Source organism: Siphateles boraxobius, unplaced genomic scaffold (genome assembly GCF_051911475.1).
Source record: "Siphateles boraxobius isolate OS27281-9 unplaced genomic scaffold, OSU_SipBor_1 183, whole genome shotgun sequence".
In the NCBI taxonomy this organism is placed as follows: Eukaryota; Metazoa; Chordata; class Actinopteri; order Cypriniformes; family Leuciscidae; genus Siphateles; species Siphateles boraxobius.
This window is the reverse complement of record NW_027508792.1, coordinates 621,937-694,025: the sequence shown is the minus strand read 5'-3', so window position 1 is coordinate 694,025 and position 72,089 is coordinate 621,937. Positions and strand designations below refer to the sequence as shown.

At 43.2% G+C, this 72,089-nt stretch overlaps 1 protein-coding gene and 2 long non-coding RNA genes across 4 annotated transcripts; all 3 read left to right on the top strand.

Annotated features, from left to right (window-relative positions):
* Nucleotides 1-9,706: 9,706 nt before the first annotated feature.
* On the top strand, nucleotides 9,707-10,798 carry LOC143741259 (uncharacterized). Its single transcript, XR_013204983.1, has 4 exons — nucleotides 9,707-9,991; nucleotides 10,075-10,177; nucleotides 10,308-10,501; nucleotides 10,619-10,798. It is a non-coding gene; the product is annotated as an uncharacterized LOC143741259 (long non-coding RNA).
* A 1,146-nt stretch (nucleotides 10,799-11,944) lies between these two features.
* Nucleotides 11,945-13,565, top strand: LOC143741258 (uncharacterized). The gene is made up of 3 exons (XR_013204982.1): nucleotides 11,945-12,138; nucleotides 12,443-12,602; nucleotides 13,071-13,565. It is a non-coding gene; the product is annotated as an uncharacterized LOC143741258 (long non-coding RNA).
* Nucleotides 13,566-15,153: 1,588 nt separating this feature from the next.
* Nucleotides 15,154-25,940, top strand: LOC143741257 (uncharacterized). Of its 2 annotated transcripts, none has more exons than XM_077233678.1 (4): nucleotides 15,154-15,366; nucleotides 22,723-22,879; nucleotides 22,976-23,095; nucleotides 25,829-25,940. In XM_077233678.1, the coding sequence occupies exons 2-4, from the start codon at nucleotides 22,729-22,731 to the stop codon at nucleotides 25,891-25,893; spliced, it is 336 nt and encodes a 111-aa protein (XP_077089793.1). In that variant the 5' UTR covers nucleotides 15,154-15,366; nucleotides 22,723-22,728; the 3' UTR covers nucleotides 25,894-25,940. The 2 variants fall into 2 exon arrangements, with proteins under 2 accessions (XP_077089793.1, XP_077089794.1); XM_077233679.1 differs by having other exon boundaries at nucleotides 15,154-15,477.
* The last annotated feature ends 46,149 nt before the right edge of the window (nucleotides 25,941-72,089 follow it).

Sequence of the window (72,089 nt, the reverse complement as noted above, 5' to 3'; positions counted from 1 at the left end):
TACGCTCTGCTTTTCTAGCTTAGATTTGAGTGTCTTTACGGTAGCTACTATGTTTAACACATTCACACATGCAGTATTAAACTCATACAAAAGCTCCTCTGCACTTAAATCATACTGGTTTGTATCCAAAATGTGCATAGTATCACAAAAAGCTGATGAAAAGAATTTTAATAATATCCGAATTAATTATTCGGGATATGTGGACTAGCCTTTTGGGTTGCAAAGAGTTTGATGGTGTAGGAATAGAAAATAATACACATTTATGATCAGAAAACCCATTGTCTACTATCGCCAGATCAAACAAAGAAATACCATATGATAACACAAGAGCAAGAGTATGTCCACCCTGATGGGTAGGGACATTTACATGCCGATCTAAATCAAAGGCATTTATCAAGGTAATGAACTCTTTGGCTAACGAGCCTGTTGTGCAACACACATGCACATTAAAATCTCCTAGAATTAACAATTTATCATACTTTGGTACAAATTGACCCAAAAAATCTGCCAGTTCATTAAAAAGTCAATGTTATGTTTAGGAGGACGATATATCAAGGCAATCAACAGTGGACTATTCAGTTCAAATACAAAGAGTTGCAGCTCAAAACTTTTATAGTCATCATGTACTATTTGTTGATATGAGAATATGTCTTTAAAAATAGAGAGTAAACCGCCACCTCTGCCAGTTAAGCGAGGCGAATTTAAAAACAAACAATTTGAAGGTAGAAGTTCCGACAGAGGGCTTGAATCACCAAAGGTAAGCCAGGTTTCCGTAATAAATAAGCAGTCCAATTCCCGCGAAGTAAAAAAAGTCATTTAAAATAAAAGTCTTATTTACCACCGATCTCGAATTTAGTAGACCCAGCCTAAACAGACGCAGACTGTCCATCTCCGTCACCTCCTCCGACTGCCGCCCCTGAGGGAGAGTGCGCAGATGTTTGAAGCAAACTCCTCGACGGTAGATACGGAAAGAGCCACACACACCTGAGGTAACCCGTGGCTGGGACCAGAGGAGCACTCCGCTCATACAACGGATCCAAGGAGCGCCAACGGACCAAATAGTCGCCGGCCAAACACCTCCCCCGACGTCCCAGAGACCGCACACCAGACTGCAGCGCCAGGCAGGACTTCAGCCTAACAGCATGGCCACCCCGTTTTCCACGTTTCTTCCTCTCTCTCTTCACTGGTATGGAGCATGGCCATCGCTGAAGATAAGCAGGTATCGACGATAAAAAAGGAGGTGGTGGATAATATGAACCATTTGAGGCATAGCCCAGCAAATTGTTTGGACGGGTCCAAAGACTTAAAATAGCTGACTTATGATAGACCAATCTTGCGCATTGCGTTACCTTTAAAATAAAACAAAATAAAACAAACAATACAAATACTAGCCTCTGAGACCGACGGCATGCCATGTACATCGGCGCCATCTTCCATGACTAACATATTACTGAAGCTATACATATAATAACCAGATATTATCTTTGAACATGAAGCACTTTTTGAAAAAAGTGATGTCCACATATGTTGACACTGGGTAAACAATCAATACACCATTGTGTGGCTCCAGGGGTTGGCGGGCCAATCTGACTCTGGCCCAGTACGGGCCACCCTCCCTGGCTGGCCAGGGGGGTCTGAGAGCATGGAGCTCTGAACCCACCGCAACTTTTTGGACTTTGTCATTATTAAGAGCTTGGCTCAGAGTCAACATCACCATGGGCTTTATTTGTAACCAGGAGAAGTGCGCCATGCCTAGGATGCACTTTTCAGAAAAATCTGCCCGTCTTTTCCTGGAGGTTTCATGTTTTTCAGAGCTCCACCATGGTGGAGATTGAACTCACTCCCCACCCAGAGTGCACTCTCTCAGGCTTGGGTCACTGCCTTGAAGGTCCTAGAGCTTTGAGACCACCGCATGTTTTTGGACTTTGTCATTTTTACGGACCTGCGGGCGACCTTTGCGCGAGTGAGTGAGCAAGTGTGTGTGTGTGTGCGATCGCGAGCGAGTGAGCAAGAGAGTGTGTGTGTGTGTGTGTGTGTGTGTGTATATGTGTGTGTGTGTGCATGTTTTTCAGAGATCCACCACGGTAGATTGAACTCACTCCCCAGCCAGAGTGCACTCTCTCCGGCCTGGGTCACAGCCATTGAGGCCCTGGAGGTTTGAACCTGTGTAACAGAGCGTGTGTGTGTGTGTGTGTGTGTGTGTGATCGCGAGCGAGCAACGAGCAAGAGAGAGAGTGATGTGTTGTTCATGAACGATTAGTTCATTTTGAACGAATCTTTAATATGACTCCGGACTACCGAGCTGTCTCAGAGAGTGATTCGTTCATTTTGTGTTGACCACGCATGCGCATTGCGCAACATATGGGTTCTGAATCTGTACTGGAAACAGAAATGATTAGTTCATCTCTCTCGAGTCTTCGGGTTCGGGACGGATCCGAGTCTTTCGTTCTTCCTGTCAGTCCCATTCAGACTATGCTGTCAGTACCGGAAAGAGAAATGATTAGTTCATCTTTCGAGTCTCGAGTTCGGGTTCTATGGAGCAAATTATGTGCCATAATTAAGCAAACAAACTCGATCTGCTTTGCAAAGGAAAACTCGACTCGCAAACAAACAGAAAGTAATGTGCAAATACAAAGGTCAATTTGAGCGAAAATGCAGAGGAGTAACAAATATGTATAGTTTTTTACAAATATAAATGAATGTGCCTAGATCATATTTCATAAATAAATACAAAGCATCCTACAAATTGCTTGTAACCTTTGAACAAATACCAAATAAATACAAATGCATACCTCCTGTCTGTTTTGATTGTGAGACACTTGGCTTTTTATGAGATCTCTTGGCTCGATTTTCTCACAAATGTGTCCAGGCAGATTTTCTCACAAATGCGTCCAGGCAGATTTTCTCACAAATGCAGTTGAGCAACTTCCTCTTCTAAAACAGTAGATGTTTTAAGATCTACAGATCCGCTAAGATAGGGGATTAATTTAGCGCTAGTCTCCCGGGAGAAGCAATGATTTGAAACGCGTGCTTGCCTTTGCATACAGCTGAGGAAAATGAGAGGTGAACAGGTGAGTTTCTAACTTACTGTATCTATAATTTACCTTTCTGAGGTTTTCTTTTGCAAAATGAATTTTACATATCTAGACAGAAATCCACATTAGCACTTAGTAGCACTTCACTCTCTCTAGAGGAATCTGTAAACTGAAAGCTATTTGTTACTCCTCTGCATTTTCGCTCAAATTGACCTTTGTATTTGCACATTGCTTTCTGTTTGTTTGCGAGTCGAGTTTTCCTTTGCAAAGCATATCGAGTTTGTTTGCGAAATGCAGTATTTGTTTGTTTAATTATGGCACATAATCGCTCCATAGGGTTCGGCCGGGTCCGACTCTTTCGTTCTTCCTGTCATTCTTATAGAGGCTATGCTGTCAGTACCGGAAAGAGAAATGATTAGTTCGTCTGGTTCGGGTTCGGCTGGGTCCGAGTCTTTTGTTCATCCTGTCAGTTCCATATAGGCTATGCTGTCAGTACCGGAAAGAGAAATGATTAGTTCATCTTTCGAGTCTCGAGTTCGGGTTTGGCCGGGTCCGAGTCTTTCGTTCTTCCTGTCAGTCCCATATAGGCTATGCTGTCAGTACCGGAAAGAGAAATGATTAGTTCATTTTCTTCGAGTCTTCGGGTTTGAGTCCTTCGTTCTTTTGTCCCATGACTTGTAAATTTATTGAATAGCCTACTAATTCACAACCTTTTTACAAACAAGCACGTAGTTAATGTATAATAGTAGTTAATTAATGTACGATATATATAAAAAACACACCACAGATGCACAAGAAACATTTAGAAAAGAGACGGACAGGGACAATAGGCTAATAAGATGGAACTTTTATTTTTCAGATAATGTTTATTGCACATATTTTGTATTTTAATTCCTAAATATAAAACAATATACATTCAGACGCAGTCAATAATACGAATCTAATGTTGTATTTGATGCGAGATACAAGCGGTCACGTGACAAAAGAAAGAAGGATTTAAAACCCGAACTCGAGACTCGAAGAAAATGAACTAATCATTTATCTTTCCGGTACTGACAGCATAGCCTCTATGTGACTGACATGAAGAACGAAAGACTCGGACCCAGCCGAACCCGAACCAGACGAACTAATCCCACATAGCAAGCACATTTGGGCCGATTCCGAATACGGCGTTTTATGAATGGGCCAGTGTCGGCTAAAAGCAGTTGTATTGGTGTCAGGTCCGTACTAGGTGTAACTGTGTGTATTCACCGTCGGCCCGAGTTCGTTTTGTCACAGTCGGGCCACAACAAGAATTATGGAACTCGGCCGCCTGAAAAAAAAAAAAGGGCGGTTAAATCCTAGGTCTCGGCCGGAGATCTTCAGAAGATTTCATTTTCGGGAGGAACATTTTCAGCTGCAAAAAAGGCAAGTAATTTAATTAATTTAATGTTCATTAATGTGTTGTATTATGTTTTAAATGTCAAGAAGAATTGTTTTTTAATATCTTTATAACAGTTAGATCGTTTAACATCATCAGAAAACCCGCTGTGATAGGCTAGATGAGCGCGATCTCATAGCCTATAACATTGTGTAAAATGTAATTAACATTATCTTGTTTTATTATTATAACTGCTGATCTGTATCCAGTGCACTAGCCTATAGCTAATCCAATGATCTGGAGTTATTGAGTGTTTGCTGATTCAGTGCCAGCGTCGATTCATATTTTGAATGAATGGGCTAGGCTACTGTCGGACTGCTATAACTTTAAGGCCTAACGTTAGGCTACGCGTAGCGCTGTCTGATTTGATTCACTTGAATAAACCATTCAAAGTATTTAAAAATAGGAATATGTGCTAAAATAAACATAATACAATTGATTTATTTTGTTGTCCGTGTGGAGCTCGATCCGAAACGGAAAAACGTTAGGCAAGCCGTACGTAGGCCGAAATTACAGCTTCTTGTGTTACTACGACTACGAATTATGTGACGGTATTTAACTTATTAGTAAAAAAATCATGTATTTTAAATTGACCTATGTGATAGCATTCTCTGACCCATTGAATTACATAGCCTATGTCGTCCACGAGACTAGTTGTCACGTGACTACCACGGAGTCCCAGAGGGCACATTACGGAACTGTCAATTTTCCATTTCAAAAGAAGAAACTCAAAAACATTTGAATAAAATTCAGTATAGGCTACATATCCAGCACCTATCTGCTGCAGTATTTCAACTAATAAAAACAGCATGAGGTTCTAAAACACCCAGTGTGAAACACTTGGTGTCTCAATGTAGTAGTGATTATAAAAGATCAAATTCAGTATACTTGATTGAAGATTTTTTTAAATTTATTTTTTATTTTTATTGAATTTTAATAATAACAAAACAGTTTACATACAAGAGTACATATAACCATACATGTCAGGGGTAGAGAAGAAATGAAAAGAAAAAAAATAATAAAAAAAATAAAGAAAAAATAATAATAAATAGGCTACTGAAAGACTTTTTACAAAAAAAGTTTGTACTTGTCAAACAGATGTTTAGTTTTCATAGCTTTCAGGTTTTTACTTTTGGAAATAGTTTCTAAATATATCTTAACATCAATTTTAAAATGTTCAAAATTTGGTATTTTTCCATTCCATTTGACCTTATGAATATAGTAACATGAAATTATAACAATTAAATCAAAAATAAACAAAATGTTTTTTTCACCCTCAAATGAGAAACATTTTAACATTACATCAATTTCTTCAAAGTTAACAGGAGTCATAACTTTACTTTGCAAGTAATTACTAAGTTCTTTCCAAAACATTTGGGTCTTGGGACATTCCCAAAATAAATGTTTAATAGTCTCAGGGGTGGTTTTACAAAAAGCACAAATATCTTCAATGTTCACTTTAAAACGTTGTACCACAAGTGATTTAACTGGGTAAATTCGATGGAAAATTTTATATGAAACCTCTTTTACTTTGTTTGTAATGCAATACTTGTGAGGTGTCATCCAAACTTTACTCCACTCAATATGTCTCTTAAATAAAGAATTCCAGTGAATAGTAACAGCAAATATACATTTAGATTGAAGAAGGGACCGCAAAAAAATATTATTACATCCAGAACTTGTGAAATCCTTACCCTGCAATTTAATACAAGAAGTAAATTCTTCTACTGTTGTTTGTAGAGAACAATTATTATGACCTTCCAATAATCTAAAAATTTCCTTGGGAATTGCATGTAAAACCAAAAAAATATTGGACAGGATCAACTGAAAAGTTATATATATGAACAAACTCATTATAATTGTATAAGACACCATCATTTTTTATCAACTGTTTAACCCAAATAATTCCCTTTACGAACCAATTTAAAAAAAAAATTGATTTGTTTCTAATCCTTATACATCTGTTGTTCCAAATGGTACATTTATGAGGGGAAAAATTATGACTATACATTAGAGTCCATGAAAGTAAAGCTTGTTTGTGGAAACTTGCAAGTTTAACGGGTATTTTGTTAATATCATAATCACATTTTAGTATAAATTCTATACCACCTACTTTTTTAAAGATATAATTAGGTACCGTATACCATATACTTTGTTTATTTTTTAAATAATTTTGAAGCCATTTTATTTTAAATATCATATTAGAGGTCTTAAAATCCAAAACAATCAATCCTCCATTAACTTTTGATCTACAAATATTTTCTTTTTTAATATAATGTGATTTGTTCTTCCAAATAAATTTAAAGAGTTTAGTGTCTATACTTTTAATTAGTGAGGGGGGTACCTCTAACACTTGAGCATTATAAACCAACCTGGATAAACCTTCAGCTTTAACCAATAACACTTGATTGAAGATGCATACTATATGCAGGCAAGCAGGTGAATATGAACGTAATGCAAAATAGTAGGCCTAATGGTTTTATGGAAAAAAACTTTGTGTTTATATTCGGGGTTTATGTGCTTTCCTGTACATATGTTTAATCAATGAGGTAGCCTATACTGAATTTGGAATTTTAATATCATTGTCCTACTAATTAGTACTTAGCACTAACCTGGTAAAAATGACTGGCGGGCAATCATGGAGGAAAGCCTTTTGCCCTCCAGTAGGGCATTTCTATATTGGTGTGACGTCACGTGAAAACTATGAATGGGGTGACGGTATGGTGGGTTATATCCTCTATGGTTATGTCACTAGCACCTACTATGGTCACATAATTCAATGGGTCGCAGAACGCTATCACGTAGTCTACATATGATAATGGGGCCAAAGGTCCTGTATGGACCTTACGTAGCCGACTTATGATAATGGGGCCAAAATCAGCTATGAGATTGATTAGATAGATAGATAGATAGATAGATATTAAAATAATATTAAGATAAAATAATATTAAGAAAAGTTTGCTTAGTCATAGTGTTTTGGTTTGGCATTAATGGGTGTTTCATTTCTTCCTCCAGAACGAGTCAACACTGGAACCAGCAACAAACAGGTCATTACAAAATCATGGATAGACGAAATGTTAGAAAAAGAGCAGTTAAGAAGGTCAATGTAATGCTCACTTTGTTTGGTAATGATTTAGGAGAAACCGATGGTCATGGTGCTGCAGTGCATGATGAGGAACCGAGCTGGTTTGATGCCAGTCAGGATGATGTATTTTTTGAGGCAGAGAGTGAAGGAGAGCACGAGGAGGATGTTGGCAGGGGATGTAGTCCTTCCCTTACTGAGTCTTTGTGTAACTGGGCTGTCAGTTATAGTGTGTCTTTAGTGGCTTTGACTGCCCTTTTAGGTATCCTGAAACTTCAGCATCCTTATCTACCAAAAGATGGCAGGACTCTCCTAAAAACAACAACTTCATATAGTATCCAAAATGTTGCTGGTGGTACATATCATTATTTTGGTATTGTTAAAGCTCTTTCCAAAACCTTGGAAAAAATCTGGTCTTCAGTTCCAGATAAGAATGAGTTCAAAATTCAGCTGAACATGGATGGCTTACCTCTGTTCAAAAGTTCGTCATTGCAGTTTTGGCCCATTCTAGGGTTACTGCAGGATTATACAAATAAACCAGTTGTTATTGCCCTGTTCTGTGGTAAATCAAAGCCAACATCACTAACCGACTATTTAAAAGATCTAGTCAGTGAATTGCAAGAGTTAAGCAATGGGTTTGTCATGAATGGAAAGCAATTTTTCATAAAAATAACATCTGTCATCTGTGATGCTCCAGCTAGAGCTTTCATAAAGGGAATTAAATCACATACTGGTTATTCAGGTTGTGATAAGTGCATCCAATCTGGCGTGTATATTAGCCACAGAATGACCTTTCCTGAGGTCAACAGCCCGCATAGGACTGATGAGTCTTTCCTCAACATGTTGGATGAAGAACATCATCTTGAAGCTTCACCTTTTAAAGATGCAGGAATTGGCATGGTATCATGCTTTCCACATGATTACATGCACCTTGTATGTCTTGGTGTCATGCGAAAACTGCTGGATTTATGGCTTGCTTCCGGGCCTTTATGCTGTCGTTTGTCTGGGCGCCAAAGTGTTTCAATCTCAGATGCTCTCATTAGCTTGAGACGTTATATTCCTGTGGACTTTGCCAGGAAACCTAGGCAAATCTCAGAGAGACTTAGGTGGAAAGCAACAGAATTGCGACAGTTTCTGTTATACACAGGTCCAGTGGTTCTTCACAAGGTGCTGTCAGAACCAGTGTACAACAATTTTATGTTGTTATCTGTGGCTATTTTCATTCTCTCCAGTCCAACTCTGTGTATAAGTCTTAATGACTTTGCTCACAGCTTGCTAGTGTCATTTGTAAAGCATTTTAGTGAGTTGTATGGTCCTGAATATGTTAGCTATAATGTACATGGGCTAACCCATCTTTCTGAGGATGTCAAAAAACATGGAAGACTAGACTTAATATCTGGGTTTTCATTCGAAAATTTCTTGGGACAAATAAAGAAAATGATAAGAACTCCTCACCATCCCCTATCACAGGTTATACGACGACTCTCAGAAATGGATAGTTCTGTGGTAAAGGCTAATACGAGAATGTTCTTGAAAAAACAACACGAAAATGGTCCAATCCCACCCGGTTTTAATAAAGTTTGGCAGTTTCAGGAGGTTGATATTGGTAGCACTCGAGTTAATCTGTCAAGTATTGGAGATAGCTGTGTTAAAATTGGAGGCTGCCTTGCATTAGTTATGAATATAATTCAGTGTCAGGAGAAAGTGTATTTGATCTATAGAAAATATGAAGACGTGGAACCTTTCTTTCACTATCCCATAAACTCTGTTCAGATCGGGGTCTATTTAGTAGATAACCTCTCACCTAGCCTGAACTACATTGAGCTGAATGGAAATGTTATAAAGTATGTGAGGTTACCATATCAAGGACAATTTGTTGCAGTGCCTTTACTGCACATGGAGTAATGGTGTAACTGAGATTTACCAGCCCGATCTCATGAAAGTGCTTATCTATAGCCAGAATTGTATTCATCATGCAATTTATATGCAGAAATTAGTTTTTACATGCATATCCTATGCAGTTTTCGCATGCATGATACACACGTTGTGGCGTGTAATATGCACATAACCCACACCAGTAATCTTATCCAAGAGGTTTACAATTTGTATCATATGCACGTAAAAACAAATTTCTGCGTATAAATTGCACAATAAATACAATTCGTGCTATAGATGCGCACTTTCATGAGATCGTGTTAGAATAACACAGCACTGCAGCATAAAGATCATTTGTTTCATTTATTTATTTAATTCATTATTAAAGTTTAGACATGTACAAAGTGGTGGAGTTCATAAAAACGAAAGAAGTGGAGCTGGTACCGAGTGTGTGGGTACAGAATGGAGTTTGCTTCTGGCCACATCTTAAGGGAATCTCCCTACACTCCGCAATAAAGCAGCAGGTGACGCCAAGTCAAGACTGGGTGTCCTGGGAGATTAGAGAGCTGTTCACTACTGGTATGTTGGATATCTCTAATTCATGTATTCTTAGGAATGATTATAGTGATTTAAGATTTAATTTATCTTTTCTATTTAAACAGATAACTATGAGGAAGGAAGGAGGAAGGTTTGAGAGGCTGAAGTTCAATCTGACCTTCAGTCAGAAGCAGAGGAGCCAGGCCGAAAAAAAGCAAGGCGTAAAATGTAGGTGTAATATTTTTTGTAATATTTGTTTTCTGTTGTCTCATAATAAAGTGTTTTTCACATTATATGATTTTCTCAGTACACTAAAGTGACACAAATTACTTTATTTAAAAATATATATATTTTAAAGGCCAAGCACTCGACTTTTGAGCTCTTTTGAGATGGACTCTGAAGAAGATGAATTACAGCAGGGTAGCACAGGCCTTCCTACTGCTCCACCAGTCCACCAGTTTGTCCGACCCACACAAACAAAAAGTATATCCTTTACGGATATGCTGACCAGTCACCATGCCATCTAGCCAACTGATGATTTCACATGTGAACGTGAGTATATACAGCACATGGTTCTATAGGAAATTATGGGTATATGTCAGACATATACTTTTTTTTTTTTATTAAAAAAATCTATTTGCATCTTTTTTTTATTAAAAACCTCTCCAGCTCCACAAGAGCCTACACGATCCTGGTTCCCAGAAACACCTCTCTGTGGAAACAGAGCACAGAAGTCAACTGAACTAATTACCAGTAAGTTTGTGTAGGCCAAAATTATGTCATACAAATTAATAAACGGTTTCCATTTAGCCCTTGCATTATTTTCCTTAAGGTCCAAAGAGCCCAATACAGCCTCCAGAAGGATGCCAAAGGAGTCCTCAGACTCCTACACCTGAAGTTATTGTCTGTAACTATGTTTTCTTTCATCAGCAGAATGTACTTAAGCATAAAAAAGGCAACTTCAGTATTAAAAGAAACATAACACAGAATTTAGTAAGACATAAACATGGTTTCTGGAATGTAACATTTATTGTACACTGATGAGCCAGAACATTATGAGCAGTCACAGGTGAAGTGAATATCGTTGATCATCTTCTAACAGGGCCATATATTTAGCTCTGGGTAGATTATATTGTAAGAAAACCTTAGTTCTTGTAGTCAAAATGTTAGATGCAGGAGAAATGGGAAGAAATAAAGTTCTGAGCGACTGGGAGTCATTTGTCATAGCACAGTGCATCGTACTCTTCTGCGTATGGGGCTGCATAACACAGACCAGTCAGAGTGCCTATGATGACCCCTGCCCTCTCCACCAACATTGGGCCTGTGAGCATCAGACCTTGGACCTTGGAGCAAGAGTTCAAGGTGTTGCTTTGGCCTCCAAATTCCCCAGATCTCAATCCAAATGAGCGTCTGTGGGATGTGTTGGACAAACAAGTTTAATCCACGGCAGCTCCACCTCACAATCTACAGGACTTGAAGGATGCTAACGCTTTCTTCGTAGAGTCCATGCCTCAGCGAAGATCCAAAAGCATATTAGGCAGATCGTCATAATGTTTTGGTTAATCTGTGTACATTATATTCATAATATATTATGAGATAGCAGGAACCTTTTACAAGCAAAATTATTTAAATTATCAGAATACAAAGTTCACACGTTTTAAAATTTAAAAACTTTATATACTAATTCTGTAAAAAAAAAATATATATATATATATTTAAGTGTAATAAACAGATTATTGTGCCAATACTAGTAAAATCTATACATTGTGCAAAAAAGTTATTAGTATTTCCTATGACACGGCCCAGAAAGACACTACAACAGTTTGCACATTGAATTAATTCCAGATCAGTTTATTTATTTTTGGTATTTTGGTTTCATAATAAACTTTATGCATAATCTCATTCACAGGGCTACAGGTTCACCCCATGATGTAGTCCTTTAAATTTTGTTTTTACCATTGTTCATGTTATATTTTTTAATCATTTCTGTTCTAGCACTAATCCGTGAGATGCTGACGAAACAAGAGATGATTCTTGACCAGCAACAGTCGATTCTGCGGATTCTTAATGCAAAACAACTCCAGGACACTAATTCTAAAATTGAAGATGGACTTTTGCCAGTAAAAGACTTCGAGAGCCTCAAGAGACTGGAGCAGAAATTGCTGTCACCTGATTTCAAAGAAAACCTGGTGAGTTAAGAAGTTTACTCACCAAAAAGGGAATAACTGTGTGAATAAAAAAAACAGTTGTCTTGTGAAAAATACAAAATTAGACTGTGTGTACATTTTCCAATGTGTACTTGCTGCAATAAGTACATTTGTTGGAAATTATGTCCACATATTCGAATTATGTCATCTTTTACTTGCCCTCATGTCACTAAATTTATGGGATGATAAATGATAACAGTATTTTAAATTTGGAACTCTTGTTATCAGTGTTAACAGTTCATATGTCACTTGAAGATAATTGATAAGAAGCATGTGTTTCCCTTAGATTAATAACCTAGGGCTGGTTGGAGGGTTCGACGTAAAGGACACTGTGTGGCGAATAATGCGGCGAACAATTTCCAATGAGTTAGCCAAAATCATAAACTGGAAAGGGGTAAATGGTAAAATATCCCTTGCGGCCCTGCATCTAAAGGATGTTGTTATTGGTAAGGACATCATACATTTACAAATGTCAGAAAATGTCTTAAAGGTGCAGTATGTAAATTGTAGAGGCAAAGATAAATATCAGAAAGCCTTAACTGGTTTCACTGTTTCCATCAAATTATTTTAAGCCTTAATTTTAACAGTGCTAACATAATGTTTGGTTACAGTAGGTTGTTGTTGTTATTGTTGTTGACAAGCCAATATCAAGAATATTTGCAATGTAAAACACATTTTCCTCAACTGGAACTTCTCTTAACTTGTTCAGTGGTGTGATGTCTAGACGTTAGAATTAAAAATGTTTTAGCCTGGTTTCATTCATCAAAACATGAATATATTTTCATGACTGTTGCCCTTTCAGTGTGAAGACAGCACAACAGTGTGAAGAGTAAACAAAAAAAAAAGAGAATAATTGGTCCTAGCAACTGTAAAAAACTGTAATGCTTAACAATATTTATTCCTTTATTTCAAAGCTGTAGTTCGGAAAAAAACCCTCACAGCCAGTGCTGCTGAAATGGAGGTCGAGGGGACCATGAAAAGGTGGCTCCAGCTGGCAGCAGATAGAGATGGTGGACGAAAGAGAAGGCTTCTGCAAAAAGAAGTTGTTCACAGAGAGTGTGTGTGAGTGAATGTGTGTGTGTGTGTGTGTGTGTGTGCGTATGTGACTGTGAGAATTATTTGTGTGTGTGCATGTGACTAAGAATTATTTGTGTGTGTGTGTGTGTGTGTGTGTGTGTGTGTGCATGTGACTGTGTGAATTATTTGTGTGTGTGTGTGTGTGTGTGTGTGTGTGTGTGTGTGTGTGTGTGTGTGTGTGCATGTGACTGTGTGAATTATTTGTGTGTGTGTGTGTGTGTGTGTGTGTGTGTGTGTGTGTGTGTGTGTGTGTGTGTGTGTGTGTGTATGTGACTGTGAATTATTTGTGTGTGTGTGTGTGTGTGCATGTGACTGTGGATTATTTGTGTGTGTGTGTGCGCTTCCTATATAAATATATTTTTATTATTATTTGTATTATTGTTTAAAATGGGTTGTTAATATTATTGTTTAAAATTAGTTTATTTTTTCTTCCTATTTTTTTCTATACATATATTTTATATATATATTTTACATATATTTTTATTATTTTCTATTGTTATTATTATTTGTATTGTTATTGTTTAAAATGGGTTGTTAATATTATTGTTTAAAATGAGTTGCTAATGTTATTGTTTAAAATGCGTCGTTAATGTTAATTTGAAAGTTTATTTGATCATTGTTAATACATGTTCATGTTATATTGTATTTGTTATTTTTTGAATAAAAGTCCTTAATCTTTTTTAAATGTTTGAATTTGTGTTTTCCTGCTAAAATGTATTGCATGTCCTAGTTTCTGGACCACATCTGGCCCGGGGACCAAGCCGAGTCTCAGCCAGATCTGTCTTACAGTGTCTGGGCCAGAACTGGGCCACATAAAACAATACAAGTCACTTTACAGAGTCTGGGCCAGTACTGGGCCACATAAACAAAACAAATCATTTTACAGGATGTGGGCCTCATCTGGGCCGGAGGAACTGTTTTTGTGTCCATTTTCCATGTGTGGACCAGTTTTGGGCCGGGGACCAAGCCAGAACTGGGCCAGAATTGAAGCAAGGATGTGGCCCTGTGGTGGGCCAGACAAATTTTGCTATCTGGGATCATTTCTCTTTCCGGTACAGACAGCATAGCCTCTATGGCAGATCCAGAAAGATCCAAACAACAATCATCAGTGTCAACTGGAGATTAACCAGTTATAAAACCCAAAAGACTTTGTACTTCGGATTTAAGGTGGAAAGAGAAAGAAACCGTCTCATGCGAACACAAGGATACACATCGGTGGGGCTTTTGAAAGGTGCGTCAACTCCCGAAGGGGTTCGAAACGGAAGAAGAGAGAGCTTTTTCTGCTGAACAAGACATTTCAATAGTTCAATCGTGTAACAGTACGTTTTCTTAATTCACACAGTTATGGAGTTTCCTTTGTCGTGCCTTTCTCGTTTAGCTATTATGGAGAATATGAATTCTGAACTACACAGGTAACTTAATCATAAAACACATTAAATAACGTTAGTCACGCAATGCTGATGTTGTTAACATGAACAATTTGAGAACAAAGTAGGCTATGATTTGCACGGTTGCTGTAAATCGCGCTGATTAAATCTAACGATCGCTTGTCATGTCTAATGCTTTCCCCCCCCTTAGTTGATCAGAACAAAAATGGATGTTACTTACTTGTTCAGAAGACATTTTCCGGTGAAAATTCTTATGTTGGTCAAACTTTCAAAAAGTGAATCTGTGATTCTGTATGACAGTATCCACACAGCGCGGTGATTGACAGCAGCACTCGCCTCAAAACACTGTGTTCATCCGCGCTGTTTCATGCCGATTTACAACCCACGTAAAGATGATAATTCCGCGAATCACTGCAGTTACAGATTTCGAACAGAGATGGCGACAAAAAGGGAAAAAGCTACGGACTGCAGCTTTAAAGATATTCAATTTAATTATAGATATCTCAGTCTGCTTTTTGACTAGGAGGATCTTTCTTTGGAGATATCTGCATTCAGCTTTGTGACTAGGAAGAATTTCAGTGTAGATATCTTGAATGAACATTCTGACTAGTCGAAATTATTTTATAGATATCTTAATTGTGTACTCAAACCACCCCTTTGCTAAGCCCCGCCTTTTCTAACCATTTAGTCTTCGAGGAGCGCGCCAAAAAATCTCAGAACGGCAACGGCCTGACCTGGTTTTCAGGTAATAAAATTACTGTAAAAGTAACTGTGTAAGTTATTAACACTGGAATAGTAACTGCTTTATTTGCAAATCACGGGATTGTTTTGCGTTGTCAATTAACCGTTTACTAAGGTAAGTTGTCAGAGATACCGTCGTATCATCTCATTAGCCCCATAATAAATACGTTTATGTTTTTCATTTTGTCGTAATGTTTGATAAATTGTAATATCAAAGTGATATATCAGACAGAAGTTATCTGGTGTAGGCTATTTTTTAGATTTTAAATGTTTATCCATGTTTACATATGGTCGGATTTGCTCCATTTAACGTTAGTCATTACATGTCAGTGGAAATGTCTTCGGATTTCGTGTAGGAACGTAAACGAGTAAGTTATTTATTGTAGCGTTTTGACCAATGTTAATAAAATGGCTATCTTATTTGGCTCCATGCGTCGTCATGTTCGATGCTGGTAATGTATAATTTTCTCTTATCTTTAAATATAAAAATGTGGCATATTGCTGCAAAGGTATGTGCTGGTGTAGGCAGTGAATAATTCCACTTTGCAATGTACGTTACAGTAGCAGCTATGCTATCTCTTCTGTAGAGTGACCATTACGGGCCATTTCTACGTCTAAAATATCCAGGTTTTGTTTTCCTGTTGCTTACTTTAATGTCATAAGCTGATCGGTCTGTGCAGACATGATTCAAGACACAACCAAGAATGAAAACAGAAAAACAAAATCTTGATATTTAAGGCAATATTGAATTCCTGGCTAAGATGCGTTTGAGAAAACGACTCGGTTACTAACGTAACCTCGGTTCCCTGAGAGGAGGGAACGAGTATTGCGTAAGTAGCTTACGCTATGGGAAAACTCCTTTTCTCGAGAATATTGAAGTCTTTATGTAAAACGCATTGCAGCTGCACAGCTGACAGCAATGAACGAAGGAAGCTCGGTCATTGGCTGTGCTGCGGCAACTTGCTCGAACCAATGACGGGGCGACTCTGAATGCGCGACCAATTAGCGCGCTTCGCGCCCGCACGCGTCAGAGCCCGCCAAGATGGGCGTGGCCAAGAGCTATTTATTGGGCGCCCCGTCATGAGAGTTCTTTAGGTTAAAACGACTGAAGCGAACTAACCAAGCACAAGCACGGCAGCTTACGCAATACTCGTTCCCTCCTCTCAGGGAACCGAGGTTACGTTAGTAACCGAGTCGTTCCCTTTCGAGAGGTCTCTCCTATTGCGTAAGTAGCTTACGCTATGGGAACACCATGCAAAACGCCGTGCGTGCTGAACTTCGCCTTATGATAGCCAGAGGCAGGTGCCTGAGCTGAAAAGCAAAATTATCATCCAACTAGCTGGCAGAGGCGAGCTTTATATGTGGGAAAAATACAGAGCGGCTAGAAGGCGCTCAGTGTGACACAAGCACATACATAATCTAGATACGAACTCGTAGTTCAACTAGTATCATGCTGATAGTACATTGGAATGCAATGTCGGGACCTGTAGGTTGTAGAACCTGATAAATGTGGACGGTGAGGCCCAGCCTGCCGCCGCACAAATACCCTCGATCGGTATCCCGCTTGACCATGCCCAGGAAGAAGCCACACTCCTGGTGGAGTGTGCTTTGACTCCCCAGGGGCATTGAAGTCCCTTAGCTTCATAAGCCAGCGCTATAGCCTCAACTATCCAGTGAGAGATTCTCTGCTTTGAAACGGCGGAACCTTTCGTACGGCCGCCAAAGCATACAAACAGTTGTTCTGTCTGTCTGAATAGGGCAGAACGCTCCAAATACACTCTGAGAGCCCTAACGGGGCAGAGTAGATTAGCGTCGAGTTGGTCTGCTGGAGACGATAGCGCAGTTAGGGAGATAACCTGTGCTCTGAAGGGAGTGGTGAGCACTTTAGGAATATACCCATGTTTCGGTCTAAGGACGACCCTGCAGTCGTTAGGTCCGAATTCTAGGCAGGCAGCGCTTGTTGACCGAGGCGAGTGCCAGCAAGAGCGCAGTCTTGAGCGAGAGCTGTTTAAGGTGCACGGTTCGGAGTGGTTCGAACGGGGGCCCTTTAAGAGCGTCTAGGACAGTAGCTAGGTCCCAGATCGGCACTGAGGGGGGGCGTGAAGGGTTCATCCTCCTAGCGCCCCTTAGGAAACGAATAATTAGGTCGTTTCTTCCCAATGGACGTTCCATTACAGGGTTGTGTGACGCTGTGATGGCCGCCACATATACTTTGAGCGTGGAGGGGGTGCGGCCCGCCTCCAGAAGCCCTTGTAGAAAAGCGAGTACGTTCGTAATCTCGCATGTCTCAGGGTTCAGGCCCTTGGCATTACACCAGTCACTGAACACATTCCATTTCTGGGCATATAAGCGTCTCGTGGAGGGCGCCCGCGCCTCAGCGATGGTTTTTAGCGCTCCGCTCGTGAGGTTCCTGGGAACCCGTTGAGGGGCCATGCATGAAGGGCCCACAGATCGGGGCGGGGATGAAATATCATCCCGCTGGCCTGACTGAGGAGGTCTGGCCTCAGTGGAATCGGCCGTGGTGCAGATTGCATTTGCATCAGATCTGGAAACCATGTTTGGTTCTTCCAGAGTGGGGCTGTCAGAAGCACTGCGTTTTTCTCCTCTCTGACCCGACTGATGACCTGTGGCAGCATCGCGATCGGGGGAAAGGCATATAAGGGGCGGCTCGGCCAGCTCTGGGCGAGCGCGTCCGTGCTCTTCGTGAAGAAAAGAGAGCAGTGTGCGTTCTCCTTGGGGGCGAAGAGGTCAATCTCCGCTTTGCCAAAGGTTTTCCATAACCATTGAATCATCAGCGGGTTGAGAGCCCATTCTCCTGGGAGAATCTTGTCTCTGGATAGCATGTCTGCCCCCTGGTTCAGGGCGCCTGGCACATGCGCTGCTCTCAGCGAGCGCAAGTTGTGCTGGGACCATAAAATGAGTCTCCTGGCCATTGAATGCATGGAGCTCGACCTGAGTCCACCCTGGCGATTTATGTACGACACTACCGTCATGTTGTCCGTTCGGACCAGGACGTGTTCGTTTTTTAGATGTGGAAGCAGGGCTCTGAGAGTCAAAGCGACCGCTTTCATCTCCAGACAGTTTATGTGTAGGCGCTTCTCCGGGTTTGACCAAAAGCCGGAGACAGGCCTGCCCTCGTAAAGGGCCCCCCAACATATTTTGGAGGCATCTGTCGTTATCATCTTTCTCCTTGTGTTCACACCCAGACTCACGCCTGACTGGTACCAGTCGGCGGCTTTCCAGTGCGTCAGGGTTTTTATACAGCTGTGGTTCGCTCTGATTAAAAAGTGGCCTGAACGCCACGCGTGAGTAGGGACGCGGCTCTTGAGCCAGCGTTGGAGAGGGCGCATATGCAACAATCCTAGCTGGAGTACGGCCGATGCTGAGGCCATGAGACCGAGCATCCTCTGAAACCGCTTGACGGGGGCGCGCGCGCCCGCCCTGAATGATGTTGCAAGGCGCCGGATGGTGAGCGCGCGCTCTGATGAGAGACGCGCTGTCATTTGCATCGAGTCTAGAACTATTCCCAGGAAAGAAATCCTCTGGCTGGGAGATAGTATGGTTTTTGCAAAATTGATTCTTAGACCCAGGCATTCTAAATGGCTGATAATCCAAGATCTGTGTGTTATTAACTGACTCTCTGATTGTGCTAGGACCAGCCAATCGTCGAGATAATTCAGTATTCGCACTCCCCTTCGTCTCAAGGGGGAAAGTGCTGCGTCCATACATTTCGTGAATGTACGGGGAGCCAGGGACAGGCCGAACGGAAGTACTGTGTACTGGTAAGACTGTCCCTCGAAAGCGAATCTCAGAAACAGCCTGTGATGAGGCGCTATTGGAATGTGAAAGTAAGCATCTTTCAGATCCACTGAGAGAAACCAATCTCCTGGGCGTACTTGCGCGAGGATATGCTTGGTTGTTAACATTCTGAACGAGCGAATCATTAGTGCTTTGTTCAGGTGTCTGAGATCTAGGATGGGGCGGAGACCACCATCCTTTTTCGGGACGAGAAAATAGCGGCTGTAAAAACCTGCCTCGCTCATAGAGGGGGGAACAGTTTCCACAGCGCCCTTTTTTATTAGTTTGCGCACCTCGGTGCGTAGAACCTGTGAACACTCCTTTCTCACTTTCGTCTCGACCACAGTCGTAAAACGTGGTGGTCTGCGAGCGAACTGGAGCGAGTATCCGTGCTTTACTATATTCAATACCCATTTCGGCATATCTGGAATGTTTTCCCATGCCGCTGCGTGTACAGATATGGGCTGAATACAGGCTAGGGGCGGGCCGCTGTGACGTAGGGACCCGGCCAGCGAATCGCCTGAGCTCGTAGCTCTCAGAGGCGCGGGCGCGCGCTGAGCAGCTGAGTGAATTGGCGCGTGTGTGCTTACAACAGCGCGCGCTATGTCTGTAAAACTCACAGCCTGAGCTGGGGTTGTGTTTGACACTGTAAGGACAGTGTTTATAAGTGGGGGTGCATAAACAGTGGTAGGCACACGCGTCACTTTTATAATGTTTCCCGCTTTTACTGGGGATGAATTCATAACTGTGTGAACAGTGCTTGTGTGTAGTGGTGCGTACATGACCGTAGGCACGTGATCTACATTCATGGGGCGCGCAGCCTGAGCTGGGAATGAATTTGGCACTGTTTTGACAGTATCTGGGAATGCACACTTTGTGAACATGTGAACCCTTAGTGACACAGGCAGAAAAAAAACTCTTTTTGTGTTTTCTGTGCGTCGCCGTAAAAACGGCATTTGTTTGCAGGTGAGCAAGCTCTGTGACTGGCCCATTGACTGCTGTATGGACATTTCCAGCCGCCTGTAAGGGGACTGGGTAATGTTTGAGCTTTTGCAGAGAGAGTGGTCCGGCTTTTGCGAAACACGCACTCTCTCTTCTCATTCCTGTGGCTAGGACGGCTTTCGAGGCTCAGGGTTCAGCACAATCTTGGGCCGAGGACCCCGTCGCTCAGGAGGCGGCTTGCGGTTGCTGGAGCGCGAGCGGCGTCGAGCGTCAGCATGAGGCGCGGGCTGAGAGGCGGTGGGAGCTGTTCTAGCCCGCTGCGGCTGTGGCGGTCTCTGTCTGCTCTGCGATGAGCTGGAGCGCTTGGGCAGGAAATGGCACATAGCTTGTGAAGCGTTCTGGGCCTCAGTGAAGCGTTCGGCGAAACCTTTAACCGCCGGTCGAAACAGCCCGCTGGTGGAGATAGGCGCGTCGAGAAACGGCGCCTTATCCGCGTCCTTCATCTCCGTCAGAGTCAGCCACAGATGGCGCTCGAGAACAGTCAAATTAGCCATGGCGCGGCCAATAGACTGGGCGGTGGCCTTCGTGGCTCGCAGAGGTATATCAGTTGCGCTGCGTAGCTCCTTAAAGGCTTCGGGTTCGGGGCCAGACTCGTCCATAGAGCGGAGAAGCTTAGCTTGGAACACTTGAAGTACCGCCATTGAGTGAAGCGCTGATGCAGCTTGGCCGGCGGCGGCGTAGGCGCGACCGGCGAGAGCAGAAGTAGTGCGGCAGGGCTTCGAGGGGTGGGAAGCTTTGGCTTTCCATCCGGTGGTGGAGGGCGGGCAGAGATGATTGGCCACGGCCTCCTCGAGGGGCGGCGTTCCCTCGTAGCCTCTTTCCTTCGCGCCGTCCACAGAGGAGAGCGACAAAGAAAAAGAAGGCTTCAGACGCGCAGAGTGGGGGGCTTTCCATGACTTGGTGAGTTCGTCATGAACCTCCGGGAAGAAGGGAGAAGGCCTTTGCCGAGGGGCCTGCTGGCGCCCCTGCAGAAACCACTCATCCAGTCGGCTTCGGGTTGGTTCTTCGGGAGAAGACCAATCGAGCCCGAGGTCCTCTACGGCCTTCGAGAGGACGCGGATAATCTCCGTATCCATGGTGGAGCCCCCGCTCGTGCTAGCTAGCGTCGACGGGGCGGGGTCGAGAGTGGAGCCCGGCCAGTCGTCCGATGCAGCATCGATGGACAAGCTGTCATCCATTCCCCCATCGTCCTCGGACGCGCCGAAAGTCACAAGGCCCACCGCTCTGCTAGAGGGGTGTGGGTCCGGCTGGGTGAACTGAACCGGCGGTGGGGAAGGTAAGAGCGGCGGTGAAGCACGCGGAGACTGGGTCGGCGTGACGTCACTGAGCTCCGGTTCAGGAAACCTCTGTGAGCGGCGCTTTTTCTTAGTGCGCGGCTCAAACAGAGGGGTGGGGGCGATTGGCTCGCTCACGGCGAAAACCGCGAGGCGAGCCCGCAGTACGGAGAGACCCAGGTCATCACATTCCGGGCATCCGCCCTTGGTCAAAGCAGCTTCTGCGTGGTCCCAGCCCAGGCAGCGAGCGCAGATGATGTGACGATCCCCGTCCGGGAGACGGTCTCTGCACGACGCGCAGGAAGGCATTTGAAACAACGCCTCAGAAAATTGCTCTTTTACAAGTGTCGCCGGGCGAACAGATGTAAAGATACTTGCGTGTGTGGCACGCCGGATGGCTCAGTAGGATGGCGTTCGAAGGTGGCTGAAGGTGCCGACGTCCTCGTATCAATCCCGCTGGTATGCTTTTCGACGGCGGCGAAGGCTTCAATAATCCGGAGGATCCAGCGAAGAAGGTGTTCGCTGAAGGAGATTAAATCTAAAGAACTCTCATGACGGGGCGCCCAATAAATAGCTCTTGGCCACGCCCATCTTGGCGGGCTCTGACGCGCGCGGGCGCGAAGCGCGCTCATTGGTCGCGCATTCAGAGTCGCCCCGTCATTTGTTCGAGCAAGTTGCCGCAGCACAGCCAATGACCGAGCTTCCTTCGTTCATTGCTGTCAGCTGTGCAGCTGCAATGCGTTTTACATAAAGACTTCAATATTCTCGAGAAAAGGAGTTTTCCCATAGCGTAAGCTACTTACGCAATAGGAGAGACCTCTCGAAAGGGAACGTATGTTTACCGTATGTTCTTTTTTTTTCTAAAAGTTTTAAGCCAGTTACAAATTCTAATAGTTCTTGATTTGAATTAAAAATATTTTTTTAGAACAATGTGTATAAAGGACAAGATCCTTTTAACCAAACAGGAGTAATACAATTACTGAAAGGCCCGAGTTCATGTCATTTGTATGTTAATAATATAATATGATTTAGGAACAAGAGGAATCAGTGATTGTTTAATCTGTATTTATGACATCTCCCTCCAAGGAGACAAACCTGCAGTCATTTAATCCACTTTAAACCAGTATATATTTAGTAAAACAATTATTTGAATAATTTTAACACGGCTTTTGACAATTCTGTACATGCTCATCCACACAAATCCATGTAATATGTACGTTTAATTTTAATTTGGTTCATTATCACATTTTTTAAACTTTTTCTACCAAATGCAATGTTTCTCTCAGCCTACCATGTCATCAGATCAAGAGATGCCGCCAGCGATCTTTGACAGAATTTTTAACAGCATCTCAAGAGCCAGACAGCAGCTCTCAGCTAGCACTAATAACAACCTCCTTACTTCAACTAGACGCCTTTTCCGGCGTCAGGTCCAAGGACTTCACAGTAAGTCGGGCTTTGCTATGGTAGCCATTTGCATAATTAACAGTGATTTACCAATGTTTAAGATATTATTTAACTGTGTATTTTTGTGTATGCCAGGACCACCGGGAAGGCAAGAAAATTCTGTCTGGCAAATACACCTTGTCCTCCTCTCTGGCCCAGATATTGAGATTTTACCATCTACAACAGAGCTTGAACGGGTTGCGAACATGGGATTGGGTAAATAAATACTTGATACATAAGGATTTCAGATGTAACACAGTGTTATTTGAATTGTAATTCCAAAATAAATTTCAAAACCATTTTGTAACGGAGGTTGCTCAAAACATTAGCTTATCCTGTTTATTCATAAAAAGAAATTACTGTCATGACAGATCATAAAAACAAGTATTTAGAACTCTTGTTTTTTTATTTTTTTTCTATAATTTAGCTTTTACACTCTAAGACTCCAGTAGGTAGCTTTTGTAAACAAATATTTGTTAAAACTGTCATTATGTCCTGAAAGTAGAATATCAGACAGATAATCTCTGAAAAAAATCAAGCTGGGGTGGTGTGAGAGACCCGGGTTCGAATCCACTGTGAGACACCAATGTGTCCCTGAGTAAGACACTTAACCCCTAGTCGCTCCAGAGGCGTGCGACCTCTGACATATATAGCAATTGTAAGTCGCTTTGGATAAAAGCGTCAGATAAATGTAAATGAAATGAAAAAGCTCCTCTGGCTCCTCCCTGTGGTCCTACTGCCATTTGCAGAAATACATCGCTCCCGGTCAGATACAACCAATCAGAGCCAGGAGGAATGTCTTAGCAGTGTCAATCACGCCTGTGTACGCGCTGATCACCCCTCTCTTTTGCTCAGCGCGAGCGCCGAGCGCGTACCATCGTTCGTGACTCTCCTGTTCGAACTCGTTCATCCAAATGAATGAATCTTTTTTCGAGTCATTTCGTTCATTCAACGAACGAAATGACTCGAAAAAAGATTCGTTCATTTGGATGAACGAGTTCGAACAGGATCACGAACGTGCATCACAGAACAGAGCAAGGCGAGCATTTGTGCTTATAAAACTTAAAGTTTTTTATTTATTTATGAAATGACCGATCGTTTCGCTAGATGGGCCCTTATTCATCGTCTGGTATTGTTTAAAGCCATTTAAAAGCTGCACTGAAACTGTCATTTGGTCCTTGAAACGTTTGTGTCCTATTGAAGTCCATTATATGGAGAAAAAGCCTGGAATGTTTTCATCAAAAACCTTAATTTCTTTTCGACTGAAGAAAGAAAGACATGGACATCTTGGATGACATGGGGGTGAGTAAATTATCAGCAAAAGTTTTTTTTAAAAGTGAACTAATCCTTTAACATTATGTTAGTAGCTATTTATAACTTATAGAAAGAGTGCAACCTTATAAAGTTACATGTATTGCAAAATACATAATGATTTGAGGACCAAGTTTGTAGTCAAAGTATGGGCAGACCATAGTCAATGTAAAGCATATTGTTGATGTTTCGTCCATATAAGTGAATGTTCCATAACTGTTTATAATCCGCCGGCATCGGTGGTCCTGCTTACTTGCCTGCGCGTTCACGGCAGGCTCCGCTGTGGGGGAGGAGCTGTAGAGGGAGGGCTGTAGCACAGCAGAGAGCAAGGGGGTTGGACCCGTAAGTTGTGCTTGTTCAAATTTTCAGGCTAAGTCAACATTTTCTCAAAACTCCCTACTGCAGCTTTAATGCACAGATAATTTGATTTGATACACAGTATCAGATTGTTTTGTTTCATCCATTGCTATGGTCATCATAGTCCCTTGGATTTAGCTGCACATTTCAATGAGTTTATTAAAGCAAAAACTTTTTATTTTGTAGTTAGTAGCATGAAAACCTTAATACAACCTTAAAAAAGTGAGCAAAGATTGCTAGTATTATAATCATTGAAGCTGTTTATTACTTTAGGTCAATTTGAGGTATGCAAAGTAATACACTTTCAAAATCTCATAATCAATGGAGCTCTCTACACTGCAATGATTTTCTTATTATACTTTCTTATTGTATTTTCTTGGTGGGCATAAGCTGTTTTTTATTTTATGTTGCTTATGTGTATTTTCAATTTTGTAGGTAGACCCCTGCATGAAACAACAGGGAGAGGAATCCAACGATCAAAAATTCAATTAAATTGGACTCTGTCTGAATTAAACAATTTTGTCTGCCAATGCTACCCAACTGTGAATTTAAACTTAATAGGTTTTTATTTGGCAAGAGCAGGAAAAGGACGGAAGATAGAAAAAGTGCATGCAAATAGTGTGAAAGACCTAAAAAAAGCAATTGTAAAGAGCAGGCTCTATATAGTCCCAAGAGCTGAAGTTTCACAGGTATGACTTCACTACATTTAAACAAAGTCCAAGGGCCAGATTTACTTTTGCTCCAGCACAACCCTCCTTTGTCATAACCAAACTTTATGATGTGATGTTCGTCAATGTACTAGTATTTCTCAGAACTTTACACTTCCATCAGTGCATTGTGTTCTCATGCTAATTTTTCCTGCTTAGTAAATCTGGCCCTAAATGTTTAAATGAACGAGACATTTCTTTAAGACATCTTCAGTTGAATTGGCTTTTAATTTAACTTAAATACAAATGATATGTTTCTGCACAGTGCACATTAAGGCCCGGTTTCACAGACAGGCCTTAGCTTAAGCTAATAGGCCTTAGTTAAAATGATGTGCAAGAAAATGTTACATGTGTGCATATTGTGAAAGAACAATGGAGCTGACATATTTTAACATCTGTCAGAGCAAGATATTTTCAGTTGAGACAGTTCAAACATGCATTTTAGTCTTGGACTAGCCTTAAGCCTTTTCTCTGAAACCAGGGGTTAATGTTAGGTGACAGTTCAAGTAACTTCTTTACTGTGCAGTAACTCTTAAAAAATTCTTTGTCATTGTATTTTTTTGTCTTCTCTTAGGTAATGACACCATCCGCAGCCATTCCCCAGAACTCACAACAATCATCCAGCACTACAGCACTTGATGAAACCTCCTTCAGTGCTGAGACTACAGAATCTGTAAATGTCTGTGTGAGTGAAGTTATTTAATGTAATTTTATGTAAATCACCCACAGAACTGTATAATCCATCAGTGCATTTATGGGATTGTGTTTTTATGCTAACGAGAATACTTTTTGTTTGTTTGTTTTGTTTTTGTTTTTTGCACACAAAAAGTATTCTCGTTGCTTGATAAACTTAAGATTGAGCCACTGTAGTCACTTGGACTATTTGAACGATTTCTTTAACAACTTTTCAGGGCCGGCAAGTTTCAATCCCTTTGAAGCCTATGCAGGAGTGATCCAGCTCAGATTAAATCACAAATATCTTAATTCATGTTCCAAAGATGAATGAAGGTCTTACGGGGTTGAACAACATGAGGGAGAGTAATTACTGACAGAATTTTCATTTTGGGGTGAACTATCCCTTTAAAATTTAATATTAGCCTACCTTTTTACACAAAGTAATTTTAGGTAGTTACAACTGAGTACAGCTTTTATAAATTTAAAGTTTCATTTAAGAAGCACCTTGAAGTCAAATATGTTTGAGATGTGCATCCATTGCAAAATAAAATGCATTGTTCTGCATTATGCACGTTCGTGTTTATTGTAGAAAAACAGTGTTACATTGCTAATTTTTAACTGTTTGTTCAGGTTCTCTCACTTGTACACCAGCTTTTCATAGAAAATCATTTTTTCAATGTCAGCATCTAAGCATCTATTAATTCTTCAACAGAGCATTCTTGTAGTTAAACCTTTTACATATTAAAATATTACAAAAGAATGACATTCTTTATAACACTCTAATCTGCAACACTAGTTTGCCAAAACATTAGCAATTTCTGCACAACATACCTGAAACTTAAGCTTCAAATCTGCAATATGGTCAATAGCATGGGAAACCGTTTCCATTTGCTGAGGAGTAAGGTTAATTTGAGGCTGTTCAACAGTTATAGCTGGGATTTCTTCATTTTCAGCTGTGGGCAAAGACTCAATGCCATGTTGAACCAGGAGTTCATTAAAATGTTCTGGCCTGTAAAGATCGTCTCCAAACACATTGTTGATGGCTGTGCTGTCAGTTCCTATCAATGACAGCATTCCTTCTGTCCATATCTGTGTTGGTGTTTTATTGTTTTCTGTCCGCAAAGCATGGTGATCCCATGCCTCTTTGAAGTGCTGTAGTCTAGCTTGGATCTGTGGAAGAAAAACTATGCTGTGCGAAACTTTGTGAAGGTCATTGCTGGGATCAAGCAGTTCAGAATCTTCAAGACTGTAGAACATGCTGTAGAATGATTGTAGCACATGATGTAAAAATACATCCCTCCACAAACGTTCTATCCTTTGGTTGTGAACAGATTCCCCAGTAATGTGACTCCGGCGCTGAAGTCCTTGTACAAGGTTCATAAACAAGGCCACTTGTAAGTTCTCACCACCGTGATCTGACCTTACCCTAGAGGGCAGACCGTAAAGGCATGTTGCTTGAATAAACTGAGACAGCACAGTTGTTGGTGTTGCAATTTAGGTATGTGTTAGTCGGGAATGTCCATCGATTGCACCATGAATCACAAAGCCCCATCTAAAAGTAAAAATAAAAATACAAAATGTAAGTTAAATATTATAGGTAGTAAAGTGTGAAGAACAAAGAGGTCCTACAGGTCCCACTTTTTTACAGTTCCCAGGTTTCTGTTATGCTGGACGTCACAAAAAGCACTTTAAATGTAATTGTGAACAAATCTTTTTCTTTTTTTTTACATGAATAAATGATGAAAAAAGCAGGGTCTAATAATCAAGAAATGGGGAAGTGTAGGGCAACATAATAGGGATTATAGGAGTAAAATACAAATATCACTAACTTTACAGAATAGACTGAGCTGATGTGTAAAACTATACTCAGGCTCGGCACATGATACTATATAAAATATAATTCAGGGCTCAACATTAAGGCTTTTCATGTGCTTGTCATTCGAACAAGTAAATCGGTCATTCACTTGTTGATTTTTTGTGTGTGTGTGTGTTGTAAATACAGTTTATTCTGAAGCAATATTCTCATCAGTGTTCGGTCATCTTTTACATATTTAAATCTGCATATTTATGATATTTTAACCTTTATAAAGAGCATTTTCCCCTAATCGGTTTAAAAATACTTCATCTTTCATTTTAAATTCTTAAATTTGATCAATAAATTAAATTGAAATAATACGAAACTATATGGCTGTTACCAATCAAATTAATTAATTTACACTGAAATATTACAACTGCATTAAATAATGTTAAGAGATTATTTTAAATATTTTTTTTACAAATAGAATGATAGCCTACTTTTAGCCACGAAACTAAACCACCAGTAGGGGGCGGCAGGTGACCCTCATAATGAGTGAGTTAATGAGTCATTTATTCAAATGATTCGTTCAAACGGCTGAATCGTTCAGGAATGAAGCAGTTGTTTAATCGGTCATTGAATCTTTGACTCAACCGATTCATTCAAAGCGCTGAATCATTCAGTAATGCGGTTATGTTTTCCAGTGAGATGCGCTGTGGTTCTGCTGTGATCTTTGTTTGCAACTATTTTCGCTGCTCAAATAGAACAAAAACAGTCAATATTGTGTCGAAAATGTAAGTGACTTGATATGCTTAAGTGTATCATAGAAATTTGCCTCCAGAAATTTTTCATAGGGGTGGCCAGATGGGGCCACTTAAAATCTTGGGGTGGCACACCAAAACTATAAACCATAATTTCAGAATTTTATTCTACTGTTGTAGTACACCGGCCTGTAGAAAACTATCAGAAAGACTTAAGGAGACTCCTACTGATATACTTTGGTTTATTGTGTTATATTTAATGTTACTAATGATATTAGTAGGGCCCTATAATATATATTATATATAATGATATATATTATATAGATATGATCAAGGGCCCTCGCCCCGCGGCAAATTTCCAGATACTTACATAATTGTGATGAATTTAATCCTTTTTAAGTTATTATTTTGCAGTGTAAGATTACAGTTAACACCTTTAAATATTACATAAATGTATTAGGCTATTAATTTTTAATAAACTTAATGAGTGTATAAATCAGCGGCAAAAAGTAATTCTTGAAAAAATCTGCACAGTAATTTTATAAAATCTAAATATGTTTATAAAAACAAATTACTATTAGTTCTCTTATAAAATTCAATCAGGCAATCATACATTTCACAATTTTATATTTAGGCTATATATTAATGTCAAGAATTCAGAAGTGCATATCCTACACTACAAAGAAATAATATACAATTAAATTATGCTTATTTTAAATGTATTGAGCAAGCTAGGTATAACAAAATATATTGGCTTTTAATAATATTTCAGTGCGCAAACCCATGATAACATGAAAAACAGAGCGCACACAGCGTGTATGCGCATCGCGGGATTCGCGGGTGCAGAATGATGTGCTCAAAGCAACATGGAGTCACAGTGTGCAGCGCTGCGCTGCTTATGCGCATTTAAAAGTTTACGTCACAAAGCGAAGAAATGTCGAGCGCACAAATCCTAGTGCGATTTGTTCCTTTGTTTCACAGTTTTAAATCCCAGTTATTGTGCGTTTGATGCCGATTCATAGTCCTTGTGATGTGTGTGATCTAGCAAGCACACGGTAGTGAGTCGTTTAAAAACAGCAACAAACTCCAACAAAATAAAGTAATTGTATGCAAATCTACAGCCTTTTATCTACAGATCATGCATTATAATGTGAATATATCATATTGGAGAGAGTTTTACCGTGCATCCAAGAGGCGTGCGCGCTGTTTGAATATGAATGGAGAATGATTGACAGCCGCAGAGGAGGGAAAACGACTTTCCGTATAGCCTACTTTAATGATGTAAATAGACTTCTGTCCCTCACATTAAGCTGTGGAATGACTTCAGATGACTTTATCAGGGTCACCCAAACTGACGTGAAAAAAGCGGGAGGCGCCGAAAAGCGCGCTGTTTGCATCCCTGCTTGTCAAAACGTGGCAAAGACACATCAAAAAGCTGCTGTAACAGTATACTGTAACCAAGGGAGGGGGGGGGGGGGGGGAAATATTTTCGATTTGAATCCCATTTCCTGCATTTACAGATATTTGGGGACAATGGTGATACAAAATCCAGGAAATCATTTGATTATAATGGTAAATTCTGCCAAAAATAATAGTAGGCTATGTATAAGAAAAAGGTGTTTTACTTTCTTTATTGTTTAATAGGGGCCGATCGCCAAGACTTAAGAGAATAATTTTATAAAGTAAAAAATGTTAGCTATTAATTTGTTGTGTGTAAATAAAATTTAAATAATGTGAGACTCAATTTCCACTGTAATGTAGAAACAACATAAAGACAGAATATTTTAAATAATTGTTTAATGGCATATTTTTATGAATGCTGGTAACACCTCCCCCCATTTTAAACATTTATTAGGCTTCAAAAAATAGTGAAGAAAGTGACCTTAAAACAAACCTCACATGAACCCATAATAGATGTCATATTATGTTGACTTTCTGTCTAACAGCTGTGCCAGTTTCCTGTCTAACATGTATGAAATATACTGTACAGACATTTCAGAGCTTATAAAACTGCATAAATTATAAATTAAATATTAATTTAAATAAATTAATTTAAAATATATTTTACTTGATTAATCAGTTCTTTAGTCAAGAGCAGTGAGTAATTTTCTATTTTCCCTTTGTTCTTTGGTTAACTTTACTGACAGAGAGAATGGGTGGCTGCTGTCACTTTAAGATCTGCCGCTGCTGACAGGATCTCACGCGTCTCATTCTCGCACTACTCTTTACTTCCATTTAAGATTCTATTGAACCGAGCCTACATAGGCCTACCGTGCACCCCCCCCCCCCCACCCCACCTCCCAACAAAACCATACTTTTTTGAAAGGTCTGGATGTGTAGAATATGAAACTGAATGTTAACATTGAAAATTTTGGGTTGCACTACCTGTTTTAGGCCTGTGAATAGGGAAACCCTAAAAAACGATTGTAAGCGATTTTAACACGTCGAGATTGTCCTAGTCAATCAGAACAGCTTTTAGGGGACCCAATACACACTCACACTTAACATATGATGACTTAGGTCAAATATCTACCATGCTGCTTATTGGTAGGTGTCTAAAATTAACATAGTTAAGGCTTTATGTTGATATAATGAGCCCATTTCATGCATAGGCCACGACCTAGATTCGCCTATAATACACCCCAACCCCCTCCCCTGACAAAATCATGCTTTTCTGAAAGGTCTGGATGTGTAGAATATGAATCTGAATGTTAACATTGACATTTTTGGGATACACTACATGTTTTAGCCCTGAATAGGGAAACCCTAAAAAACGATTTTAAGCTATTTTAACACGTCGAGATTGGCCTAGTCAATCAGAACAGCTTTTAGGTTACCCAATACTCTTACTACACTACATTGATAGTTACTTTAAATAGTTGTTTTTAATTATTTTTTATTTAATATAGTTAAGGCCTTGTATGGATATAATCGATCAAGGTCAATTTCCACAGTATCAGTTAATATGCTAACGTGCTAACATTCCAACCCTCATTACCCTTTCCATCAAAGGTGTGTGGCTCACAAGTCATTTCATTGACAAATCAGAAACCTGTCTGGGTTGTTCATCCAATGACAAAATAAGATATTTGTTGAATTTTCATTAATAGTTTCCTCTGTGTCAGACAGGTATATAAAGACTGTCCTGAAAGACTGTTCTTACTCACACAGACATATCCTCCAAGTCTGTATCCTCTGCCTATACAGCAAGAAATTTGTTTCACTGAATTGCTCGATGTTTGATATTTTAGTTTACAATTTAATATAATTGACCCGTCTTACTACACTACATTGATGCTTACTTTAAATATTTTTTTATTATTATTTAAAATGACATTTCATAGATTAATAGATATATACTTTATTCATCCCAAAGGGAAATTTTAGACGTCCAGTAGCTTATACATACACACACACACACACACACACACACACACACACACACACACACACACACACACACACACACACACACACACACACACACACACACACACACACACACACACACACACACACACACACACACACATATCTCATACACATAGATAATCTAGTCGGTTATGTAGTTGGTTTTTCAACATAGCTGAACTGCTCAGTTATGTCTGAGTCAAGACATGAGTCAGTGGGCCAAGTGACTGCAGGTCCTTCAAAGCATAGGGGATGTCATGGGACAAAACCAAAGTCCAGAAGCATTGTGCATGTCCCTGGTCTTGTATATGGACCACTCGTGCAATTATGGGCAAACGCAGATTCTGATGCAAGATTAGCCAGAATGAAAGAAATACGTTACAAGAGATTAGCTGAACCACTGGAATCTGCTCACAGAATGACTGTAACCTGTGAACTTATACCAGACACCATTACAGAAGGTGATGGATATCACAGAGAATGCTACCAAAGATTCACCATGAATCTCAAAAGACTCAACCAGAAGCCTGAACTATTAGCAGCAAGTTCAAGGCAAAGTCAGAGGGCCTCAACTGGTGACAAGGTGCTCTTCACACCTGACTGTATATTCTGCAACTCAATTACACGGAAGAAGGTAAAAAATAAAGGGATATGGACGACTGAGGGGTTAAGAGAGTTTGAGTGTGATGGGTGGAGAACAGTCCTCAAAGTTGCAGAACAAAAATTTGATGAAAATTTGCTTCACAGAATTAGAGGAAAGGATCTATTTGCAAGCACAGAAAACAAGGCCAAACAAATCCAACTAGTAGAAGCTCACGGTGAGGCATTTGGTGCTGTATCTCGAGTAATTGACAAGGAAATCATCGGCAGCAACAAAATGATGAAATTGACTGATCTGACCAAAATCTACATAGCTCATCTGGAATGCACAAACTTCCCCAATCCCAAATTTCGTGGGGAAAAGCTCAAAGCTAAGCTAGAAACACATGGACAATACAAGGAAAAGGTGGCATTCTGCAAGCTAAACAAAAAAGGCCGTTTCTCGACATACATTGTGTACAACTCACAAAGTGACATTACAAACCTAGTGCAGTGTGCATATGAACTTGGTTCCAAAGACATGATCCAGGAGACTGGCCATTATCTACATGAGGAGATTCTGGAAAGCTTTGCAAAAGCTGATGAGTTGAGATGGCCACCCTCTGCCCAGGATCTTGTAAGCATGAACATTGTAATTCCATCTAATTTGGAGACATTTCTGTGTCATGTGATATGTGGCAAACCAAAATCACAAAGCTCCAAAATGAACAGGCTTTTAAATTCAATAGGGCAAGACATATGTCACGCCACAACAAATGGAGAATGGAAACTTCCAAAGCATATGCTTATATGCATGACACTTAGACACCTTTTCAGGAGTGAAAAATTAATTACCCTATTTAATCGATTGGGCCATTCAGAGAATTATACGTTCTCCCTTGAACTGGAAACTGCACTTGCTTTTGTCTACACAAATCATTAGATCACCAGGAGCCCCTTCCATTTTCCACTTAGAATTTTATCATTTTGATCAGTTGCTCAACAACTTAACTGGAATGGATTCAATTCACACTGCACATGGCATTATGTTACAAGGACATAGAAGGCAAGCCGGAGGATCATGGCGGAGTCCGTATCGATATTCCATCCACTTCATCACTTCCATTCCAGGAAAACAAAACGACGTTCTTTTGAGCAGGAGTCAGCTGAAGCTCTTCCTGACTGCTATATTACACAACGGAAAAGTCCTCAAATAACCATACACCAAAGAGTAATTCCTGATGGTGAGAGGGCTCTTCAAGATGCTACCATGAAGCACTTTCTGTGGGTCTTGATCCGTACAGCATGCAGCAAATCAGATCAACAATTTCCAGGATGGACAGGTTTCATCACAATGTCAGGACGAACCCCTGAAAGTCTGACAACTATTGATTATTACCCTGTTATTCCAAGCCCAATTACAGACTACAAGACAGTAAAAGAATGCCTTCGATATGCTGAGGAGGCCCCACAGCAGAAATCCAACAACAGTATGTTGTTACAACATTCGACTTGGGGGTATGCATGAAAGCATATCCCCTGATTTGGAATGATCAATCTAGGTATGACAAACACATAATATTGATTGGTACATTTCATCTGGCTTGCGCATATCTGAAGATGGTGGGCAAGAAAATGGATGGATCGGGTCTCTCTGATATCTTGTTGGAAGCTGGGCTGATTGCATCAGGTTCTCTTCAAGGTGTCCTTACTGGTAAACATTATGACAGATCACTACACTGTCATAACACAGTATTGGAATGTCTTGAAAGACTTCTCCTATCACAATACCTCACAAGTATTGGAGAGAAAGAAGTATTCTCTCAATTACCAGAGGGATCAAAGGGGATACTAGATGAACTGCTGAAAGCTCCTTCTAAAGAAGCCTTAGATGCAACAAGGAATGATGTTCCACTGCAGAAGTACATCGAAGGATATCAACAGTTTCGAGAGAGTGTAAAAGCTGGACATCTAGGGAAGACAGCACAGCTATGGACATCTTACATGGACCACATCTGGTTGGTACTGTCTCTCATCCATGCAGTGAAACATAATGATTTTCTCCTTTATGCTCAGTGTTTGCACCTTATGGCAGACCTGTTTTTCAGCTTTGGAGGCCAGAATTATGCCAGATATCTCTCTTACTTCTCCATATTCATTGCGAACATTGAAGTTTCACATCCTGGAGCCACAGAGTTGTTGAAAAGAGGGGCTATTAGCGTTGCACATTCCTTCATTCCAGGTAACCGTTGCGCCGTAGATAAAACTATGGAGGAGACCTTCATGCGACATGCTAAATCTCATGGGGGTGCTGGTGGAAATTTTGGTGTGTCAGGAATTCTGACAAATTATGATGCCTACCAACGTTGGGTACGAACAACCCATGCTAGATCTCAGTATGTTAACGCAACCCTCAGTATGGCTGACATGCTGTCTGGAACAGCTGCAGAAACCAAGCATCATGAGCTTCGTCCAGCTGAGATGTTGAAGAGTGAAAAGTTGGTGAGAAAAACAATTGAGGCAGTGGAGAGCTTCCTTAACCCTTTTGAGTTGGGAAGCACTGACAACTTGTTTATTCTTTCTTCTGGTGCTGCAGTATCTGCTGAGGTCCAAAGAGATGTTTTGAGAGCTGAACAAGCAGGCAAGGTTGCCAAGGATGTTTTTATTGCGACACGCCTGGAAAAAGGTTGTGACTTCTTTGAGCCTATCAAGCGCCTTGGCCTCAAAACCTTCACGGACATGAACAAAAAGAGCAAAGTTACAACAACAACACACAAAGTAATACAGTATCAGCAGCAAGGGAACATTACTTTCCAGTTGTTCATGAAGTCCCAACAGCAAGGTCTACAATTGGACATGAGGGAACTACTCACGTACCCCTTGACTCCTGTGCCGTACAGTATAGGCACTGCTGATGGTTTCTTGTCCAAAACAGATAAGTCAAAGTCATTTGCTTACCTGGTAAAAGACATTAATGATGCTGCCCTACCATCCACAGATGAAACTCTTGTAATTATTGATGGAAATGCCTACTTTTACTTCTTGAAGGAGGTACCAGGCAGCTTCAATCAGATATGCAGTAAGGTGTTTGACATGATGCCAAAGACAGGCAATGTTGTGTTCAGCACAGATAGTTACTTCCCCAATTCTGTGAAAACAATGGAAAGACAGAGGAGGGGTTGTGGTCAAAAGCTTATCATAAAAGGTGAAAATACCAAAAGGCCAGCAGATTGGAAACAGTTCCTCGCCAATGATGAAAACAAGCAACAATTTATTGCACTACTCACCCGCCTTTGGAGTGAAGACTCATATGCCAGGAAGCTACATGGGAGACAAGTGATCATAACCTGTGAAGGAACAGCATATCTGCTAACGTCTGAAGATGGCAGCTCAACATGCAGAACAGAAGTCCTGAGCCTTAAGTCTACCCAAGAAGAGACAGATTCTAGAGTCATTCTCTACTGTGACTTTGCCAGAGACAACAACTACAGCAATGTTGTCGTTAAGAGTCCTGATACTGACATATTTTTCATCTTGTTACACTATGCTCTGGCAATGTCAGACTTAAATATTATGTTTCACACTGGCACAGGAAACAAGAAAAGGCTCATTGATGTGAGTGAAATGTCTCGTAGTTACTCTCAGCAGCATTTGACAGCACTAATGGCACTTCACGCCTTCAGTGGTTGTGATACCACTAGTGCATTCAAGGGGTTAGGCAAAGTCAGGCCATTGAAAACCCTCTCTAGGATGCCAAAGTTTGGAGAAACTCTTGCCAGGCTGGGAGACACATGGGATGTACCGAGGGATCTCTTTGATCTCCTCAATGAGTTCACCTGTGCTCTGTTTAGTAGACCACGAGTACGAAGTGTTGATGAGTTGCATTTCTTGCGAATGAGTGAGCTGTGCTCCAAAGATGACAAGCATCTAGCCCACTCAAGAAATGTGGACCTGGCTACACTCCCCCCATGTGGGAGGAGTTTAGAGCAACACATCAGGAGGGTTAACTACCAGGTTGGAATATGGAAGGTGGCCCATATTGCCAACCCTGACATCCCTGATGCTTGCAATGGACACGGTTGGACACTGGTTGACCAAAAGATTGAGCCTCTGTGGTATGAGGGATGTGTTCTCCCACAGCAATTGGCAGATATCATTGAATCTGTGAATGGCAGGGATGAGGAAGATGAATCAGATGATGATAGCGTAACAGATGAACAGTACTTATCTGATGATGACAACTCTGAGTCAGACCAGGATTGAAAAACAGTTTGAGTGTCATGTTGCATGAAAGATACATGTATTTTATTGATTGGTAAAACATATTACCCTAATAGTAGGTCATTATACCTACTATTTGTTCAGTGTTTCTTTGGGAAAGGGAAGCTATGTATGCTGTAGTTCTCTTACAGCATGTGTTTGTGTGTGTGTGTGTGTGTGTGTGTGTGTGTGTGTGTGTGTGTGTGTGTGTGTGTGTGTGTGTGTGTGTGCATGATGTATATAGTTCTTGTGTGTTAATGTGTGTTCTTGTGCATTTGTGTGTGTGTGCGCATGCAGTATATAGTTATTTTCAATGCTGTATGTAGTTCTTGTATATAGTTATTGTGCGTTTGTGTGTCTGTGTGCATGCTTGCATGCTGTATATAGTTCTTTTCCATGCTGATTTTAGCTTTTGTATATAGGCCTAGTTATTTTGTGTGTCTGTGTGCATGCTGTATATAGTTATTTTCCATGCTGATTGTAGTTTTTGTATATAGCTATTTTGTGTGTCTGTGTGCATGCTGTATATAGTTATTTTGAATTTGTGTGTGTGTGCATGCTGTATATAGTTCTTTTCAATGCTGTATGTAGTTCTTGTATATAGTTATTGTGCGTTTGTGTGTCTGTGTGCATGCTGTATTTAGTTTTTTTCCATGCTGTATGTAGTTATTGTATATAGTTATTGTGTGTGTCTGTGTGCATGCTGTATATAGTTCTTGTGAATTTGTGTGTGTGTGTGCATGCTGTATATAGTTATTTTCCATGCTGTATGTAGTTCTAGTATATAGTTATTGTGCGTTTGTGTGTCTGGGTGCATGCTTGCATGCTGTATATAGTTCTTTTCCATGCTGTTTGTAGTTTTTGTATATAGTTATTGTGTGTCTGTGTGCATGGGAAATCCGGAAATTACAAAGGTAAACAACAGCACGACACACGTAGATGGTGCACGTGTCAGCAACGTCTTTGTTATTAAACATTGTGAAGTGCTGTTCCAATCCCATCTATACCTATCTGAGCCCATGTGGTCTCACACACTCACTCACTTAGCACCTGAGATCAATTAAGTCTGTGAGTCTTTAGTCCTTAGTCCTCAGGGCTCACTTTGGGATTGGCCCTTCGTGTGTGTGTGTGCATGCTGTATATAGGAAATGGGCTCATTAAATCAACATAAGGCCTTAACTATATTAATTTTAGTCACTTACCAGGAAGCAGTATAGGGTGCCCTTTGACCTAAATCATCATATGTTAAGTTTGAGTGTGTAATGGGTCACCTAAAAGCAGTTCTGATTGACTAGGCCAATTTCGACGTGTTAAAATCGCTTAAAATTTTATAAGCGTTAAAATAAGTTCCCTTTCGTTGTCACTCCGAGTTACGTCGGATGACGACGAATGGGGTTTCGCTTAGAACACCTATCGACTTCGAGTATTACAAAACGAGCCAATGGCAAAGAAATGCCATGGGTCTGCGGAATTTGCATGGCGTAACTCCGCCCCACCTCGTGGGTATAAAAGGAGGAAGCCGGCAACAAGCAGATATGTTTTCGCTTCGGAGCCAAGAGTATTTCTTCACTCCACAGTCATCTCTGACTTCGCTCTACGAGACGAGCTTCTCTCTCCGGTGTTGGTGTGACGGCGATCTGCAGCGAGCTCACAGTGCCTGCTGATCTGTGCAGTAATCTGCCAGTGTGTGTGTGTCTCCCTGTGCGCTTCAACATCGCAGAGTTTTTTCTCTCCTCTCATAAAAGAGCTCGCACGCGGCACGTCTTTTTAAAGACGGCTCGCCCTTGCATTTCTGGTTGCAGCGGACTGGTATCGGACTCTGATGGGCACGAGCGCTGTCTAGTGTGTTTGATCATGCTTGAACAGCGCTCGTGGGTGACTCATGTTCTCGCAAGGGAACGTGATCATCGCGTCATATATAGGTCGAGACTCGGTGAACTCGCAAGAGTGAGAGTCCCCTCATCCACCCCCCGATCTTCGGCTGGTGGCCAGGGTGACCTGAGGGTTACGGTCTGGAACAAGGCGCCGACTATGTGTCCGTGACCCCAGCCCCCCTCTTCAATGACGGTGCCCGCTAGTGAACTGCTGATTCCCGCGAGTCTACCCTCTGGTGGCCCGCGTGTTTCAGTTGAAGCTACAGAGGAAGATGCCATGTCTATTGCAGCATCACTAGGTGGGCTTGAGTCTTCTGGAAGTGAGGGCTCGTCACAGCTGCCACCTTCCGGTGTGCATACGGCTGTGCCTGAGTCTGATCAGGAGATGACGGCCATGCTTTCCTGGGACGATTGGTTTTGGGTAAGGCCGCCGACCCTCGTCCGCGGCAAACCCCAATACCTCTCTTCCCGGACGTGCATGATGAGATCTCGAAGTCCTAGAAGACCCCCTTGTCTTCTCAGGACCGCTCGCTGATCTCATCCGCCTTTCCTCCCCTCGATGGGGCCGCTGCCCTTGGGTACACTGGGGTTCCCCCGGCTGAACGCTCTGTTGCGATGCTATGTGTCCTCAGAGTGCTTCTTCTCGGCGCAATCCTAAGCACCCGCCCGTGGCCTGTAGTTTTTCGTCTACGCTTGTGGCGAGATCCTATAGTGCCACGGGACTGGCAGCCGCCTCACTGCATGCCATGGTCATTCTGCTGGTCCACCTGACCCAGATGCTCATGGACCTGCACGAGGGCGGGACTGACCCAGGGCTCTTCACTGAGCTGCGCGCCGTCACTGACCTTGCTCTCCGAGCGACGAAAGTGGCCGTACGCTCCCTGGGTCAGGTGATGCTCACCATTCTGTGGCTGAACCTGTCTGATGTGCTGGATGTCGCGCGGACCCGTCTGTCCGACATTCCCATATCCCAGGTCAGCCTCTCCGGCGGTGCGGTTGAGGGCTTGACCAACAGCTCTCAGCCGCTCATGAGCAGACTGACGTTGATTCTGTCCCGACGGCCCCGCCGTCCGCCCAGATCCCTCGGTCTGCCCACAGCCGAAGGCGTCCTTCCACAGCTCCCACCCCGCCCGTTCACCCGGGCCGGCTCTGGGGGCCACGGGCGGACGCCACAGCCCCTCTCCAGCCCCGCCCCCCCGCTACACGCCGGGTTAAGCGGCGCTCCTGAGACGGGCTCCTCGGGGGTGGAGCAGACTGAGGTTGACTCTGTCCCGACGGCCCCGCCGTCCGCTCAGATCCCTCGGTCTGCCCACCGCCGAGGGCGCCCCCCCGCGGCTCCCACCCCGCCCGCTCAGCCGGGCTGGCTCTGGAGGCCGCGGTCGGACGCCAAAACAGTCCTCTCCAGCCCCGCCCCCCGCTACACGCTGGGTTAAGCGGCGCTCTTGGGATGGGCTCCTCAGAGATGGGACTCAGTTCTTCTCAGGAGCTGGTAGCAGGACCACTCCTTTCCCCGGGTGAGGGCCGGGGAAGAATCCTTATTCTCCAAAGAACTGACTCTCCCGTCTCTGAGCACAGAGAGTTCGGACGTCACAGAGCGCCGCCCACATGCCGTGCTCTCCTCGTCCCCCTCTGTCCCGGAGGTGGTTGACACGGCGTGCCGTCCACGACCGCTCCGCCCCTGTCCCCCTCTGTCGCCAGACCCTTGACAGAGCAGGCCCCCGTGGAACGCTGGTCCTTCCCTGGCCTCCTCTGTCAGGGTGCGGTTTGACCTTGCCCCCACACCGGGCCGCTATGCCGTCCAAGTCTGGGCCGGTCATTCCGCTTCGCTGCACCACCGGGGGGACGTCTGTGGTTCTCGACGCCGCTGGCACAGTTGGGAGCCTGCCTAGAGCTTCCCTATCTGTTCCGCTGGGTCGCGCGAACCATCGGCTCGGCTATGCGATTCAGTTCGCACGGTCTCCTCCCCACTTCAGGGGAGTCCGCTCCACTTTGGTCGATGGCTATGCCCTATCATGAGAGCGGAGGTTGCTACCCTACTGGCGAAGGGTGCGATTGAGACTGTCCCTCCAGCCGAAAGGAGGTCCGGGTGTACAGCCCCTACCTCATTGTCCCGGAGAAGTCTGGTGGGTTACGGCCAATCCTGGTCCGAACCGCTCCCTTCACAGGCTGCCGTTCAAGATGCTCCTGGCCAAACGCATTTCTGGATGTGTGCGGCCACAGGATTGGTTTGCAGCGATCGACCTGAAGGACGCCTACTTTTATGTCTCCGTTCTCCTTCGACTCAGAACATACCTACGGTTTGCTGTCAGGGCACGCGCATATCAGTACGCTGTTTTCCCATTTGGGCTAGCCCTGTCTCTTCGCGCCTTCACAAGGTTGTTGAGGCTGCCTTTGTTCCTCCATGGGCCAATGGGGTTCGCATCCTGAACTATCTCGGTGACTGGCTGTCTTAAGCTCACTCCTGAGACCAGGTTTGCGAATACAGGGACCCAGTGCTCCGGCACCTAGCTCGTCTGGGCCTTCGGGTCAACCGGGGAAGGAGTAAACTTTGCCCCGTGCAGAGGAGCTCTTTTCTCGGATTGGACTTGGTCGCCTTCTCCACTCAGCCATTGCTGACTTGCCTGAGACTATCAAGCGCAAGAGTGCGGTTCCACTGAAGTTTCTTCAGAGGCTCCTGGGGCATATGGCATCTGCAGCCGCGGTTCGCCGCTCAGATTGCTTCATATGAGACCGCTTCAGCTTTGGCTCCGCGACCGAGTCCCGAGGTGGGCATGGCAACACGGCACCCTCCGAGTACCAGTTACTCCGACCTGCCGTCAGACCTTCACCCCGTGGTCAAACCTCAGTTTTCTTCGGGCCGGAGTGCCCCTGGAACAAGCTTTGCAGCATGTTGTTGTAACGACAGATGCCTCCTCCACGGGCTGGGGTGCCATGTGCAATGGACGTGCTGCCGCGGGCTCCTGGACAGGACCCCGACGCCACTGGCACGTCAATTGCCTCGAGTTGCTGGCCGTACGTCTTGCTTTGCGCCGCTTCCGGGCCGTGCTCAAGAACCAACACTTACTAGTCCGTTCAGACAATACCGCCACTGCGTACATCAACCATCAAGGTGGTCTACGCTCCCGCCGTATGTCGCAACTCGCCCGCCACCTCCTCATATGGAGTCAGAAGCATCTGAGGTCGCTTCATGCCATTTATATCCCCGGAGCCCTGAACTGTGCAGCCTACGAGCTCTCACGGCTTCAGCCCCTCCCGGGAGATTGGCGACTCCATCCCCAGTCGGTTCAGCTGATTTGGGACCAGTTCGGGGACGCACAGTTAGATCTGTTTGCCTCTCACGACTCGACCCATTGCGATATGTATTATTCCCTGACCGAGGGCACGCTCGGCACGGATGCACTGGCGCACAGCTGGCCGCGGGGCCGCAAATATGCGTTTCCCCCAGTGAGCCTTCTTGCGCAGACCCTGCGCAAGGTCAGGGAGGACGAGGAGCAGGTCATTCTGGTCGTGCCATACTGGCCCGCCCGGACCTGGTTCTCCGAACTAGTACTCCTCGCGACAGCACCTCCTTGGCCGATTCCCCTGAGGAAGGACCTCCTTTCTCAGGGACGGGGCACCCTATGGCACCCTCGTCCCGATCTCTGGAACCTCCACGTGTGGCTCCTGGACGGGACGAGGCAGGTTTGAGTACCCTACCACCAGCGGTGGCGGCTACCATCACTTCCGCTAGAGCGTCGTCCACGAGACACGTCTATGCGTTGAAGTGGAACCTCTTCGTCAACTGGTGCTCTTCTCACCGAGAAGACCCCCGGAGATGTTCGATTAGTGTCGCGCTTTCCTTCCTTCAAGATAGGCTGGAGCGAAGGCTGTCTCCCTCCACCCTGAAAGTGTATGTTGCCGCTATTGCCGCACACCATAACCTGATCGAAGGTAAGTCTGTTGGAAGGCACGACCTGATCATCAGGTTCCTGAGAGGAGCGAGGAGACTGAATCCTCCTCGCCCTCCTCTCGTTCCCTCTTGGGACCTCTCAGTGGTTCTAACTGCCCTGCGGAGTGCTCCCTTTGAGCCGTTGCAATCAGTGGAGCTTAAGTTCCTGTCTATGAAGACAGCGCTCCTGGTTGCATTGGCCTCCATCAAGAGGGTGGGGGACCTGCACGCATTCTCCGTTGACGAAGCGTGCCTGGAATTTGGGCCGGCTTACTCTCACGTGATCCTGAGACCCCGGCCTGGATATGTGCCCAAGGTTCCTACCACTCCCTTCCGGGACCAGGTGGTGAACCTGCAAGCGCTGCCCCCGGAGGAGGCAGACCCAGCCTTGGCACTGCTCTGTCCAGTACGCGCCCTCCGCGCCTATGTAGACAGGACGCAGTGTTTCAGGACCTCAGACCAGCTCTTTGTCTATTATGGTGGGAAGCTGAAGGGAAAGGCTCTCTCCAAGCAAAGGTTGTCTCACTGGATAGTGGACGCCACTGCTTTGGCATACCAGCAGCAAGGTCGACCGTGCCCCCTTGGTGTGACTACCCACTCCACCCGGAGTGTGGCATCCTCTTGGGCTCTAGTGCATGGCGCCTCGCTAACAGACATCTGCAGAGCTGCAGGCTGGGCGACACCTAACACATTCGCCAGATTCTACAATCTCCGAGTGGAGCCAGTGTCCTCTCATGTACTCGCTTCAACCGGCTAGTACTGGTCCCGCTCAGGTGTCTTCGCTTACTCGCCATTCCACTCCACGGACTGGATATGTACGATATTCTCCTCAGGTGAGCTTCCCCGAAAGCCCTGAGTTCCTCCAGCACTCCTGACGTTGGCGCCAGTGTCTATTGCCTGTGCGTCGGCTAGGTGCCTCCCGTGTGCATGGCCCCTCCCCTGAGCGACCCCCACATGTGTATTTCCACTGTAAGCCTCTTGAGCATGTGTCTTTCCCTTGGCAAGCCACCTTGCCACCCCTGGGGTTGAAATATTCCACCTGCGGCTGGACACCCCAGTGTTCTCCATGTCTCCTTCGGGTCACATGTGTATTATCTAAGTCCCCCCCTCTGGGTTGGCAATAATTGCATATTTCCTCTAAGCTATGGGATATGCTCCCCAGTGTACCTTGGTATTCCTGTGCTAAATAGGAGTCCTTCATCCGTGCCAGTCTCACGACAAGGATCTCAGATTTACGTAGGGCACTGGAAGAAAGCAGAGAAGGTGGCGTGATTAGACTGGTAACCCCATTCGTCGTCATCCGACGTAACTCGGAGTGACAACGAAAGGGAACGTCTCGGTTACGTATGTAACCCTCGTTCCCTGAGTAGGGAACGGAGACGTTACGTCTGCCTGCCACTTTCCGCTGTACCGCGGGGATCGACTGAGCTCAGTCTTGGCTCCTCAGCGAAGAAACATATCTGCTTGTTGCCGGCTTCCTCCTTTTATACCCACGAGGTGGGGCGGAGTTACGCCATGCAAATTCCGCAGACCCATGGCATTTCTTTGCCATTGGCTCGTTTTGTAATACTCGAAGTCGATAGGTGTTCTAAGCGAAACCCCATTCGTCGTCATCCGACGTAACGTCTCCGTTCCTTACTCAGGGAACGAGGGTTACATACGTAACCGAGACGTTTTCCCTATTCACAGGCCTAAAACAGGTAGTGCAACCCAAAATTTTCAATGTTAATATTCAGATTCATATTCTACACATCCAGACCTTTCAGAAAAGTATGGTTTTGTTGGGAGGTGGGGGGGGGGGGGGGGGGGGGGGGTGCACGGTAGGCCTATGTAGCTCGCCGCCTATTTAAGACTGTTCTTGTGGGATACTCGACAAAACGGACATTTTGGCATAAATGTGTGTGTGTTATTGTTAAGTCAAGCACGAAAGAGAACTCGATACTGACGCGCGTCTCTCTGTGCGTCGTGTGTGTGTGTCAGGAGGATATTCACTGAGCGCGTTCTCTTTTGTCGCGCATGAATGGTTTAAAAGCATTTGCATTAATAAGAGCATGATCATATAACGATAGCCAAAGGATGACAGAAAGAACGAATGCTACGTTAATAATTGCTTTAAATATTTGAACACATTAAAGCTGGACACAAACGGGATTTTGAAAAGTGTGGGGGACATGTCCCCCCGTCCCCATAGGAAATTACGCCCATGACTGTAACGATTTGGCACTTAAAAAGCACGTCACGACACATAATTCCTCGTCTTCTTTTAGCCTAGGCTACTAAAGAATAATTTTGACTTATTTATGAAATGCATAACTGATGCTACTAAAATTTATACTGGCCATTGGGGTGACCAGCGGTCGGCCAGGGCCACGGCCACCCCTGGCACCCCCTGGTGGCGCCATTGTCTACTGCATCTGTGTTTAGATTTTTCGCTTTTTGCTCAGAATGTTGCTATTTTTATGAAACTTACCCACATTCAAGCGTTGAAAAAAAAAGAATGCATGAAGCTGGAATAAAACTGATTTTCTTCTTCTTTTAAAGCAGAGGATCTGTTCTTTCTTTTTAAATGTTGCATGTTCAGATATTCATAAAAATAAGATTGGGAATGTTTCCTGATAACATGAAAAAGTTACACTTTAGGATTTAATATTAATATCAATTAAGAAATGACAGAACAATCACTGCAGTGTGTATTTATCCCCATATTAATAATAATAATCCTCCTCATACTTTTGCCAATTATGACCTCCATATACACATTTGTACATAAAACCTCCATGAGTAACTTTTAGCTTTGTTGTTGATCATTTTGACCACTTGTAATTCAATTTTAAAAGGGGTCATTTTATGCTTTTTCACTTTTTCAACTTTAGTTAGTGTGTAATGTTTCTGTTTGAGCATAAAAAAGATCTGCAAGTTTACAAAACTCAAAGTCCACTCCAAAGAGAGCTATTTTATTTAACAGAATCCACTTTCCAAGAACTACAACGGTTGGCTTGTTCGGACAACAAAGCATTTTTTCCAGGCTTCATGAAGTCATAATGTTACTCATTTAAATAATCTCCGCCCACAGAATACGCAAAAAAGGCATGAGGCCTGGATGAGCTGCATTAGAGAAGACAGTGTTTGTATAAAAGGCTCCCGGCGAAAGAAGACTTGTAATGCGGGACTTTTATTTTGATGGTTATTTTAGTGTGCGATACCCGTTGCTTCCAGTAGGAGGCATTATTATCATTGTTTGCTGTAGACTACTGAGAAAACGGCAGCTGCGCACCTAGAAGTTTCTTCCTGCCTGTTATTTGGATGTTCGTTTGGCGTTTGGTGTTAAAAGTATTAGTACATGAGCATAAAGTAAGTTTGCAAACACAATTAGTCCTTTGAATCCAACGATGAAATCAACGTAGGTGAAAGTCTCTTGGTATGGTGTAACGTTAGTGAAAAATGTATGTAGTGCAACAATCAGTTCTGTACGATAGGCCTACTCAGTGTTGAGGCAATTGCTGAGAAATATCACTAAGGATGAATTTATCAACAACAATATTATTTATTAACAATAATTTATCACACTTTTGACGGTGGCAGAGCCAGGGGTGGCCATGGCCACCCTTGGCTTAAGCTTGGCCACCCCTCTCACAACTTCTGTTTTTGTCTCTCTCTTTTTTTTCTTTTTTTTTTTTTTTACAAGAATTGCGTTTGTAAAACACAGAAACGTCTCTTTAAGACCACAAAAAACGTGAGACTTTTCAGACGCGCACTCTAAATTCACCTCAGCGCCAGGCGCAAGTCAAATGAGTCCAGAAATGTACAGGTGCCGGTGTTGTGCCGAATTTTGACCCCCGCCAAATTATTACCCCACCTAGCATTGGTAGGTTTAAGCCTGTTTTATGCTTCTGCGTCGAATCGACGGCGTACCCCTGAAGACCCCTCTGCGTCGCCGCGAAGCCCTCCAGCGTAGCTCGACGTGCACCTCCAAAAAATTGTAACTACGGGTCGAGGCGACGCAGACCACAACGGCTGTGATCGGTCAGATGCACCGCGATGCAACTCAACCTGACGCAGAACCATAAAATGGCCACGACGCCGAAGGAATGACGGCGTAGCTACGCCGTGGAGTTGACGAAGAAGCATAATGAGGCCTTTAAGGCCATTATGCTTCTGCGTCAAGAAACCTAGAAACAAAATCAAGACTTCATAAAAGGGGATAATAGGACCCCTTTAACATTTTAATTGTTGTGGTAAGCTTGTAGAATTGAACAGACCTTGGTGAAATTAGCAACCCTGCAGCACTTTCACATCTCACTATGTTTTTAATCATAGAGCATTGTGTGTTTTGAGGAAAAAGATAAGAATGTTCAAACATTTCTCTTGTGTTTTAATAATATGTCTGGTTGAAGTTGCAGGCTATCAACTGAGAAAGCAATAAAGAATGACAAAATAATCACAACTGGAGCCCTGGTTTTACAGACAGCGCTTAGATTAATCCAGGATTAGACTTTACTTCAATTAGGACAAAAGTAGCTTTTATAAATGTGTTTTAGAAAAAAAACAATGACATATTTTAAGATATGCTTTCAGTTCATGTTGTTTTCAGTTAAAACAGCTCAAACATGCATTTGAGTCCGGGACTAGTTTAAGCCTCATCTGTGAAACCAAGGCTGAAACTTTATTATGCCACCACAGATACATTTATACAAGTTATCAAACAAAACTATTTTAAAAGACCATCAAAGCAAAAGAAAAGTAGCTTATATAATTCAAACAAACAAACTCAATGGATGTTGGCTAATTTACTCTGAGCCTATCCTGAGGATAGGCCACTGGTAAATCATTGGCTGCAATCATTAAATTATATCGCATGACACAATGTACAAACTATTGAGCATACATAAACAGTTATTTAAAAAAAGAAGCTTAACTTAATTCGACGCTGAAATGCAATTACATTACCGAAAACTATGGAAGTAAAATAATGCCAAATGTTTTTGAAACAAAAAAAACCTGTTGAATTGCACTACTTAGGCATTAAAATAGGCATTGCAATAACCATGCTTGCATTTTAATGCATTGTATTTTTAGGGCTTGCATTTTTATAGGCTGAAATTCAACATTGTTGAATATTTAAGCTGTGAATATTTCAATTCAAAACATTTAAAGCACATTTTCATTATTAAAAATTCAATAATCCATATTCACCTTTCATGTTTCACTTCCAAAATATTCAAACTATTTAAAAATACAACCTATAATACAGTGTTGTGTACTCTAGACTCGGTCTCGGACTCGGTCTCGAGTCCATATTTTAATGGTCATGGAATCATGTGCATTTTGACTCGGAATTGACTCGTACTCGAACATATTAGGACTCGGACTTATTCCCGAGTCCACTCGAGACCCATTCAAAATATGTCATGATTATTACTGTATGTTAATATTTCTTTAAATTGTTGTTTGATCGAAACGTCTTGCTGACTTTCTTGTGCGCAACTGCGCATGACTTGAGACTAATGGTGTGTTCACACCGAACGCGAATTTAATTATTTGCGCGAGTAGATTACATACAAAGTCAATGCAAAGACGCAAATAGGCGCGTCATTCGCGCCGGGCGACGGGTTTGCCGCGAATGTCTTCCGCTCAAGTTGAAAAATTTGAACTCGACCGAATGTTCAAGCGTCTAAATAGACGCGTATTTGACGCTCTATTCGCGTTCGGTGTGAACACACCGTAACGTTCGCGGCGCGCAAATGCAGCAGGACCCAGGTCAGATATGATGTGACCTCTAGCTCAAGTCAAGTCAAGTCAAGTCATCCTCATTTATATAGCGCTTTTAACAATGTAGATTGTTTCAAAGCAGCTTTACAGAGATAAACATATAATTTAAGGTAACAGAGATTGGTTTGGTTTTATAGTGGCTCTTGAAAAATGTTTTTTCCAGCTAAAGTTAGTTTTGATTGATTCACTTCCGTCTAAATGATCATTTGTTATTAAATTAGGGGCCGCTAAGACGACACCGTTCTCTCTAAACAGACTTTAAACGTGAACCTGTGATAGACGCTGATGGCGTTCACATGCGCATTAAGAATTGATTCTATAGTTATGTGCGTTTGAATATATGTGCGCAGGTTTGTAATTCCTTACAAACCATGCCTAAACAAACTACTTGTCTATAAATTTTGATGCAGAATTTTTTTTTATCTTATCACTTTGGGTAGGTACGCGAACCAAAAAAATATTCCACAACGCTTTATCTGTAGAGTGGTATAGGGATCCTCCATAGGGAGAGGCTAGTTGGCACTTCAGCACCGCATTGTCATCGGGTCCAGGCGAAAGTCCTTCGTCAGATCTGGAAACGGCCTGGATCCGGCAGGCTGCGGGAAAACATCGGGATAAACAAAGACACTAAAATTAGCGTAGATGCCATTCTTCTTATGATGTAACGAGTACATAAGGATTTAAGGGCAGTGTTCCCGGTTCCGGCTGACCTAATCTAAGCAGCCTAATATTGAATTATAGAAGTCTATAAAGTGTTATGTGAATGCTAGGTCAAAGAGATGTGTTTTTAGTCTAGCTTTGAACTGACAGACTGTGTCTGCTTCCCGGACAATGTTAGGAAGATTGTTCGAAAGTTTTGGTGAACCATTTAGTGTTTTGTAAGTAATCAGCAATATTTTAAAATTTATACGATGTTTAATAGGGAGCCAATGCAGTGTTGACAGAACCGGGCTAATATGGTCGTACTTCCTGGTTCTGGTAAGAACTCTAGCGGCTGCGTTTTGAACTAGCTGTAGTTTGTTTATTAAGCGTGCAGGGCAACCACCCAGTAGAGCATTACAATAATCTAGCCTTGATGTCATGAACGCATGAACTAGTTGTTCCGCATTTGTCAATGAGAGCATATGACGTAATTTGGATATATTTTTAAGATGGAAAAATGCGGTTTTACAGACACTAGACACGTGACTTTCAAATGAAAGATTGGTATCAAAGAGCACACCCAGGTTCCTAACTGACGACGAAGACTTAACAGAGCAGCCATCAAGTGTTAGACGGTATTCTAGATTATTACGTGTGGAAGTTTTTTGTCCAATAATTAGAATCTCTGTTTTTTCAGAATTTAGTAGTAGGAAATTACTAGTCATCCAATTTTTGATATCAACTATGCATTCCGATAATTTTGTGAATTGGTGAGTTTCGCTAGGTTTGGAAGAAATATAGAGCTGAGTATCATCAGCATAACAGTGAAAGCTAATTCCATGTTTCCTAATGATATCTCCTAAAGGTAGCATGTACAGAGTGAACAGCAGCGGTCCTAATACTGAGCCTTGTGGTACGCCATACTGAACTTTTGACCGATAAGACATCTCTTCATTTACTGCTACAAACTGATAGCGGTCAGATAAATATAATTTAAACCATGCTAATGCAATTCCACTAATGCCAACATAGTTTTCTAGTCTATTTAAGAGAATGTTGTGGTCAATGGTGTCAAATGCAGCACTAAGATCAAGTAACACTAATAGAGAGATACAACCACGATCGGATGATAAGAGCAAATCATTTGTGACTCTAATGAGAGCTGTCTCAGTGCTATGCTGCGGTCTAAATCCTGACTGGAAATCCTCGCAGATACCATTTCTTTCAAGAAAGGAACACAGTTGTGAGGATACTGCCTTTTCTAGTATCTTTGACAGAAAAGGTAGATTTGAGATCGGCCTGTAATTGACTAATTCTGTAGGATCAAGTTGCGTTTTTTTAACAAGCGGTTTAATCATAGCCAGCTTAATTTTTTTTGGTACGTATCCTAGAGACAAAGACAAATTAATGATGTTTAGAAGAGGATCTATGACTTCTGGAAGCATCTCGTTCAGTAGTTTAGTCGGTATAGGGTCTAACATACATGTTGTCGATTTAGATGAATTAACGAGTTTGCAAAATTCTTCCTCTCCTATGGCAACAAATGAATCAAATTTTACCTCAGGGAGACTATAATGCACTCCCTGATGTGATGCTGTAGTAGACGGTTGCATAGTTATAATTTTGTCCCTAATATTATCAATCTTATAAGTGAAGAAGTTCATAAAGTTATTACTGCTGTGTTTCTTGGAAACTTCTGTGCTTGAAGCTTTCTTTTTCGTTAGTGTAGCCACTTTTTCAAATAAATACCTTGGATTATGTTATTTTCTTTTAATAGGGTTGAAAAATAAGCAGATCTTGCAGCTTTTAAAGCCTCTCTGTTACCCCTTTTCGACCAAAAAAGAACGGGTTCGGAACTGGTGCTGGTTCAAAGTTGGTTCGGAGTTGGTTCAACTTGCGAACCTCCTCAGAACCTGTTTGTTTTTCCACTTCTAGAGCGCCCAGCGAACGACGTCGTTACGTCACTGTGTACGTCGCTTTACGTCTCAGCTAGAAACGCTTGCAAGTACAACATTACTTTGGGATTATCTCTAACTCGTGAACCAAGAAGGCTTTAAAAACAATTGAAATATGTAAGTCTTTTAATCTTTTCCTTTGATATGTAATCTTTTCTGATTAGTTATGTACATCTGTCTTGTCTTTTTTTTTCTCTCCGTTTATTTGTTCTATTTTGTGACTGTTTTCTTCTTTGCTTACATAATGTTTTCAATAAATTTTTTTTAAAAAAAGCTAGAAACGCTTGCGCCAACTTCAAGCATAACAATTACAATGGCGGACTACATCGTGTTTCTGCAAATGTTTCTCCTGGCTTTGCGGTCAGAAAAGATGTTTAGGACACATCTAAACCCGCCCCCAGCCCCCGACGTAAGCATGACGTGGTAAAAGAACGGTTCTCTGGTTCTAGTCCAGCAAAGAGTTGGTGCCGCTTTGGAACCAGTTTTCCTGGCCGAGAACCGGTTCTTTGGCTGTCGAAACACAAAGAACTGGTTCGCGCGCAGGCACCGGCTCCGAACCGGCTCTCAAAACGCTTTGGTGGAAAAGGGGTATGTAAGCAATCGAGCTCTCCTTCCATGAAATCCGAAATACCTCTAGTTTTGTTTTCTTCCAGTTGCGCTCCATTTTTCTGGCTGCTCTCTTAAGGGCCCGGGTGTGCTCGTTGTACCACAGCGTTGGACTATTTTCTTTAATCTTCTTTTTGATTCCATGTGATAATATTAGATCTAGATAATGATTACGACAATGAGTAGGTCCTGACACGTTTTGTCTAACTCCAATAGAGTTAAGAATGTCTTTAAATGCCAATCCCATTGCATCTTTTCCATTATCTACATGTATATTAAAATCACCAACAATTAGGACTTTATCTGCAGTCAATACTAATTCTGATAGAAAGTCTGCAAATTCTTTGATAAAATCTGTATGGTGCCCTGGTGGCCTGTATACAGTTGCCAGCAGAATTCTCAAACTTGATTTATCGTTTACATTATATATTTTTACATTAAGCACCAACACTTCAAAAGAAGTATATTTAAAACTAGATTTTTTAGTGGTTTTGAAAATATTACTATAAATTACAGCAACACCTCCCCCTTTGCCTTTCAGGCGAGGTTCATGTTTATAACAGTAATCATGGGGGGTGGACTCATTTAAAGTAATGTAATCGTCTGGTTTTAGCCAGGTTTCTGTCATACACAGCACATCTAGGTTATAATCTGAAATCATATCATTAACTATGAGTGCTTTTGAAGTAAGGGATCGAATATTCAGCAACCCAAGCTTTATCGTTTGCTCATCTGTATTATATCTATTTTTTATTTGTTGAATATCAATTATATTTTTAACCTTAGATCGGTTTGGACGTTTTTTGGATTTCCAAATTCGGGGAACAGACACAGTCTCTATATGATGATATCTAGGTGAAAGAGGCTCTATGTGATGGGATTTATCTGACCTTGGTGACGCGAGGCAGCTAGCAGACGGTCGGTTTAGCCAGTTTGTCTGCTTCCTGACCTGAGCCCCAGATTGTCATGTTTTGTCTCTAAGACTATGAGCCAAATTACTAGAGAGAAGAGCAGCACCATCCCAGGAGGGATGAATACCATCTCTTTTCAACAGGTCAGGTTTGCCCCAAAAACTTTTCCAATTGTCTACGAATTCTATATTATTTTGCGGACACCACTTAGACAGCCAGCCATTGAGTGATGACAATCTGCTAACTATCTCATCACTCCTTCGAACAGGAAGGGGGCCAGAGCAAATTACAGTGCCTGACATCGTACTTGCGAGTTCAAACACCTCTTTAATATTAATTTTGGTGATCTCCGACTGGCGGAGTCGAACATTATTAGTGCCGACGTGAATAACAATCTTAGAGAATTTACGATTAGCATTAGCCAGCACTTTTAAATTTGCTTTGATGTCAGGCGCTCTGGCTCCCGGCAAACATGTGACTATGTTGGCTGGTGTCCCTATTTTCACGTTCCGTGTAATAGAATCGCCAATTACCTGGGCACAATCAACAGTATTCTCAGTGGGTTTTTCACTGAGTGGGGCAAATCGATTTGTTGTGGTAATCGGAACGGAAGAGTGGTTTTTTGATCCGCGACTAGAGCGATCCCTCACTGTACTCATCCCTCACGATACCCATCTGCCTGGCTGCACAGGCAATAATTCAGCCGGAACCAAATCATGTAAAGAGTTCACTGTGCTAGGCGCATCCAAAATAGAATCTAAAGCTCTAGCACACATACTATCCTCAATTAAAGTTTGGATGCGTGTTTCTAATTCTGAAATCTTCTCCGTCAGCCTGACTGTTTCCTTGCATTTATCAAATATAAACCCTAAATTGCAGACGGGGAAGGCTATGCTAAACATGTAACATGAAGTGCAGGTGACAATAACAGGACAAGACATTACTCACCGTGTTTGTTGACTGATTCTTACTCACCTGGGCTTTTTATGAACTCAGAGGCGCGGACGCGTGAGAGAAAAACAAATAAATAACTGAGCGCACGGGTGATGCGTTAACAGGCTAACGTTAGCGAGTTACTAGCGTGTTGTGCTAACAATAACGGAAGCTAGCGATGTCAGGTTAATCTGAGATGTTGTCTAAGCTGTATTTAGTAGTATAAACAACTAGAAATGGTAGTAAATGATGGTTCAAAACAGAAAGAAATACAAAGCTAATACGAGGCTTAGACGGAGCTTACAGCCTCGAAGCAAACAAAACGCAGCAGGCAGCTAGGCAGACAGGAGCAATCGATCAGGATCAGGAACAGCAATCGGATCAGTGCCCCTATGAGTAATGCTCATGCCCTCTTCTTTTAGCTCTTGGCAAGCTCTACTTTCATTTGCCTTTCCATAGTTAGTCGCATAGTTACCACGAAATGAGGGGTATATGTGCTCACATAGAAATTTGTCACTGCTTGTGGTTGCATGGACGGGAACCTTTTTTGCAGAACTTGCTGTAAATCTGATTTTTCTACAATTGTGCCACAAATCAGAGGCACTTTGCTTTCTGGTTTCTAAATAGGTGTTCAAGCACTTTAGTGCAGAAAACCTACTGTAATTGTAAGGATTTTTTAGAAAAGAAAAAATTCCCCTAAAACGCATTGTGCAGCCCAAACCGTAAGGCCTAGAGACTTGAAACTCGGCCAGATGGTAGGCCTCAATTTGGGGACAACCTATCAAAGTATGAGCCCGATTGGCCCATAGGCGGCGCTACAGCAACCAAAAGTACATTGCTCCTAACTCCTAGCCCGCTGGTCTTAGCCTCAAGCTTTTTACACCACTGTGATCCTTGGCTCAAGACGGACAAAATGTATATCTCCAATTTCGATTTAGGAAAATTTTCCGCTATGTCGAATTTTGTCCAAAACCTACTTTTGCGAACTAGTCCCTGGTTTTTCGCCCGATCAGAACCAAACCAGTCTAGGCCTATTCTCTGGACTCTCTAGATCAATAATTTTCGAAAGAAAGTTGAAATTTTGCATTTGGGTAGCTGTAACAGGGTCATTTAGAAAAGGGGCGTGGCAAAATATGGTCAAAAGCCTATAAATCATAAATAAAAAATCAGAACTTCACAAAAATTGATGAGCATATGTGTCATAACATAGTGAAGAAGCATGCAAAGTTTCATGGAGATCGGACCATAGGAGGCGCTATAACTGTCAAAAAGGTCTCATTCTTATTAGGTGTTAAAGCACTTTAGTGCTGAAAACCTATTGTAATTGTAAGGATTTTAAAAAAAATAAAAAAATCCCCTGAAACGCACCGTGCAGCCCAAACCGTAAGGCCTAGAGACTTGAAACTCGGCTAGATGGTAGGCCTCAATTTGGGGACAACCTATCAGAGTATGACCCCGAAAGGCCCATAGGTGGCGCTACAGCAACCAAAAGTACTAAATTGCGCACAACTCCTCGACCGTTTGACTTAGAATCAAGGTCTTTACACCACTGTGATGCTTGGCTCAAAAAATGTTATGTCGAAATTTTGTCCAAAACCTACTTTTGCGAACTAGTCCCTGGTTTTTCGCCCCATCGGAACCAAACCAGTCTAGGCCTATTCTCTGGACTCTCTAGATGAATAATTATCGAAAAAAAGTTGAAATTTTGCATTTGGGTGGCTGTAACAGGGTCATTTAGAAAAGGGGCGTGACAAAATATGGTCAAAAGCCTATAAATCCTAAAGGAAAAGTCAAAACTTCACAAAAATTGATGAGCATATGTGTCATAACATGGTGAAGAAGCATGCAAAGTTTCATGGAGATCAGACCATAGGTGGCGCTATAACTGTCAAAAAGGTCTCATTCTTATTAGGTGTTCAAGCACTTTAGTGCTGAAAACCTATTGTAATTGCTATTTGAAAAAAAAAATCCCCTAAGACGCATCGTGCAGCCCAAACCGTAAGGCCCAGAGACTAAACTTTGTCAGATGGTAGTACAAAAATCTAGGAGAGGTTATCAAATTATGAGCCCGATTGGCCCATAGGTGGCACTATAGCAACCAATTGCGCAAAACTGCTCATAACTCCTAGACCGTATGTAGTAGACTCAAGTGTCTTATATCACTGGAAAGCTGGAAACCTGAAGTGAAAAACGAATATCTCCGATTTTATTTCCGCCATGATGGATTTTCCGCCATTTTGAATTTTGTCGAAAAACTACTTTTGCGAACTAGTCCCTGGTTTTTCACCCGATCGGAATCAAACCAGTGCAGATATCTTCTCTGGAGTGTTTATATCAATAATTATCAAAAAAAAAAGTTGAAATTTTGATTCACGGTCGCTAGGGGGCATAAAATGAATGTTGTGGGCGGAGCCTATTTTACTAAAATGGCTATAACTCAAGAAGTAAATGAGATAGCTTCACCAAACTCGGTACACATGTGAATGAGTTCATTCTGAGGTCACAGTAAAAAGTTGCGACGATCGGACACTAGGTGGCGCTCTAACATGAAAAAAAAAACATAAAAAGTGCTATGATCAAACGTTCGAAGGAGGCGGAGCTAATTTTACTAAAATGGCTATAACTCGTGAACGAAATGAGATATTTTCACCAAACTTGGCACACATGTGTATAAGCTCAATTCGAGGTCACAGTAAAAAAAACGCGGTGATTGGCCTCATGGTGGCGCTGTAAGATTAAAAAAACATAAAAAGGACTCTGACCACCTGACCGTTAGTCCGATTGACTTGAAAATTGGTATGCAGTGTCTTGGTCCAAGGCCCCATATATGCATATAAGGACATTGGCTTATCTCCAAAAACATGGCCACCATTGGCCAATGAAGTTTGAGCACCTATGAGATGAGGTTAACGGAGGCCAATCGGAACGAAACTCAATGGGCATGTTTGACTCATGGCCCAAGAGGTCTGTAAGAGTTTTGAAAGAAATCGCCACTAGTTGGCGCTAACAAGTTTTACGGCTCTGTAATCACGTGCTGTTGCACACATCCCCACAAAATGTATATCTTTTGATAGATCTCCTCAGGCTGAACAACTTTGCCTCTAGAACTATGGCTGTCAATCAAATAGTTCATTAAATATTCACGAATATGTTAAAAACCTACTTTTGCGAACTAGGCCTAGGTTTTTTGCCCAATAGGAACCAGACTAGTCTAAGACAGTTCTCTGGACTCTCTAGATCAATAATTATCAAAAAAAGTTGAGCTTTTGCATTTTGGTAGCTGTAACAGGGTCATTAAAAAATGGGCTTGTCAAAATACACTCAAAAGCCTATAAGTCATAAATAAAAAATCAGAACTTCACAAAAATTGGTGAGAATGGGTGTCATAACATGGTGAAGAACCCTGCAAAGTTTCATGGAGAATAGGTGGCGCTATAACTGTTTAAAAAGCTTCAAAACCATGTATTTCCTATGGTAAATTGCCTGTATTAGCTGTAAATGGTCTTTTCCATCTACGATCATATAATGTTCATATCATAATGTTCAAAACCATCATCAATCATTCTAGAATCTGGTATATCATGGTAAATCATCCTATAACATGGTAAATCATGCTAGAATCATATTAAATCATACTAGAATGTGTTCAATTGTGGTAAACCAAGCTAGAGCAGGGTAAATCATGGTGAATCATACTAGAACTTGGTATATCATGGTAAACTATGGTAAATCATGCTAGATTCATGGTAAATCATACTGGAACATGGTAAATCATGAAAAATCACACTAAAATTTGGTATATCATGGTGAATCATGCTAAAACAAGGTATATTCCATCTATAATGTCAGTGGTTAAATGCTTGCTACATGAAACTTAATGTCTTTTGATGCTTTTGAGCTTAACTGCCTTAACTACTTGAACACAGATAAATGCTGCTTGCAGCTTTAATTCTAATTGAGCTGCTTGGGCATTACTAACTTCAACGTATGCCTGGTAGAATGCCTTGCATGAGTTACAGCTAAGCTCGTTATTGTGTGTCTGATGTGGCTGAAAAATCTTGTCATCAACTACACTGTAACTAGTGCTAGGTTGTTCTGCTGATGGTGAGGCATTATACCACTTCCCGAATAAAGTGTTCTTCAGGACAAAAAGTGGTTGGAGGGGGGCTTTGTCCACACTGTCTCTGAAGTCTTTGTGTGACACATGATGTGGTGTATTTGGGAGTGGTTGACTGGCTACAGCCCTACAGTTAACACTGTATTCCTGTTCTGCCTTGTGGTGCCTGAAGTTAAGCTGACTCAGACATTTAGGTTCAAGGTTCTTTGATGTCCCTGCATTCCACCTGCGCTGCTCATCTGTACATGCAAGCCCTGTCTTTCCACCAATCACTGCATTTTGCACCTGCAATGATGGCATCAATACTGTCTTGGTTATTATTGAGGTAATGTTAATAGTAAGTGGATAAATAAAGTATATTAAATTATAAGTATATTAGTATTATGTATATTAAAAATTATTTAATATACATAAGTATATTAAATTTATTAAATTTTTATTAAATTGTAAAAGTACATTTCGTCAAGTACTGTGCATATGTAGTTTTTTATTTTTACCTTCCACAGAATAGCTGCTGCATGGCTACATGACTTTCCTAACCCGGCAATGCAAGAGCAGCCGACTGTCTCAATGACTCCACTTTCCCTCAGCATTACCCATGCTGTATGTTTAGCATTATTGACACTCTGACTGGGCTCTACTGCTGCCTTCAAAAATATAAAAAAGCCGCTGTGTTTCTTCAACAATACTGTACCTATTTTGTTACTATGCAAGTAAGTATATGCTTCTGTGCTTTTGTAATTATGCAATTCCTCGCCATCAACACCTTCAGAAAATAAAAGGTAATTAACAACGCCGATGCAGCTAACATTGGGCCATTGCTTCATGTCATCAAGCTAGCCACTCCGTCAGAAGGGATGGATGAGGGACTGTTACGGTGCTGTCGTCACGACTTGTTAAAACATCCATGGTGTGTATCCACCTCCGTTTTTTGTCCATTTGTGCTTCATCCATGGAGAAACACCGGCTTTTACAGCAAACAAGATAGCAAGCTACAAGGTATCAAACGTACACAAGCTTCGAACCGGAAAAGGACAACCGGCTTCCGGTTCAAACCCGCTATGAATCATGGGTAAATTCGTTAACCAGGAAAAAGGTGGATAGCGTCAGCTAAATGAATAGTTGTATCTTTGATATCGGTTACACACAGTGACAGAGGCTTGTGCTTGTACTTACGTTAATGACAGATACCTACCGTTACAAGTTAGACTAACAGCTACTGTTCTAACAATGTACTGTCACATACGGGCGTACATCTTTACGATTATATTTGGCTAATCGCCATTAGTAAATTTTTGCGATATATAATTACTTTGCAAAACATCTCTCATTTGAAGCATAAACATAATTAACAGAAAAAGCTTCTTGTAGCAGCCTACGTTCCTGCTGTATCCGGCAGCCTATCTGGCAACCTCGAGTCAGGGAGGAGGGAGAGGGTATACACCGCTCTACAGTAATTTGAAAGTGATTGCAGTACCAGTTTTGGCCACATTCTTACATACGGCTCCTTTAAACTGCAACTTTACAGTTATTCCATGTTTTATACAGCAAGATATATATATAAATTCTGGTTATATAACGTTGGGCTGGAAACTGAAATGACGTAATGTAAGCCAAACCTTACTTTTAATTTAACGTTACTAGTATTTCCTTTTCGTGATAAGGGAGAACCGGGATGGGTGAAACACTTTTCAGATAAACACCATTTTAATAAGAAAACATTACAGACATTGGGTTTACGCTTAAGTACTTCATATTGTACATGGTGATGTAACGTTAGTTTGACATATCAGGGTTGTATGAGCTCAGAGAAATTTGCGGTTTCATTCGTCACGTGTTTCACTCATTATCAGTTCATCCCTATACTTTCTTCTACTCCACTACATTGGAAAAGGCAAATATTATAGTCTACCTGTACACCACTACAATTATTTGAGAGCTTTAATTATTACAATTATTAGCTTTAGCTTTATACAAAACATACATTTACTGGTCAATTATGACATGATGGACTACTGTGTAACTTTGGCAATACTTTTGTTTTGGTCAGACTGCTCAGCGGGCCTGTCCTCAACTGCTTCAGACCAGATCAGCAACTCAAGTTCTGCAACTCCCATTCACCAACAGTTACACTCAGTCCATACTCAGTGGGAGGACCCTGCCCGTTAAGATCATGATTACTTCAAGGCAGCCAGCCGAAAAGATGTGCAGGATAAGATGACTCAGTGTGATGACATTGCCTACTTTTTGCTTCAAAGTAACGCAGATGCTTTGCTCTACACTGGTCTAGATCTAGAAACATTTGATGTTCTTGCATCAACACTGGAAGGACATGACAAAATTCATTGGAAACTGAAATGACGTAATGTAAGCCAAACCTTACTATTAATTTAACGTTACTAGTATTTCCTTTTCGTGATAAGGGAGAACCGGGACGGGTGAAACACTTTTCAGATAAACACCATTTTAATAAGAAAACGTTACAGACGTTAGGGTTACGCTTAAGTACTTCATATTGTACATGGTGATGTAACGTTAGTTTGACATATCAGGGTTGTATGAGCTCAGGGAAATTTGCGGTTTCATTCGTCACGTGTTTCACTCATTATCAGTTCATCCCTATACTTTCTTCTGCTCCACTACATTGCAAAAGGCAAATATTATAGTCTACCTGTACACCACTACAATTATTTGATAGCTCTAATTATTACAATTATTAGCTTTAGCTTTATACAAAACATACATTTACTGGTCAATTATGACATGTTGGACTACTGTGTAACTTTGGCAATACTTTTGTTTTCGTCAGACTGCTCGGCGGGCCTGTCCTCAACTGCTTCAGACCAGATCAGCAACTCAAGTTCTGCAACTCCCATTCACCAACAGTTACACTCAGTCCATACTCAGTGGGAGGACCCTGCCCGTTAAGATCATGATTACTGCAAGGCAGCCAGCCGAAAAGATGTGCAGGATAAGATGACTCAGTGTGATGACATTGCCTACTTTTTGCTTCAAAGTAACGCAGATGCTTTGCTCTACACTGGTCTAGATCTAGAAACATTTGATGTTCTTGCATCAACACTGGAAGGACATGACAAAATTCATTGGAAACTGAAATGACGTAATGTAAGCCAAACCTTACTATTAATTTAACGTTACTAGTATTTCCTTTTCGTGATAAGGGAAAACCGGGACGGGTGAAACACTTTTCAGATAAACACCATTTTAATAAGAAAACGTTACAGACGTTAGGGTTACGCTTAAGTACTTCATATTGTACATGGTGATGTAACGTTAGTTTGACATATCAGGGTTGTATGAGCTCAGGGAAATTTGCGGTTTCATTCGTCACGTGTTTCACTCATTATCAGTTCATCCCTATACTTTCTTCTGCTCCACTACATTGCAAAAGGCAAATATTATAGTCTACCTGTACACCACTACAATTATTTGATAGCTCTAATTATTACAATTATTAGCTTTAGCTTTATACAAAACATACATTTACTGGTCAATTATGACATGTTGGACTACTGTGTAACTTTGGCAATACTTTTGTTTTCGTCAGACTGCTCGGCGGGCCTGTCCTCAACTGCTTCAGACCAGATCAGCAACTCAAGTTCTGCAACTCCCATTCACCAACAGTTACACTCAGTCCATACTCAGTGGGAGGACCCTGCCCGTTAAGATCATGATTACTGCAAGGCAGCCAGCCGAAAAGATGTGCAGGATAAGATGACTCAGTGTGATGACATTGCCTACTTTTTGCTTCAAAGTAACGCAGATGCTTTGCTCTACACTGGTCTAGATCTAGAAACATTTGATGTTCTTGCATCAACACTGGAAGGACATGCCAGTAATTCATTTACAATGCATGTTCGAGATCAAGTTCTCATGACACTTATGAAATTAAAAACAAACCGTGTAATAGGTGATCTAAGCAGACAGTTTCATGTATCAATGAGCATGGCTAGCAAGATAATCTCATAATGGATCGACAAACTGGAGGAAGTTTTCCGACCTTTAATTCCATGGCTTCCAAGAGAAACTATTCAGGCAAACATGCCTGCAGCCTTCAAGAGGAATTTTCCCAGTACAACATGTATTCTAGACTGCAGTGAGAGCCTTTTACAGAAACCCAAAAACCTTGATTCCAGAGGAGAAACATACAGTCATTATTATTCACATAACACTGTGAAATACCTGGTAGCTGTTGCCCCATGTGGACTAATTATGTTAATTTCTACTGCGTATGGAGGACGATGTAGTGACAAATTTATCACTATGGACTCAGGCATATTGGATTACTTAATGCCTGGAGATGAGGTCATGGCAGATAGAGGCTTTACCATAAAAGACATGCTGTTTGAGAGGAAGGTTAAGTTGGTAATGCCTTCTTTCACAAAAAAGTGTGGACAGCTAACAGAGGAACAGGTGACAAGTAGTAGACGAATTGCACGTGTGAGAATTCATGTTGAAAGAGCAATTCGGCGTTTGAAAGTTTACAAAATTCTGTCCCAGGTTGTTCCGATCACTATGGCTCCTAAAATTGACAAGATTCTAAGAGTGTGTGCTGCTCTTGTTAATCTAAGGGAGGATCTTTTTTTAGGAAATTAGGGATGCAGCTATCGATTATTTTAGTTATCGAGGATTCTACCGATTATTAAATTACTTGATTAATCGATGGAATAAGAAACACTTTTGTTTTATTGAAGAGCTAGTTTAATTTTCAGAAAATTAGCAACAATTTTATTGCCTACATTGCTTACATATAAAAACTAAACATTTTAACAAGTAGATGTCAATAACCTCAAACTAATGCATACATTAAACATACATAAACATTACCTTTATTTGTGCAACTTAACTTTCAGAACTACAAGTGTCAACCTGAGACTGATCTGTATATAAGCCTAACGAAGCTTAATAATTTAATATGTGATCCATGTATATACAATATTATATATATATATATATATATATACACTGCCGTTCAAAAGTGTGGGGTCGGTAAGATTTTTAATGTTTTTAAAATAAGTCACTTATGCTCACCAATGCTGTATTTATTTAATTACAAATACAAAACAAACCCAGTAATATTGTAAACTATTATTTCAATGTAAAATGTTTCTAGGTGAATTTATAGTAAAGTGTAATTTATTCCTGTAATCAAAGCTGAATTTTCAGCATCATTACTCCAGTCTTCAGTGTCACATGATCCTTCAGAAATCAGTATAATATGATGATTTGCTGCTCAAGAAACATTTATGATTATCAATGTTTAAAACAGTTGTGTACCATTTTTTTTAGGATGAAAATTGCTGAAAATTCAGGTTTGATAACAGGAATAAATTACACTTTACTATATATTCACATAGAAAACGTCTCGGTTACGTATGTAACCCTCGTTCCCTGAGTAGGGAACGGAGACGTTACGTCGGATGACGACGAATGGGGTTTCGCTTAGAAAGCCTATCAACTTCGAGTATTACAAAACGAGCCAATGGCAAAGAAATGCCATGGGTCTGCGGAATTTGCATGAAGTATCTCCGCCATACCTCGTGGGTATAAAAGGAGGACGCCGGCAACAGGCAGATATGTTTCTTCGCTGAGGAGCCAAGACTGAGCTCAGGCGATCCCCGTGGTACAGCGGAAAGTGGCAGGCAGAAGTTCCCTACTCAGGGAACGAGGGTTACATACGTAACCGAGACGTTCCCTTTCGTTGTCACTCCGAGTTACGTCGGATGACGACGAATGGGGTTACCAGTCTAATCACACCACCTTCTCAGCTGTCTTCCAGTGCCCTGCGTAAATCTGAGATCCCTGTCGTGAGACTGGCACGGACGAAGGACTCCTATTTAGCACAGGAATACCAAGGTACACTGGGGAGCATATCCCAAGTTCAGGGGAAATATGCAATTACTGCCAACCCAGAGGGGGGGACTTAGAGAATACACATGTGACCCGAAGGAGACATGGAGAACACTGGGGTGTCCAGCCGCAGGTGGAATATTTCAACCCCAGGGGTGGCAAGGTGGCTTGCCAAGGGAAAGACACATGCTCAAGAGGCTTACAGTGGAAATACACATGTGGGGGTCGTTCAGGGGAGGGACCATGCACACGGGAGGCACCTAGCCGACGCACAGGCAATAGACACTGGCGCCAACGTCAGGAGTGCTGGAGGAACTCAGGGCTTTCGGGGAAGTTCACCTGAGGAGAATATCGCACCTATCCAGTCCGTGGAGTGGAATGGCGAGCAAGCGAAGACACCTGAGCGGGTCCAGTACTAGCTGGTTGAAGCGAGTACATGAGAGGACACTGGCTCCAATCGGAGATTGTAGAATCTGGCGAATGTGTTAGGTGTCGCCCAGCCTGCAGCTCTGCAGATGTCTGTTAGCGAGGCGCCATGTGCTAGAGCCCAAGAGGATGCCACACTCCGGGTGGAGAGGGCAGTCACACCAAGGGGGTACGGTCGACCTTGCTGCTGGTATGCCAAAGGAATGGCGTCCACTATCCAGTGAGACAACCTTTGCTTGGAGAGAGCCTTTCCCTTCAGCTTCCCACAATAACAGACAAAGAGCTGGTCTGGGGTCCTGAAACACTGCGTCCTGCCTACATAGGCGCGGAGGGCGCGTACTGGACAGAGCAGTGCCAAGGCTGGGTCTGCCTCCTCCGGGGGCAGCGCTTGCAGGTTCACCACCTGGTCCCGGAAGGGAGTGGTAGGAACCTTGGGCACATATCCAGGCCGGGGTCTCAGGATCACGTGAGAGTAAGCCGGCCCAAATTCCAGGCACGCTTCGTCAACGGAGAATGCGTGCAAGTCCCCCACCCTCTTGAAGGAGGCCAATGCAACCAGGAGCGCTGTCTTCATAGACAGGAACTTAAGCTCCACTGATTGCAACGGCTCAAAGGGAGCACTCCGCAGGGCAGTTAGAACCACTGAGAGATCCCAAGAGGGAACGAGAGGAGGATTCAGTCTCCTAGCTCCTCTCAGTAACCTGATGATCAGGTCGTGCCTTCCAACAGACTTACCTTCGACCGGGTCATGGTGTGCGGCAATAGCGGCAACATAGACTTACAGGGTGGAGGGAGACAGCCTTCGCTCCAGCCTATCTTGAAGGAAGGAAAGCACGACACTAATCGAACATCTCCGGGGGTCTTCTCGGTGAGAAGAGCACCAGTTGACGAAGAGGTTCCACTTCAACGCATAGACGTGTCTCGTGGACGACGCTCTAGCGGAAGTGATGGTAGCCGCCACCGTTGGTGGTAGGGTACTCAAACCTGCCTCGTCCCGTCCAGGAGCCACATGTGGAGGTTCCAAAGATCAGGACGAGGGTGCCATAGGGTGCCCCGTCCCTGAGAAAGGAGGTCCTTCCTCAGGGGAATCAGCCAAGGAGGTGCTGTCGCGAGGAGTACTAGTTCGGAGAACCAGGTCCGGGCGGGCCAGTATGGCGCGACCAGAATGACCTGCTCCTCGTCCTCCCTGACCTTGCGCAGGGTCTGCGCAAGAAGGCTCACTGGGGGAAACGCATATTTGCGGCCCCGCGGCCAGCTGTGCGCCAGTGCATCCGTGCCGAGCGTGCCCTCGGTCAGGGAATAATACAGGTCGCAATGGGTCGAGTCGTGAGAGGCAAACAGATCTATCTGTGCGTCCCCGAACTGGTCCCAAATCAGCCGAACCGACTGGGGATGGAGTCGCCAATCTCCCGGGAGGGGCTGAAGCCGTGAGAGCTCGTCGGCTGCACAATTCAGGGCTCCGGGGATATAAATGGCATGAAGCGAGGAGGTGGCGGGCGAGTTGTGACATACGGCGGGAGCGTAGACCACCTTGATGGTTGATGTACGCTACAGTGGCGGTATTGTCTGAACGGACTAGTACGTGTTGGTTCTTGAGCACGGCCCGGAAGCGCCGCAAAGCAAGACGTACGGCCAGCAACTCGAGGCAATTGATGTACCAGAGGCGGCGGGGTCCTGTCCAGGAGCCCGCGGCAGCACGTCCATTGCACATGGCACCCCAGCCCGTGGAGGAGGCATCTGTCGTTACAACGACGTGCCGCGAAGCTCGTTCCAGGGGCACTCTGGCCCGTAGAAAACTGAGGTCCGACCACGGGGTGAAGGTCTGACGGCAGGACGGAGTAACTGGTACTCGGAAGGTGCCGTGTTGCCATGCCCACCTCGGGACTCGGTCGCGAAGCCAAAGCTGAAGCGGTCTCATATGAAGCAATCCGAGCGGCGTTGCCGCGGCTGCAGATGCCATATGCCCCAGGAGCCTCTGAAAGATTTTCAGTGGAACCGTACTCTTGCCCTCGAACTGTCTCAGGCAAGTCAGCAGTGACTGCGCGCGCTCGCTCGTAAGCTGTGCGGACATGGCGACCGAGTCGATATCCATACCGAGAAAAGAGATCCTCTGCACGGGGCAAAGTTTGCTCTTTTCCCAGTTGACCCGAAGGCCCAGACAAGCTAGGTGCCGGAGCACTAGGTCCCTGTGTTCGCATACCTGGTCTCGAGAGTGAGCTAGGATCAGCCAGTCGTCGATGTAGTTCAGGATGCGAACCCCGTGTTCCCGAAGGGGAACAAGGGCTGCCTCGACGACCTTCGTGAAGACGCGAGGAGACAGGGCTAGCCCGAAAGGGAGAACCGCGTACTGGTATGCCTGCCCCTCGAAGGCAAACCTAAGGAACGGTCTGTGTCGAGGGAGAATGGAGACATGAAAGTAGGCGTCCTTCAGGTCGATTGCTGCAAACCAATTCTGGGGCCGCACACATTCGAAAATGCGTTTGGCAGTGAGCATCTTGAACGGCAGCCTGTGAAGGGAACGGTTCAGCACACGCAGGTCCAGGATTGGCCGTAACCGACCGGTTTTCTTGGGGACAATGAAGTACGGGCTGTAGAAGCCGGTCCTCATCTCGGCCGGAGGGACGGTCTCGATCGCACCCTTCGCCAGCAGGGTGGCGATCTCTGCTCTCATGATAGGGGCGTTGCCACCGACCAAAGTGGAGCGGACTCCCCTGAAGCGGGGAGGAGACCGCGCGAACTGAATCGCGTAGCCGAGCCTGATCGTCCGTGCGACCCATCGGGACAGGAGGGGAAGCTCTAGCCAGGCTCCCAAGAACTGTACCAGCGCGGTCATACGGACCACAGACTTCCCACCGATGGTGCAGCAGGGCGGAATGACTGGCCCGGACGTGGACGGCATAGCGGCCCGGTGTGGGGGCACAGTCATTAACCGCGCCCTGACAGAGGAGACCAGGTAAGGAAGAACGTTCCATGGGGGTCTGCTCTGCCAGGGGGCTGGCGACAGAGGCGGAAGAGAGCGGCACGGTCCGGGGACGGCGCGCACTGTCAACCGGCTCTGGGACAGAGGGGGACGAGGGGTGCACGGCTCGGGGGCGGCGCACCGTGTCGTCCGAGAACTCTGTGTGCTCAGGGATGGAAATGTTACTTCTTTCTTTAACCACATTAGGGTGCTGCCCACCCGTGGGTGAGCAGCGGGGAGTGGAGAACAAAAGATTCTCCCCCGGCCCTCCACCGGGGGAAGGAGTGGTCCTGCTACCATCTCCTGAGAAGTAATCTTCAGCATCCCTGAGCAGCCCGTCTCAGGAGCGCCGCTTGGCCCGGCGTTTAGCGGGGGGTGGGGCTGGAGAGGGCTGGGGCGCCTTCTTACGGCTTCCTCCGCGACCGGGCCCGGGTGGAGGCTGCTGCTTGGGCCGGGCGGGAGGGGCGGGAGCCGCAGGAGGGCGCCCTCGGCGGCGAACAGACTGAGGGATCTGCCCGGTCGGCTGGGTGGAGGCAGCAGCGGGCCGTCGGGGCAGAATGTGCTTAATGGCCTCAGTCTGTTTCTGGGCGGTGGAGAACTGTTGGGCGAAGTCCTCCACCGCACCGCCGAATAGGCCGGCCTGGCACATGGGGGAGTCGAGCAGGCGAGAGCGCTCAGCGTCCCGCATGTCAGCCAGGTTCAGCCATAAGTGTCTCTCCTGGACCACAGCTGTGGACATCACCAGACCCAGGGAGCGTGCGGTCACCTTCGTCGCCCAGAGGGCGAGGTCGGTGGCGGCGCGCAGCTCATCGAAGAGCCCTGGGTCCGTCCTACCCTCGTGCATGTCCCTTAGCATCTGGGCCTGATAGACCTGCAGAGTGGCCATGGCATGCAAAGAGGCAGCCGCCTGTCCCGCCGCTCTGTAGGACTTCGCCACTAGGGTAGACGAGAACCTACAGGCCTTGGATGGGTGCTTAGGCTCGCCGCGAGAAGAAGCACTCTGAGGACACAGCTGCATCGCAACAGAGCGCTCAACCGGGGGGAGCCCAGTGTACCCACGGGCGGCTGCCCCATCGAGGGGAGGAAAGGCGGATGAAATCAACGAGCGGTCGCGGGAAGACATGGGAGTCTTCCAGGACTTCGAGATTTCATCATGCACGTCCGGGAAGAAAGGTATTGGGGCAGGCTGAGGACGGGAAGCCGCAGCTGCACCCAAAAACCAATCGTCCAGCCGCGAGCGCTCAGGACAGGGTGGAGGGTTCCACTCCAAACCAATGCTAGCGGCCGCCCGGGAAAGCATGGCCGTCATCTCTGGATCGGACTGAGCCACAGCCGTATTCACACCTGAGGGTGGCAGCTGTGACGAGTCGTCACTTCCAGACGAATCAGACCCGCCTTGTGATGCTGCGATTGACATCGCATCTTCCTCTGGAGCGCCAAAGGACACCCGTGGGACCTCAAAGGACGGTCCCGCGGGGATCCCCTGAACGCTCGCGGGTTGCAACACTGGGCACGGACGAATAGTCGGCGCTTTGTTCCACACAGTCACCCTCAGATCACCCTGGCCACCAGCCGAAGTAGAGCCTCTCGAGGAGGCGCTAGATCGGGGTGTGGATGAGGGGACTCTCACTCTTGCGAGATCATTGAGTCTCGATCTAAGCGTTGCGATGGTCATGTTCCCACAGAAAGAACATGACTCATCCACGAGCGCTGCTTTAGCGTGATTAAAGCCCAAACACACCAAGCAGCGCTCGTGCCCATCAGAGTCAGACACCAGCCGACCGCAACCAGAAGTGCACGGGCGAGGCATCTTTAAAAAGACGTGCCGCGTGCAAGCTCTTTTTGTGAGAGAAACTCAGTGCTGAAGCGCCCGCGGAGAACACACTCGCTGGCAAACCATGCTCAGATAAGCAGGAAGTGTGCACTCGCCGGGAGATCGCCGTCACACCAACATTGGAGAGTTGCTCGTCTCGTAAGAAGCTGACAATCAGAGATAGCTTAAGGAGTGAAGAATTACACTTGGCTCCGAAGCGAAAACATATCTGCCTGTTGCCGGCGTCCTCCTTTTATACCCACGAGGTGGGGCGGAGTTACGTCATGCAAATTCCGCAGACCCATGGCATTTCTTTGCCATTGGCTCGTTTTGTAATACTCGAAGTTGATAGGCTTTCTAAGCGAAACCCCATTCGTCGTCATCCGACGTAACTCGGAGTGACAACGAAAGGGAACAGCTGTTTTACATTGAAATAATATTTCACAATATGACTGGGTTTGTTTTTTATTTTTAATTAAATAAATGTAGCCCTGGTGAGCAGAAGAGACTTCTTTTAAAAACATTAAAAATCTTACCGACCCCAAACTTTTGAATGGCAGTGTATATATAATAAAATCAAATTAAATGATTAAACAATGGCTAAAACACTACAAAACTTGTGTATGTGAACATTTGTATGAATGAATATGTATGTATTTTTCAACATAATACAAACTGGTATTATACTGTGTATATATATATATATATATATATATATATATATATATATAACCCTAACCCTATATAATGGAAAACATTGTAAGTTGTATTTGCATGTAATATCCCCTACTGCCAGTTTTCTGCAATTGCAGGCGTCCATCTACTAGTTTGACATCACTGCATTTCTGAGTAAGCTGTACAGTGAGTGAGGCCTGGGTTGGCACTGGACATTTTACTTCCAGTAGCACACATGAGTCAATTATCCCCTCAGGACTGGCAGAGAGCCATTCTTGGACACTTACAATAGTGCCCCTATGAGTAATGCTCATGCCCTCTTCTTTTAGCTCTTGGCAAGCTCTACTTTCATTCGCCTTTCAATAGTTAGTCGCATAGTTACCACGAAATGAGGGGTATATGTGCTCACATAGAAATTTGTCACTGCTTGTGGTTGCATGGACGGGAACCTTTTTTGCAGAACTTGCTGTAAGTCTGATTTTTCTACAATTGTGCCACAAATCAGAGGCACTTTGCTCTCTGGTTTCTAATTAGGTGTTCAAGCACTTTAGTGCAGAAAACATACTGTAATTGTAAGGATTTTTTTGAAAAAAAAAAAAAATTACCCTAAAACGCATCGTGCAGCCCAAACCGTAAGGCCTAGAGACTTGAAACTCGGCCAGATGGTAGGCCTCAATTTGGGGACAACCTATCAGAGTATGACCCCGATTGGCCCATAGGCGGCGCTACAGCAACCAAAAGTACATTGTTCCTAACTCCTAGACCGCTGGTCTTAGCCTCAAGATTTTTACACCACTGTGATCCTTGGCTCAAGACGGACAAAATGTATATCTCCAATTTCGATTTAGGAACATTTTCCGCTATGTCGAATTTTGTCCAAAACCTACTTTTGCGAACTAGTCCCTGGTTTTTCGCCCGATCAGAACCAAACCAGTCTAGGCCTATTCTCTGGACTCTCTAGATCAATAATTTTCGAAAGAAAGTTGAAATTTTGCATTTGGGTAGCTGTAACAGGGTCATTTAGAAAAGGGGCGTGGCAAAATATGGTCAAAAGCCTATAAATCATAAATAAAAAATCAGAACTTCACAAAAATTGATGAGCATATGTGTCATAACATAGTGAAGAAGCATGCAAAGTTTCATGGAGATCGGACCATAGGTGGCGCTATAACCTTCAAAAGGTCTCATTCTTATTAGGTGTTCAAGCACTTTAGTGCTGAAAACCTATTGTAATTGTAAGGATTTAAAAAAAAAAAAAATTCCCCTAAAACGCACCGTGCAGCCCAAACCGTAAGGCCTAGAGACTTGAAATTCGGCCAGATGGTAGGCCTCAATTTGGGGACAACCTATCAGAGTATGACCCCGATTGGCCCATAGGTGGCGCTACAGCAACCAAAAGTACTAAATTGCGCACAACTCCTCGACCGTTTGACTTAGAATCAAGGTCTTTACACCACTGTGATGCTTGGCTCAAAAAATGTTATGTCGAATTTTGTCCAAAACCTACTTTTGCGAACTAGTCCCTGGTTTTTCGGCCCATGGGAACCAAACCAGCCTAGGCCTATTCTCTGGACTCTCTAGATGAATAATTCTCGAAAAAAAGTTGAAATTTTGCATTTGGGTGGCTGTAATGGCTGCCATTTAGAAAAGGGGCGTGACAAAATATGGTCAGAAGCCTATAAATCCTAAAGGAAAAGTCAAAACTTCACAAAAATGATGAGCATATGTGTCATAACATGGTGAAGAAGTATTTAAAGTTTCATGGAGATCGGACCATAGGTGGCGCTATAACTGTCAAAAAGGTCTCATTCTTATTAGGTGTTCAAGCACTTTAGTGCTGAAAACCTATTGTAATTGCTATTTGAAAAAAAAATCCCCTAAAACGCATCTTGCAGCCCAAACCGTAAGGCCCAGAGACTTGAAACTTTGTCAGATGGTAGTACAAAAATCTAGGAGAGGTTATCTAATTATGAGCCCGATTGGCCAATAGGTGGCGCTATAGCAACCAATTGCGCAATACTGCTCATAACTCCTAGACCGTATGTAGTAGACTCAAGTGTCTTATATCACTGGAAAGCTGGAAACCTGAAGTAAAAAAAGTATATCTCCGATTTTATTTCCGCCATGATGGATTTTCCGCCATTTTGAATTTTGTCGAAAAACTACTTTTGCGAACTAGTCCCTGGTTTTTCACCCGATCGGAACCAAACCAGTGCAGAAATGTTCTCTGGAGCGTTTATATCAATAATTATCGGAAAAAAAGTTGAAATTTTGATTCACGGTCACTAGGGGGCATAAAATGAATGTTGTGGGCGGAGCCTATTTTACTAAAATGGCTATAACTCAAGAAGTAAATGAGATAGCTTCACCAAACTCGGTACACATGTGAATGAGTTCATTCTGAGGTCACAGTAAAAAAAATTGCGTCGATCGGACACTAGGTGGCGCTATAACATGAAAAAAAACATAAAGAGGGCTATGATCACCTGACCGTTAGTCCGACTGACTTGAAAATTGGTATGCAGTGTCTTGGTCCAAACGCTCGAAAGGGGCCGGAGCTAATTTTACTAAAATGGCTATAACTCGTGAACGAAATGAGATATTTTCACCAAACTTGGCACACATGTGTATGAGCTCAATTCGAGGTCACAGTAAAAAACGCGATGATTGGCCTCATGGTGGCGTTGTAACATTAAAAAAACATAAAAAGGACTCTGACCACCTGACGGTTAGTCCGATTGACTTGAAAATTGGTATGCAGTGTCTTGGTCCAAGGCCCCATGTATGTATATAAGGAGATTGGCGTATCTCATAAAACATGGCCGCCATTGGCCAATAAAGTTTGAGCACCTATGAGATGAGGTTAACGGAGGCC

Bases quoted from the DNA above. Each gene is read 5' to 3' on its own strand.
- LOC143741257 (XM_077233678.1), top strand. From the start codon at position 22,729: ATGTCATCAGATCAAGAGATGCCGCCAGCGATCTTTGACAGAATTTTT. The intron at 22,880-22,975 runs GTAAGTCGGGCT...TGTGTATGCCAG, and splicing joins TCAGGTCCAAGGACTTCACA to GACCACCGGGAAGGCAAGAA. The intron at 23,096-25,828 runs GTAAATAAATAC...GTCTTCTCTTAG, and splicing joins GGTTGCGAACATGGGATTGG to GTAATGACACCATCCGCAGC.